This window comes from Lactuca sativa, chromosome 4 (genome assembly GCF_002870075.4).
Source record: "Lactuca sativa cultivar Salinas chromosome 4, Lsat_Salinas_v11, whole genome shotgun sequence".
NCBI classification, from domain to species: Eukaryota; Viridiplantae; Streptophyta; class Magnoliopsida; order Asterales; family Asteraceae; genus Lactuca; species Lactuca sativa.
Window position 1 is genome coordinate 73,823,274 of NC_056626.2, and position 72,089 is coordinate 73,895,362.

Below are 72,089 nucleotides of genomic sequence, written 5' to 3' on the forward strand. Positions count from 1 at the left end.
CTCTGAAGTACCTGAAACAATCAACAACCTGTATGCGAAATGCTTAGTGAGTTTCCCAGAGCATACCACACATACAATCCACATATCACATATCCAGTTAGCTATAAAAGCTACACACATATTGCATAAACCATGCATACATGAAACCTGTGAGAATGTCATGGGCTACCCCACATGGTCTTCACCTAGGACTACCATGGGCTCCCCCACATGGCCTTACATCCAATGTCATGGGCTACCCTACATGGTCTTCACCTAGGACTGCCATGGGCTACCCCACATGGTCTTACATCCAATGCCACGGGCATACCCCAAGGTCTTCATACAAAACATGCAATCACATTACAAAACACAGAATGTTTAACAAATATATCATATTCACATAATGGGCCGGCCTTGGTGCCTTCGACCCATAGGTATGGTGAGAAGACTTACCTGTCACGAATGCTGAACTGACACTTTGCGACCAAATATACCCCACGAGCTACCCCACTCAACTGCCTAAAAAGTGTCATACAATATCCAGTCATTTCCCCAAAGTCCATCCTGGTCAACTATAGCCAAGATCAAGTCAACAGTCCATGTTGACCCTAACTCGCTGAGTTTCCCGGGATAACGTCTACTCGCCGAGTCATCGAGGTGACTCGTCGAGCTCATACTGTCTTGATTGATAATCTAAGGTCATTCGTCGAGTTTCCTTGCTTGCCACTCGACACGTCTACGAACATCCAACAGTTAGGGGAATCTTACTCGACTCGCCGAGTTGTTGCTTCAACTCGTCGAGTTCTAGGTAATCTTCATTTGGCTCGCTGAGTTGTTCATCCAACTCGTCGATTTTATGGCAATATTCATCGGGCTCATCGAGTTGTTCATCCAACTCGTCGAGTTCATGCCTGCCTTCATATGACTCGCCAAGTCACCCCCTGCGACTCGCCGAGTCCTTACAGATCTCATGCCATACAGACTCTTTTGAGCCATGCAATGCTTCCAAATTACAGATCTAAGCTTCTAAGGCATGCTTTCCACGTAAAGTTGCAAAATTTATGTGCATGAAAGGCTTTAAGGCCCTAAAATAGAAAATCCAAGCTTGGAATTGAGTCATACACTTGAGGGGAGGCACATGCTAGGCTCTACTGATAACTTTATGCATCTAAAGGCCAAAAGGAGTCCAGATCTGAAGTTTCAACTTAAGATCTTGGCTTAAAAACAAAATCCCTTTCTTAGATCCATGAACAAGAGGGTTTTGGGTGGAAATGAGCCAAGGAATAGCTTATCAGGGATTGCTCCATAGAAGTAGATCTTGAATCCCCACGAGTCCTTTGCTTCCTCTAGCATGTTTCCTCAAGTGTTTTCTTCACCAAATCCATCCTTCAAGCTTAAAATCACCAAGAAACACACTCACACTCAAATTAGGGTTTTTGGGAGGTAAAGAGCTGTAAAAGGGAGGCTAATGACCCTTTAAATAGGGTGCAAGGCCCCGAAATCTAGGGTTTCATTTGCCAGCATCTGCTCGTCGAGTCCCATATTGAACTCGGCGAGTAGGTCATTAAACTTCGCAGACAAACCCGCTACTACTCGACGAGTAGGGAGGCCAACTCGATGAGTAGGTTCTTAAAAAAATCCAAACCAAAATATCATTATTAATACCTGAGGATCAGGGTGTTACAACTCTCCCCCACTTGAATTAGGCTTCGTCCTCGAAGCCTGCTGGCCCAAACAACTCCGGATAGAAATCTCGCATTTCATCTTCCGATTCCCAGGTCCATTCGGAACCGTTTTGGTGCTGCCATTGCACCTTTTCCAACTTCACTTCTTTATTATGGAGCTTCTTCGTCTTCCTGTCTAGGATCGCAACTGGTCTCTCGACATAATTGAGGCTCCCATCTAACTAAATGTCGTCCAAGGATATGACTGAAGACTCATCGGCAACACACTTCCGGAGCTGAGACACATGGTAGGTGTTGTGAATCCGACTAAGCTCCTCTAGGAGCTCTAAACGATATGCCACCTTCCCCACTCGGGCTATGATCTTGAACCGACCTATGAACCTGTTGGGTTTTGAGCATTCTAACACTCCTAAGTGTACATGCAACCCTAAATACCTTGGATCTGTGTTTTCTCTATTATACATGCAAATAAGAACTTCCAAGGTATTATCCTAATCTAGCATACAAAACAATGACTTAGCAAGATAGAATACATACCTCTTTTGATGTAGCTTGATGTCTTCAAGTTTTAAGAGCTTAGCCCCAATAGTGTGGAAGCCTCAAGTGGAATCACAAATCACCAAGACACCTTGGAAGACTTTAGAGATTATGGATACTTGGTTCTCTCTAGTGAAATTGGCTAGCCCTTCTTAGTGTACCACACTAGTTCCCATTTCACCAACTAAGGACATCTTTATATAGTATGGAGGATTAGGGTTAAACCCTAATACCCATGACCTATCATTTCCTAGGATCCATGGGTTAAACACTCCATGGACTATCCATGAAAGCTTAGCCCAACCTAAATGAACTTGGCCCATTCCATATACATAAGAGTCCATATTTAATTAGTTCCTTTTGATCACTTAATTAATTATAAATTAATTCTTGATCAATACTAATTAAATAATATGATTCCATAATAATATGTTAGAACTTATAATATATTAATATTAATCATAAACATACTATTCTCAAAAGATTATCCATATAAATTGTGTCGGTGAAGTGCAACCCAAATGGACCATGCCGGGTCGGGTCAAGTACATACCAAATATAGTTATGGACTTAGACATTAATCCAACAGTCTCCCACTTGGATAAGTCTAAAACTATTATTGCGTATGACTTCAAACCTAACTGGCAATCGTAGCTCTTAAAGCCGCTGTCGAACTCTGACCTTGTCGATGAACTCTGACCTTTGTCAATGACTTGTCCATTAGATAAGGGATCATATATTCCTCCATTCTAGATATCATATGGACTGAGACATGGATTATAATCATTCTCTCTGTCCATTTGTTGTTTCCCGATTTCCGATATATGACGACTGACTAATTGAACAAATCAAATCAGTCCTGGCCCGGCCGAGCACTTCCATTTTTCATCATCAAATCATCGAGGGGCCCACAAATATCGCTTTTATCCTGAAGGTAAAAGGAATGGATAAACTTCAACTCATATGGCTTGTTCTACTACTTGTTGAATCATACACAAAGGCACGTTTTATAGCACCGAGTTACCAAATGCGTTTTCGTGCAATCAATGTACAACCAACTCATAGTAACAACTCATATCTCTAGGTTTGAAGAATATAAGATATTATCATCTCATGATCACTCGTGATAAAATGCATGAAGTGATTCCAATGAGCGCGGGTTGAATCCAATACTCAGAACTTATGAGCACTCATGAGTGTTGTAGCCCTTTGTCCAACACCTTAGATCTCTACAAGCCAACCCATGACAATCTTAATTCATATCTACTTCCAACATATGACCGACTGTGGATGGTTTGAATAACTTAGTCTTTCTGGAAGAATAACCTAGTTTATTCGGGAAGTCAAAACATGCAAAATGAATCACAAGAATAATTGAATCCAATATGGTATCAAAACCTATGAACATAAATAAAACACCTTTTATTTATCACCATATGATTACACATTACTCATGTATACTGTTTCAGCTATCAACTTTATTCTTGAACTTAAAACAATAGTTGTCCCATGCTCCAAGCATGTACACTATGTTTTCTAAACACTAGTCATGCCACACACCAAGTATGCATACTATGTTTGTCTATGATCTTTACTTTGTGAACTAGATCAATTGAACATAACTTCAATGATTCTCTTTTCACACTCCCAAATCCTTACTGCAAATGCAAGAATTCCAAATTCATGCCATTTACTGAAATCTGTCAGATTCTAAACTTATATGCATTGAACCTCTTGTAATGATTATGCACAAAGTCAGAAAGACTTGACAACAATCATTACAGAGTATTCCAAAGGAGATCAGCTCCTTGGAAACATCCTTCTTGCATTAAGTTTCCTTAATCTTACATAGATTGAAAATTCTAACTTTGAAACATTTCCAGATTCCATTTTGACTATCACTTCTGAACAAGAGTTGACTCCTTACAGATTATGTCAATATGGTCCTTCCAGAATTATCACTATACTTCCAACTATCCTTGAGCAACCAATCTTTGGTAAACCTTAGATTGTCCCCAACAATTGTTTAATCCGTTTAGTCATTTCCAGTTCTAAACCTTTTCCCTTCTTAATGCCCTAGGCATTTGGAAAATTTTAGAAAGGATGAATACATGTAATCGATCCTATATCCGAAGCATATGAGAATCGATTCATGATGTCTCACATAAAGACTAAACCAGTCTTTTGCTATAACATTTCCATTTCAATTTGCCAAGTTCTCATAATTCAGATTATGAAAAGGGATGCCGTAATCATAATCGAATTTTAGAACGCAAATAATGGACTCATATACAAAATTTCCTTATGTTGAGCCATTCCAACATGAAATTCATATATACCCTTGACTAAATGATTAAAACCTCACGATCTAAGCTTATAGATTTGAGATGAATTATAATTTCCTCTCCCTTAATTATAGCAAAACAACTCTTTCCCAATTGAAACTTTTGTTTTCTATAATTAACATTGCTAGCTTGCAATACTTCTCATAATTATCATGCTCCCACTAACATGATGATTATTAGCATAACACTTATGCTCCCACTAGCTTTGACATGTACTCAGAAATCAGTTGGACTTTCTGACCAAAGTTCAGATTTCTGATACTAGATTGTTTTGATAAGACTTTATCAAAATCATACACCTTCCCTTAGATAGCACACTTGTGTGTCTAAACAATTATGAAGAGGGATGCCATAATCATAATGGTTAGACCTTTTTGCTACTTCTCACAAGTCCAGGTTAGTGTGCCGGTAAACCACACACGCTCCACTAACGACTTTGAGAATGCAAATATCACAATTGCTATCTAGCTAAAATCTACTTAGTGAAAGTGTTTCCTCACCATCATTTTCATGAATCGGAAAGAAACCTTATGACACTTAGATTTAATGGTGTATGAGTTCCTACCCATATGAATTTGTCAAAACCATAAACACAAGACAAGGATAATGACAAATCTAAACTCATATGGATTGAACTCAATCTTAATTTCTTGCCACCTGGCAGCTCAAGGGCCTGTCATTGCTTCCAAGTTATTGTGCAACAAATTGAGAACTCTAAGAACTGATATGCAAAGCCAACTTTAACTGGAATGGGCACAGAATATGTCAACACGATGGGTTATAAACCGCAAGTCGTGTGCTAGTGAAGAACTTCAGGTTCTATTCTTGATTAGTTCTTGAGACTTTCAAGACCTTTAAGACTGCCACTGTCCTCTTGACCTATAAGACTCCCTTGTCAAATATCCAAGAGATAGTGTGGATTCTAATCAAGACAAACACTTCACACAATTGGTCTTAGTTGGTCTTTGTTTTATCCAAAACATCACAACTTACCAATTTCAAATGTACAAGAGTAGAAAACTTTTACTCTTACATTTGACAAGTGTTTTAAACCTTCTTTAAGACATGTCACTCAAGTTACAATCTTGGAGTATGACTCTCAAAATTGTTTTTGGAACGAAGTATGACTCATCTTCATGATTTAACCATTTCAACAATTCAAGTTCCTCTTCTTAGTCATAAGAATGCACTAAGATTTCCTTAGAGAACTAATTGTGCTATGGTTTCTTAATCATTAAGATGATCACAAAAACTGATACTAAAGTACTCTCCCATCTTTTCAGATTTGAGAAACTTTTATCCTTCTGCCTAATTTGATTCTTCTTATTCGCTCTGCCTTACATTGGAACCTTTTTCCAATGTCTCAGAGTTACACTTAAGCTTGTAAGTATAATCATATTTACTGAGCTTTAGTAAACTATGACGAATAGTCTTATCAAACTTTTGTAGTGCACTTAATCAGTGCACAAGAATGTGTACTCGATCCCTTAGTCCTTTACTTGACTCACACATCCATGTGAACAAGTAATTAGTCTTAATTTTCCAAAACTTGAAAGTTCTCATTCATCATGCTATACAGCTTGCATGATTCCAAGTTCCGGTCCAATTGAGACTTGGGTGATGTGAATCTTTCCTTATTTGGTAAATTTAGACATTACCACAAATGAAAGAATCAATTTCATATTTCCACTCTTGCTATTAATGGAATCATATAAGCAACAATTTTTCCTCAAATGCCATTGTAAGGATATTTTAAAATAAATAAAATCAAAATTTTTCTTTTATTTTAAAAACTTTGCGGAAAAACTTATCCTTACAATCCATATGAAAACTTGTTGTTATCTACTCCTAAGCAATATCTCATAAATCCTAAGAAGTAGCTCAAGAATCCGATCTTCAAACTATGCGATAGAAATCCATCTACGCTATCAGCTTCAGCATATTCTTTCTTTAAGTTTCTTCACCTTTCTTTGATTTTTAAACCATCACCATGTGACCCAGTCACATCATGTATCAGGAATCTCAGAATAGAAACATAGCAGAGTTAGATAGTGGACTTTACCTGAAGTAGAGTCAAACTTATTGACTTTAACATCCTTAGGTAAATTTGGCAGCTTCGCAACCAATGCCCCTTTCTTTGGCAATATAAACATATGGACCATTTGATAATGGTACACGGGACTATCACAGACTTAGCTTTTTTCTTTACCATCTGGTCAACCGAGTTGACTATGGCCGATCCCTTTCCATTGGGAAGAGAATGCTTTTTTGGATTTCCTGTGTCACTATTGTCAATGTCCATCAAGTTTTGAGGAAGTTGATCTTAACAAATAGATAAGATCATTAAGGGTCTTGTCATAGTCTGTTTCATAGGTGTCCCAAAGGAACTCACTATGTGACTTAGAAAGTGATTGAACCACCAACTTTCCCAAGACTTTGACACCCAACTCTCCCGGCTTGTCAATATGTGACTACATCTCCAAGATGTGACCACACCTAGACCTTGCCTTGCCAATAGGGCTTGAGTGACCTTAAACTTTTCAAGAACTTGTGGGTTAGGGAGAATAATTGGAGGAGGTGAAAGAAGTATGATTTCCTAGGGACAACATCTTCATTTAGGAAAGCTTGTTTCAAGAGATTTGGGAATATCATAAATATCTAAACCAGACATCTTTTGGGAGACATTCAAGATAGTTGATCTTAAGTCCTTAATATGACACCCAATCTGAAATATTAAGGCTAGGACCCAACAAACTATTTTATAACTTAGAAGAGGTATGCCGTAATCCAAGCTATAAAATATTTGAAGGTAGGTGAATGACGATTCACCAATTTCCACAAACATAAACGAAATGTATTATTAGGTTTTAATTGGTTTTGAAACTCCTAGATCTTTGAGATTCATTGAACTGTTCAAAGGCATGTTTCAATCTCGAGTGTGCCCTTCAGGTTTTGTGACTGGGATGCCGAGGATCACCAAACAAGGTGTGAAGTAACCATGCAAATTACTTGGTACCCTTAAGTGTTTACCCCTCAATCGATGTGCCGGTAAACCACACACGCTCCATCGATACTATGATAAATATTAAGTCACCCTTTACCTACCTTGTTAAGTCCAGGTTAGTGTACCGGTTAACCACACACGCTCCACTAACGACTTAGACAAAGTGTAAAGTGTAATTTCATGGATTAGCACCTTATTCACATTTTCCTAAGTAACTAAGATTGGGTATTATTAAGAGTTTAGTTACTTAGTATTTATCATTAATACTTTTAATGAAGGGTGAATTATAGTCTTGTCAAACCCGTTCGGCTAACGACCCTCCACCGGTCAAGCAAGCGGTGGGTGAGAGTGGACACCCATTAAGTTGCCATTTTATAGGCAACAACCTTATACCCACCTTATAGACCGGCTTCGTGAATGAGGCGTACTAGCGGTAAGACTGACTTTACTCTTATACATACATATATATATATATATATATATATATATATATATATATATATATTATTAACTTATAATATTGTAAAGTATAAGGGTTGAATTTTAACTCTTTAAAATTCCAAGGGCTAACTTGGAATTAAAGTATTCATAAGTGAAAACTTTTCAAATTCCAACACTTGAGGGCAAGTTTTGAAACTATTCAAAACTAATTAATTCCATAACTTATGTGTTTAAAGTAGTTTTAATCCAAAAACTCTTCGAGTTCCATAACTTGAGGACAAGTTATGGAAGACTTTAAACTAATGAAAGAATTAACTTTTCTTTATTTTATAACTTATGAAATTAATTGAGGTTACACGTTATTTATTTATTTTTATTAATGAAGTGACTCTTGAACCTCCATAACTTAAGGACAAGACTCTTCATCTTTTGTAACCATTGCCAACTTTTATGAGTTTTATGAAACTTAAATGTGACTTTTCATATAACTTGAGGACAAGTTACAAAAACACATTTTCGAATCAACTCTTAGATTAATTTGGATTGAAAACAACTATTTCACTCAACTTTCTATTAATCTAAGCAACTCATATAAACAAGATAATTCAAATCAAACTTTTCCATGTAATTAGAGTAACACTTTAAACTAATACAAAACATGAATCTATTGACAATTATCTTTGAAATTGGATTAGCATGAACATTACCACATCAAAAACAAGTTTATAAGTCCAAAACATCTTTGGGTAATGTTCCTAGTCCAATTCCAGCCAAATAGTTGAGTTTATGCTCAATGGGGTTCCAACTCGTCGAGTGCACGAACCAACTCGGCGAGTTGGATGCTTTTTGCCTTGGACTCGGCGAGTCCATTCATGGACTCGGCGAGTCTGCTGGGCAGACAGCATCAAAACTCGTTTTTTCAGCTCCTTTTGCAAGTATAACAAGAAAACAAGCCTAGGCTCTGATACCACTGTTGGGTTTTGAGCATTCTAACACTCCTAAGTGTACATGCAACCCTAAATACCTTGGATCTATGTTTTCTCTATTATACATGCAAATAAGAACTTCCAAGCTATTATCCTAATCTAGCATACAAAAACAATGACTTAGCAAGATAGAATAAATACCTCTTTTGATGTAGCTTGATGTCTTCAAGTTTTAAGAGCTTAGCCCCAATAGTGTGGAAGCCTCAAGTGGAATCACAAATCACCAAGACACCTTGGAAGACTTTAGAGAATATGGATACTTGGTTCTCTCTAGTGAAATTGGCTAGCCCTTCTTAGTGTACCACACTAGTGCCCATTTCACCAACCAAGGACATCTTTATATAGTATGGAGGATTAGGGTTAAACCCTAATACCCATGACCTATCATTTCCTAGGATCCATGGGTTAAACACTCCATGGACTATCCATGAAAGCTTAGCCCAACCTAAATGAACTTGGCCCATTCCATATATATAAGAGTCCATATTTAATTAGTTCCTTTTGATCACTTAATTAATTATAAATTAATTCTTGATCAATACTAATTAAATAATATGATTCCATAATAATATATTAGAACTTATAATATATTAATATTAATCATAAACATACTATTCTCAAAAGATTATCCATATAAATTGTGTCAGTGAAGTGCAGCCCAAATGGACCATGCCGGGTCGGGTCAAGTACATACCAAATATAGTTATGGACTTAGACATTAATCCAACAGAACCGAAGCCCCAATTTGCCCCTCTTGCGGAACCGGATAATCCCTTTCCAGGGTGACACCTTCAGTAAGACACCGTCGATCCGCATAACTCTTCTGACGACTCTGTGTGACTCGCAATCAGTCACACACCTACTGAATCAGTCCGGTGGTCTCAAGTACCAACTCCGTGCTTGTGACAACCTGAAGTTCGTTCCGTCATCGTAACCTGTTCCGTCATTAAAAATTCGTCGTTTTGAATTGTTTCCGTTTCGTTTCTAAATTAAGTCATTAATTTTGAGTTTTCCATTATGACTTAATTAGTATCCAAACACGTTAGAAACTCATGAAAATGACCTAAATTATTATTTGGAAAAATTTTAGTTTTATTCCGTCAAGTTATAAACAATTAAATCAGGTACGACCAAAAGCCTCGCTTAACGTTAGTATCGGGTAGAATTCCACCGTGTCCCAAACTTTAAGCATATATAAAGTTGAGAGAGCCTCATTTGAAGCCTTTTCCACTGTCTCTCTACTCTCTCTTTACTTTCTCGCTCTAAAACTCGAAATTGAGCCAAAATCATCCAAATCAAGCTTCAAATCATCATGGTCAATGTCCTACCTCCTAGTATAACACCTTTAGCCTTCAAATTCGTGATTTATATGAGAAATGGGACCATAAACATGTGTTTACGGCCTTGGAACATCCTTAGGCCATGAACACATGTAAATGGGGTTTTTGAGCCATAAAACCCTTCCAAACCTCATTTGGAGCATAGATATGACCTAAGGACTTATTTGCATGGACTTAGAACACCTTGAACTCAACAATTAGGGTGTAAACATGAGTTTACGGCCCAAGCACATGCTTGGACCATAAACACCTTTCACAAGGAGTAAACTCATTTTAAGGTGTTAGTTTGCCCCTAAACACCTCCAACAAGCTTCCATGAGAATATAGAACCTTATAATCCTTCAAGAAATGCACCAAATCATACATAAATGGGACAAATTTGAGTTTATGGCCCAAGAACATTCTTGGACCGTAAACACATCTCCATAGAGCTTAAACTCCTCCAATGGGTGTTAAAATGCCTTTAACACCTTGTATGGCTTGGAATTGGACCTAGAACCTTGTATGCTTAACCTACAACCACAAAAACCCATGAATCTTGGGCAAACATGATTTTACGGTTGTAAAATCATGTATTTAAGGTAGTAAACTCCCAAGAACATCTTCATAGACTGTAAACTAGTTTTCCAAGGTCAATTCAAGTCTCAATCACTTCCTAAGCCATGGAATCAACCCTAGAACCTTCCTATGTGCATTGTAATTTACCTAGGATCACCAAAACACCTTAAGGCATGAAACATAAGAGTTTACGGCCGTAAACTCCTAGTTTACTGCCGTAAGCTCCTCAAATGGTCCTTAAGATGTTCAAAACCCATTCCAATGCCTTAAAATCAAGCCTAGCATAAACCCTGAAATGTTATAAGGCCATTTAGCACCATAGAACACCCCACCATGAGTTTACAGCCGTAAAATCATAGGGATTGGGTCATTAGGGCTGTAAACCCTTTTATGAGTTTACTCTTGAAGAGTAAACTCCATATCCAAGCCATATATGTCCATAGATGTCACCCGGGTCACCCCTAACACTTGAAATAGAGTGTTTTCGCGTCTCGAAGTGTATATTCTCATTTGAATATTAGTTCAAAGCCTAATTAGATACAAATGTGTATCTTTTCATATTACATAGGAACCTCACACGCGTTCAAGCCCCAAACTAATGTTTAGCATCCTAGCCGATACATTCCTCGTCCGATGAGTTCTTACCCCTACTCTTTTTCCGTGTTTTTCAAATGTTTTCAAGGGGGGGGGGGATACAAGCAAAAGTACAAGGAAATATTGTACTCAAACTTATGATTTCATTTGATCTATTTCATATTTCGTATGCTTTTAACATGGAAAACTGTATTAACCAATCGTTCAACTTGTAGAGTAAACTGTCATATAATTTGTGAAACTCGTTTTAAAATGTTATATTTTATATTTCAGAAATGAATTTCCATATCATTATTGTTAAAAAGCATGAATCTTAGAACTTTACCACGAATTAATACTAATAAGTTATGCCCTCGGATAGTAACAGAGCGAATACGAATATGAATACGAATACGAATACGAATATGAATACGAATACGAATACGAATACAAATACGAATAGGAATACGAATAGGAATAGGAATGGGAATACGAATACGAATACGAATACGAATACGAATACGAATACGAATACGAATACGAATACGAATACGAATAGGAATACGAATACGAATACGAATACGAATACGAATAGAAATAGGAATAGGAATAAGAATAGGAATACGAATACGAACACGAATATGAATACGAATACGAATACGAATACGAATACGAATACGAATGCGAATACAAATAGGAATAGGAATACGAATACAAAAGCACGCCTTTGGACACATTCGAGTGTAGGATAACTAGGACATCAGAATACCTAGCTAATACAACAAGTATGTTAGATACTTGTACATTACATTTGGATTCAATAACTGAACTTTACTTTTAGGAAAATAAGGGTTTTTCCTGGGATAACAAACTGTACATAACCAGATTGTATAATAAACGGATAACTCAACCATACTTATAAGAAAATATGGGATTTTCTTGGATATCAAACTTTTCAAAAAACCAAAGGAAACTTGTATATTTTTGTAACAGCCCGGATTCCCAGGTATTATTTATTCTTCTTAATTTTGGTGTTTTGTGAGGAGACTCGGCGAGTTGGAGCTCAAACTCGCCGAGTATGATCGCGGTTTGGGAAAGGGTTCGCGTCCGGACTCGGCGAGTCCACGCTGTTTAATGAAACCCTAAATTTCAGGGTATGAGACCTATTTAAAGGGGCTTATGGCCGTCATTTGTGGCCACCAACCCCATAGAGAACCCTAAAAGAGTCCTTAAGCGTTTCGTGAGAGAAAAGAGGAAGATCCTTGATTACTTGTGGGTGATTTTGCATATAGAAGAGGATCAAGTCAAGAGGAGACCAAAGGAGGTGCTAATCCAGTGATTCCTGAATCAAGAGACTTCATTTGAGGTAACCATTCGTTCCTTTCTCAACCCTTGGTGTAAATCTTAGAGTTAGGGCTTCTTTGTGGAATGATTCATGGAGTAATTGGCCTCTTTTTGTGTTGATGCTTTAGATCTGGACCCAAAGAGGTCCAGAGACTCTTTTCCCTCAAGCTTTATGAGTGTTAATAGAGGCCATGAGCTTAGAATAGCATTCTAGAGACCATATCATCAAATAAGGCCTTTGGACCTTTGCATAAGCACCAAGATTGTAACTTTACGTGATAAATGTGCTTGGAAGGACTGGATCTATGAGTTACTAGAACGGATCTGACGTCAGGAGTGAGTTTGAGTTCATGCATAGCTTAGACTCGCCGAGTCCATAGAACAGACTCGGCGAGTAGCATGAAGATTGTCCATAACTACTTAGTGAGTGGTCTTACTGAGTTAAGGGTTGACTCGGTGAGTTAGGGAGAGTCAGAGAGGGTTGACAGGTGGACTGAGTCAAGCTGGAACTCGCCGAGTTGTTCTTCAGACTTGACGAGTTGAGTCGTGGTGGTCCTGCGATTCATGCCAGGTGGAACTCGTCGAGTCAGGGAAGTACTCGACGTGTCAAGAGAGGATCCTAGGGAGTCAGTGAACACGTATAGACTCGCCGAGTCGCTCTAGTGCACTCGCCGAGTCCAGTCAAAGTTGACCGTTGACCGTTGACCGGTGTTGACTTGATAGGGGTAGTCAACCTTAGTTGTAAAAGTGTTAATTAGAGATATATTGTGTTATAGGAGGACTATAGCTCGAAGGATCGAGCGCGAGTGATTTCCGGGATTTGCGGGTTATCGAGATACGCGAGGTGAGTCTTCTCACTATACTTTACCTTGAGTAGGTAATCAGAGTTATGTGACAGAGTATTTGTATGCTATATGTATGTTATGTGTTGTACTACATTATTTCTATGTGATTTATGTTGTGCATGTTTATAGAGTTAGAACCGGAAGGTTCCCAGAGTTAGAACCAGAGGGTTCACAGAGTGGGGTCTACGGGCCCACAGAGTTATAGCCTCGAGTGGCTAATATGTGTTATGTGTGGTATTTTGGAGAACTCATTAACTTCGTGCTTACAGTGTTTTGTGTTATGTGTTTCAGGTTTCTCTCAGGATCACGGGACGACACCGGCTCGATTGTACACACCAGAGAAAGAGTCATGTTTTGAGGATCCTAGTTTATTATGCAAGTGAAAATGGAGTTATGTTTTGTAATTCGATTATGAATGAGATTTTAAGCAAAGTATTTTAAGAATTAAATGATTATTTTTAAATGAAAAATTGTTTTGAAATTTTTGGCGTTACAAGTTGGTATCAGAGCCTTGGTTTGAGGGATTCGGATGCGCCTTCGGGTAAATCTGGACTCAAACTGAGGAAGTAAGAAAAGTTTTCAAAGAAATAATTTTCTAAAGTGAATAAGAGTTCAAAGAGAAAGCGAGAAAGAGTAGTGTGTACAATCAGCCAGAGCCCGAACGGTGATTTCCCAAAATACCCTTACTTTTGTGTCATGAGATATTTATGATGCACTTTATGAGATATTATTGCATGCTAGAGACAGGCTAGGTATTTCACATCTTAGGACTAGAGTGGCCTGATTTGTGATGCCTTAGCCTAGGGATTGCTGTTATATGCGATGTGCTTTTGAGTATGTGATGAGTGAGAATATTTAGTTGGAATGCTTTAGGGGATTTTAGTAGAGGAGTAATCTAGGGGAGATACCTAGATAAGTACCGTGGTACTTAGAGAAAGAATAGTTAGAACCCGCGAGGGGAAGAGTTGCAGAGTTCGGTGCTACTTTCGAGGATGAGCAGAGCAAGCGGAGTTATCACCCAGAGTGAGTCATATATATTCTTCGATGCTCGAATGTTGCTTGCTTCGTGCTTTGTGGAACTCTCGATGATGGGAGTCAGCTACCAAGCGAATATGACGATATTCAGGAGGTAGATGGCTGGCATCATTAGGAGCTCTTCAACAGTTGATGGCAGAGAAGTACGGGAATCTAGGAAGAGCCTAGGGAGTAACCTTAGCCAGATGAGTGCGCTGGCAGAGTAGAGAATTTCGTTGGAAAGCGAGCGCGCGACGGAATTGGTGAACGAGAAGGTCGAGCAGCTACCTAGGAGCTCCGGGATAGTCCGTGTGGAAAGTATGGGTAGATGTGGCAGGTAGTATGGGCCCGTACTACTGAAAGCAGAGGACCCATACTTGATACAGGGAGTATTCTGAAGGTTCTAAGGAGCAGATTAAGGAGTGATGTTATGGTTCGAGTACCATACATCGGAGCGGATTGAGGAGTGATGTCATGGTTCGAGTACTATACATCGGAGCAGATTGAGGAGTGATTTTATGGTTCGAGTACCATACATCGGATCGGATTGAGGAGTGATGTTATGGTTCGAGTACCATACATCGGAGCAGATTGAGAAGTGATGTTATGGTTCGAGTACCATACATCGGAGCGGATCGAGGAGTGAAGTTATGGTTCGAGTACCATAAATCGGAGCGGATGAAGGAATGATATTATGGTTCGAGTACCATACATCGGAGCAGATGGAGGAGTGATGCTATGGTTCGGGTACCATACACCGGAGCATATTGAGAAGAGATGTCATGGGATGAGTACCATGGTTCGTAGTGAATGATGCTTGTGGTTCTCCGGTTATCCGGTCACGATTGACGAGGTAGAGATTGGACGCTATGGGTTTTAGGCTGTGGGCCATGATTGAGTTCGAAGAGGCGTCCCTTGAGAGGGAGGTCGAGAGCATATCAGAGTATTTTGGTAAGGAGTTAGAGGGAGGGGAGAATTTCGGTCTGAGTTAAGCAATCAGTCGATAGAGGAGATGTCACCTTCTATGACCTGAGTGGTGCTATTTATGTTCGTGTGCGGAACATGAGAGGCCTGATGTTTATGTTTCGGGTTTGGGGGTAAAACCCTGCAGGTTGTCATTGATGATGATTTTCCATCAGGGTATTAGGTAGCATGTGTGATGCGAGACAGTGATTTACCATGAGCAGATAGTTAGTTGGGACTGAGATAGTCGAGGACCACGTTACACCTATTTGAGTATAGTAGGGCGTATTGTAGAGGTATCAAAGGGGATTCCAGTCGAGTTAATCAGTGCAATGGTTTTTCTATCTATGTTGGGTATTGAATATGGGAGTGGGTCCCTGTTCTTGGGATGATCCATGTGTTGGAACGTCGGTTGATGAGTCGAGGTGGGGGAATATGATGATTTCGTGGTCCAGTCTATGAGTCAGCGATGTTATTCGACAGTTGAGTTGTTTGGTATTGGATTGGTACGAGACTTGGAACGACTAGAGGCAGTCATGACAAGAAGTTCTTGAGGATTTCATCTGAGGTTCAGAGTTATGAGATCGATTGATTTCCTTAAAGGGGATTATCGGGCGTTGTGTAGCACTTTCCAGGGGCAGGTGTGTTATTGCTGGTGAAAATAGTTCGTGAGGTTTTTGATGTGTCAGATAGTGATGGTTCGAACCCTAAGTGGGGGGAGAACCGGGTGGTTTATTGAGAGAACCAGAGATTTGTGCAAGAGCGGTTAGGGGTTGGATGCAGAAACCTGCGGCTTGAATTCATGAGATCAGGGTCATTGGTGATCAAGGAAAGGTGCAGGGCGAGATAATGCATGTTGTATATGTCTGAGAGAAGGATGGGTGTCTCCACGGCGGGTGGTCAATGGTCAGGAATCTGGTGGTGGTCAGAGTCGTTTCAAGTGGAAGACTCATAATGATGGTATGGGCAGTTGAGAACTTCTGGGTTGAAACATGGGTAGAAGATTGTCGAGTAGCCAACTCCCGGGCTGGGATGTGTATTCTTGCTTAGATTTTGAGCAGTAGTGGAAAGGGTTTCGGAGGATCATCAGTGTGTTCTGAAGGGTTAGCGCCTTCCTTGCATTCCAATTGAGTGTTTGGCTGCACTGAAGTTGCGCATTGAGTGAAATAGGAAATTATTATGGGATTCAGAGGAAATGTATTGTTGTATGTGTATGGTGCTGGGAGTAAGGGAATCAGTGGTAGAGGCAGGACATTGTGATGCTCTGTTAGGGTGTTTCGTGGTCTCTGCGTATAGCGTCCCGATTTCAGATATATTTAGAGTCTTGGGTTTAAGATGACTAGTGATGTATCATGTATCCATGGTTCCAGTGGGAGCCCTACGTGTATTGTAATCAAGAGGGATTATTTAAGGAAGTGGATCTCCGCAGAGGTAGGTTTTGTGTTATGGCGGTTGCCACCAGAGTCTGTAATGCATATCGGGGCAAGTGTGTGTGTAACTATCTATGATAGACTTCGGTGCATGAGTTAGTGAACATAGTGTGGCGTTGTAATGAGAATGAGAGTATAGGGTAATGCTACGAGGAGCCGTAGTACTCACAAGTCAGAGAAAGAGAGTCGTGATGCTACGAGGAGCCGTAGTATTTACCAGTCAGAGGGTGTTGTGATGCTACGGGGAGCCGTAGTACTCACAAGTCAGAGGGAGGGAGTCGTGGTACTACGGAGAGCCGTAGTACTCACTAGTTAGTTGGCGTTGTGATACTACGGGGAGCCGTAGTACTCACTAGTCAGAGGCTGTCGTAATGTTGTGGGAAGCCATAGTACCCACTAGATGGCAAGAGAGTGTGATGATGGAGTGTTCTCCGATAAGTGCATGATGCAGAAGAGCTTTAGGCTAGAGTAGCCCTAGTGTTGAGTTTTTGGAATCCTAGTGGTTAAACCGGGGTGAGACTGGGGTCTCCGTCTCTGTCGGGAGGGTCAGCGAGGCGCGCGGGAAAATATGCGCAACAGACGCCAGAGGTTAGAGCCGATTCGATCTTCGATTGGATTGTATTTTTTATGAGGAAAAGGGAATTTCGTGACTTGCGTGTCACTGGGCTGTGATAGTGGTCACGGGGAGGAAGTTAGTGAAATGTTTTGGATCATGTTATGTGTGACCTTTGGGGGTTCAGCTGTGGGGCCAAAAGCTGACCTGGTGCTCGGTATCAAAGATGAATATGAGAAATGAGCTAGAGTTTACCATGGTGATGTCTGTGGACACTTCAGAGAGAGCGAGCGAATCAGACACTCGAGGATATGTTTCGGGCATGTGTATTAGATTTCGGGGGGAAATTGTGGCCCATATTTGCCCTTGGCAGAGTTTTCCTACAACAACAGCCATCATTAGTGCATTAGTATGCCGCCCTTTGAGCTGTTGTAGGGAAGGGGGTATTGGACCCCATTTGCTGGGGAGAGGTAGAGCAACGTGTGATGGGAAGTACAGAGATTGTGCTTCGGACGTCAGAGCAGATACAGCAGGTCAGGCAGAGGTTGTTGACCGCTCAGAGTCGCCATAAGAGTTATGTGGACAGGCGCCGGTCCGAGCTCGAATTTTGGTCGGTGACCTTGTACTCCTGAAGGTCTCTCCTTGGAAAGGAGTGATTCGATGCAAGAAGAGGGGCAAGTTGGGGCCCCGATATATTGGTCCATTCCGAGTGATCGCGAGGGTAGGCCGGGTAGCCTATCGTTTGGAATTGCCAGCAGAGTTGGGGCAGATTCGCGACACTTTTCATGTGTCGCAACTGAGGAAATGTATAGCCGATGAGCCGGCAGTGGTTCCATTAGAGGATATTCAGCTGCATGCGAGCCTGAATTATGCTGAGAGACCAGTGGCAATCAGAGATCGGAAAATCAAGGTTCTAAGGAAAAAGGAGATACCCTTGGTTTTGGTTCAGTGGCGGCATCGTAAGGGGTCCGAGATGACTAGGGATGCGGAGCTTGAGATGCGTGAGTAGCCTCCGGAGTTATTTGCAGAGCGAGACTTCGAGGGCGAAGTCTAGTTCTAGTGGGGGAGAATTGTAACAGCCTGGATTCCCAGGTATTATTTATTCTTCTTAATTTTGGTGTTTTGTGAGGAGACTCGGCGAGTTGGAGCTCAAACTCGCCGAGTATGATCGCGGTTTGGGAAAGGGTTCGCGTCCGGACTCGGCGAGTCCAAAAGGTGGACTCGGCGAGTCCACGTTGTTTAATGAAACACTAAATTTCAAGGTATGAGACCTATTTAAAGGGGCTTATGGCCGTCATTTGCGGCCACCAACCCCAGAGAGAACCCTAAAAGAGTCCTTGAGCGTTTTGTGAGAGAAAAGAGGAAGATCCTTGATTACTTGTGGGTGATTTTGCATATAGAAGAGGATCAAGGCAAGAGGAGACCAAAGGACGTGCTAATCCAGTGATTCCTGAGTCCAAAGACTTCATTTGAGGTAACCATCCATTCCTTTCTCAGCCCTTGGTGTAAATCTTAGAGTTAGGGCTTATTTGTGGAATGATTCATGGAGTAATTGGCCTCTTTTTGTGTTGATGCTTTAGATCTGGACCCAAAGAGGTCCATAGACTCTTTTCCCTCAAGCTTTATGAGTGTTAATGGAGGCCATGAGCTTAGAATAGCATTCTAGAGACCATATCATCAAATAAGGCCTTTGGACCTTTGCATGAGCACCAAGATTGTAACTTTACATGATAAATGTGATTGGAAGGACTGGATCTATGAGTTACTAGAACGGATTTGACCTCAGGAGTGAGTTTGAGTTCATGCATGGCTTAGACTCGCCGAGTCCGAAGAACAGACTCGGCGAGTAGCATGAAGATTGTCCATAACCACTCAATGAGTGGTCTTACCGAGTTAAGGGTTGACTCAGTGAGTCAGGGAGATTCAGAGAGGGCTGACAGGTGGACTGAGTCAACCTGGAACTCGCCGAGTTGTTCTTGAGACCCGGCGAGTTGAGTCGTGGTGGCCCCGCGATTCATGCCAGGTGGAACTCGTCGAGTCAGGGAAGTACTCGACGTGTGAAGAAAGGATCCTAGGGAGTCAGTGAACACGTATAGACTCGCCGAGTCGCTCTAGTGCACTCGTCGAGTCCGGTCAAAGTTGACCGTTGACCGTTGACCAGAGTTGACCAATGTTGACTTGATACGGGTAGTCAACCTTAGTTGTGAAAGTGTTACTTAGAGATATATTGTGTTATAGGAGGATTATAGCTCGGAGGATCGAGCGCGAGTGATTTCCGGGATTTGCGAGTTATCGAGATACGCAAGGTGAGTCTTCTCACTATACTTTACCTTGAGTAGGTAATCAGAGTTATGTGACAGAGTATTTGTATGCTATATGTATGTTATGTGTTGTACTGCATTATTTCTATGTGATTTATGTTGTGCATGTTTATAGAGTTGGAACCGGAAGGTTCCCAGAGTTAGAACCAGAGGGTTCACAGAGTAGGGTCTACGGGCCCACAGAGTTATAGCCTCGAGTGGCTAATATGTGTTATGTGTGGTATTTTGAGGAACTCACTAACCTTCGTGCTTACAGTGTTTTGTGTTATGTGTTTCAGGTTTCTCTCAGGATCACGGGATGGCACCAGCTCGATTGTACACACCAGAGAAAGAGTCATGTTTTGAGGATCCTGGTTTATTATGCAAGTGAAAATGGAGTTATGTTTTGTAATTCGATTATGAATGAGATTTTAAGCAAAGTATTTTAAGAATTAAATGATTATTTTTAAATGAAAAATTGTTTTGAAATTTTCGGCGTTACAATTTTCAGAAAACAAACCTTTTATGAACTCACCAGCTTTATGCTGATTTTCAAACTGCTTGTATTCTCAGGTCCATAGCGATCCAGCGATCCTTTTGGCGAAGACGGAGCGTAGAAGTGACGTCTTTACTTTTGTTCATATGATATATATATATATATATATATATATATATATATATATATATATGTATATGTATGACACTTGTAACACTTTGATTTCAAACAAAAGTAATAATTCTATGTAATGTAATGCTTTGTGTTTACTACGCTTACTATGTACATTGGTTGCGATATTCATGACGTCCTCCGCCCCGGAACGTTTCCGCCTTCGGTTTCAGGGTGTGATAGTGCTCCCCAAAACCCAATGCCGAACCTCATCCTAGCACACTGGGGTCCTGCACCTCCGTCCATATAACATTTCAAATGGTGCTCGATTAATACTGGCATGATAATTGTTATTGTACGAAAACTCTGCCAGTGGGAGGTATGTATCCCAACTCCCCCCGAAATCCAGCACACATGCCCGCAACATATCTTCCAGTGTCTGGATCCTCCTCTCACTTTGGCTGTTGTTCTGGGGGTGATATGTCGTACTAAAAGGCAGCTGGGTACCCAGTTCCTCGTGGAACTTCTTCCAAAACCTGGATGTAAACCGAACATCCCTATCTGAAACCACTGATACCGGCACTCCGTGCCTAGCCACCACCTCTCGAACATAAATGTCCGCCAACTTCTTTGTAGATATACTCTCGGGGATCGGAATGAAGTGAGCACTCTTCGTCAATCTATCTACGATCACCCATATGGCATCTACTCCCCTCACTGTCTGTGGTAGCTTCGTGATGAAGTCCATAGTGATCTCTTCTCACTTCCACATGGGGATGGGTAATGGCTAAACCTTACCATGAGGTCGCTGGTGCTCGGCCTTGACCTTCCTGCAGATCAAGCATCGCTCCACATACTCGGCGATCTCCCGCTTCATGCAAGGCCACCAATAGCTCATCCTCAAATCCCTATACATTTTTGTTGCACCTGGGTGTATAGAAAATTTGGACTTATGCGCCTCCTCTAACAATCTCTGCCTCACTCCCCCGGACATCGGCACCCATACTCGGCCACACTGCATCAACAAGCCACGACTATCCTTAACAAAAAAGGATACTGCCCCCAAATTCTTTCCAATTTCCAGTTCTCTTTCTTCAACCCCTCGACCTGAGCCTCTCAAATCATGTCTATCAAGGGTGGACTTACTGTCACCCTCATACAAATACCCCTGATAGGCGACCCCGTCGCCTTGCGACTCAATGCATCGGCCACCACATTGGCCTTCCCTGGATGGTATAGGATCTCACAGTCATAGTCCTTTCACATGTCCAACCATCTCCTGTGTCGCATATTCAAGTTCTGCTGGTCCATCAAATACTTCAGACTCTTGTGATCAGTATACACAACGAATTTCACCCAATACAAATAGTGCCTCCAAATCTTGAGGGAAAACACCACTGCCCCCAACTCCAGGTCATTTATGGGGTAATTTGCCTCGTGAGGCTTCAACTGCCTCGAGGCATATGCGATCACGTGCCCCCTCTGCATTAGTACCGCACCCAACCCCAAAATCGATGCATCACAATATACAACGAAATCGTCCAATCCCTCGGGCAATACTAGGATCGGAGCCTCACATAACCTCTGCCTCAGGGTCTCAAAAGGCCGCTGCTAATCCTCACTCCATCGAAAAGCCACATTCTTCTTGGTCAAACGGGTCAATGGCACAGCCGTCTTGGAGAAATTTTGGATAAGTCACCGATAATAACCCGCTAAGCCCAAGAAGCTACGAATCTATGAGACATTCTTCGGTACTTCCCATCGCATAACAGCCTCCACCTTCGTTGGGTCAACCGAAATACCGTCTTGATTGATGACATGTCCCAAAAACTACACTTCCCGCAACCAAAAGTCACACTTGGAAAACTTCGCATACAGCTTCTCCGTCCTCAAGGTCTCCAGCACCTCTCTCAAATGCTGCTCATGCTGTTCGCTGGTATTGGAGTAGACCAGGATATTATCAATAAAAACGATCACCGACTGATCCAATATCGGCCTGCACATCCGGTTCATGAGATCCATGAACGCGACCGGAGCATTGATGAGCCCGAATGGCATCACTACGAACTCGTAATGCCTATAAAGAGTCCTGAAAGTTGTCTTCGGTATATCCTCATCCCGAATCCTCATCTGATGATAACCTGACCGGAGATCAATCTTAGAGAACCACGATGCTCCTTATAGCTGATCAAACAGGTCGTCAATCATAGGCAAAGGATAGCGGTTGTTCACCGTCAGCTTATTCAACTCTCCGTAATCGATGCACATCCTGTGCGGCCCGTCCTTCTTTTTCGCCAAAAGGATCGGATCTCCCCATGGAGAACTACTCGGACGGATGAACCCTCGGTCTAGTAGCTCTTGAAGCTGTGCAGATAATTCCTGCATCTCGGGTGGCGCCAACCGATATGGTACCTTTGCTATCGGGGCGGCACCTGGTACACTATTGATATCCGTCACTGCCTTCACTCGCTTATCTGAAACATATGCCAAAAATCCCACGCAGCCCTATTGCAGAAATCTCCTCGCCCTCGCAGCTCAACAAAGGGTCGGGCCCTGCGAGGTCCTCTCATCGTGGATAACCAGTTCTCCCCCCCCCCCCCTTGGGGTTCGAACCTGGACTAACTGCCGCTCACAATCGATCATGGCTCCATTAGCCCCCAGCCAGTCCATCCTAATAATCACCTTCAATCCACGCAATGGTATGGGAACCAAATCAACGCGAAACCTTTCGTCGTGCACATTCAGGACACAGTCCTGACACACCTTCGCAGCACTCACGGTGCTATCATCTGCAATCTCCACCTTGAGCGGGGTATCCAGAGTCCTCGGTGCGTCTCAGAATTTCTTGCTAAGCGCAAGAGACACAAAAGATCGAGTAGCCCCCGAATCGAATAAGACATGGGTCGTCATACCTTTGACTAGAAAGGTCCCTATACAAAGCATAATAAGCATACATACAAAGATTTAACATAAAAGAGACAGAGGATAATGAACACATACCAGCCACGACGTCTGGCGCGGCCCGAGCCTCCTCGGTAGTCAGCTGGAATGCGCGAATCTTCACCGCTGGAGCTTCCGCCTTAGGGCGGCCATCAGTAATCCTCATAGTGGTGGGCGCGGGCACTGCCACAAATCCTCCTCCTCCTCCTCCTTGCAACCTCGGACAATCGGCCTTTTTATGGCCTATCTGGTTGCAGTGAAAGCATATCAAGACCTTCTTGAGGCAATCCTTACTCAAGTGGCCTTGTTGGCCACAAGAGTAGCATCCTGACATCCCGGCTGTCCGATAAGCCCCACTATGAAATCTCCCACACTTGGTACACCATTCCCGGTCGTCTTGGCCCTTACTCGAAGAATCAGAGGTCTTAGGCTTCTTAGCCTGAGCCCCTGCTGCCTGCACCTGCTCAGTCTTCCGCTTCGTGCGGGACTCCAACTCCGTCTCCCTTTCACGGGCCTTATAAACCATCTCATTCAGGGTTTTGCACCCTGTAAAGCTCACAAATTCTCGAATGTCCTCTTTCAGAATAGAGTGATATCGGGTCCTCCTCATGTCCTCATCTGTCGCATACTGAGGAAACAACAAAGCTCGCTCTCGAAACTTGGCGGTGATCTCCGGCATAGTCTCAGTTGTTTGTTGTAGATCGTGAAACCCCCTTACCATCTGTTGCACCTCAATAGGTGGTGCAAACTCCTGATCGAAACGTCATACAAATTCAACCCACAAAATGTCAGCCACACCGGCTGCTCCCACCTGACTAGTAATTTCGCCCCACCAATCTCGGGCCCTGTCCCTCAGCATACAGGAAGCAAATCCAACCTTTGCCTCCTTCGGGCAAGAACTCGAGCGCTGGGCATTCTCAATGCCCGCCACCCAGCGTCTGCTCACAATGGGATCCCTAACCCCAGAAAACTTCGGAGCTCCGCATGCCTTGAACTCCCTAAACAAGGGGGTTTGAGCTCCACCCTGGCCCGCAGAAATATCGGCCCTGAATGCTCTAAGTCTCTCCTCCATGATCTCCATCATGCCCTCCTTGACCGTCCCAAAGATGACTGGGGTAGCGTCAAGGATGTCCCTCGTAACCTCGGCCGTAATCAGCTTACGCAGCCTCTCATCGATACCATCAGTAGGGCAGCCTGATCTAGCCCCGGATCCCGATCCCAATCCTGATCCCCCTGCTCCAAATCACGTAACAACCATGTTGGACTGTCATTTCACAAAACATAATGATCAGGATACCCATAACGAGGTTACTTCCATACTGTTTTCCTTTGGAATTTCCCAGATAGAACATAGGTTTGGGTATGGGTCCTGTGCTTCCAGTAGTACGGGCCTAATACTACCTTCCACACCTACTCGTACCTTTCCACACTGTTTTACCTGGTACCTCCAAATCTATCCCCACACAAACCATGACTCACAACTCTCTCATGAATCAAACACAGACACCCTATGGTTGTCCTACTCAAAACAATCAAACCGATCACTACATGTTGCTTTTAGGCATGCAAATTATACACAGAAAGGATCAAATAGGCTAAATCAATTATTCTGAGGCTATCAGCTCCTAACCGTATATAATTTTAAAACATACACTTAGCAATTCCATATAATCGACAAGGCTCGCTATCATTTAACATGGCTATTCGACTTGGGAATCTACTTACTTGGCTCGGCTGATCACGCGCGTGGCACTCTCCTCTTTTTGGCTTAAAATCCTTTTTAAGTTACTTTTGAAAACATTTTACCACTTCCTTAGTTTGAGTCCCGACACACCCGAGAATGTGTCCGGATCCCTCCAACCAAGGCTCTGATACCAACTTGTAACAACCCAATTTTACCAAGAAATTTTTCACTTTTAATTAATCAAACAAATCCCATAATCCATAGATTTCCAAACCATTTGTTTTCCAATTAAAAATTATTACAATTTCGTTGTACTTTTTGAAAACATCAGAGAGTCACAAACACACAAACAGAGAGGTAGAGTGCACGCCACGTCATCACGCCTTGCCTTTGCCCTTAGGCTATGAAGTACCTGAAACAATCAATAACCTGTAAGCGAAATGCTTAGTGAGTTTCCCATAGTATACCACACACACAATCCACATATCACATATCCTGTTAGCTATAAAAGCTACACACATATTGCATAAGCCATGCATACATAAAACCTGTGAGAATGTCATGGGCTACCCCACATGGTCTTCACCTAGGACTGCCATGGGCTCCCCCACATGGCCTTACATCCAATGCCATGGGCTCCCCCCACATGGTCTTCACCTAGGACTGCCATGGGCTACCCCACATGGTCTTACATCCAATGCCACAGGCATACCCCACATGGTCTTACATCCAATGCCACGGGCATACCCCAGGGTCTTCATACAAAACATGCAATCACATTACAAAACACAGAATCTCTAACAAATATATCATATTCACATAATGGGCCAGCCTTGGTGCCTTAGACCCATAGGTATGGTGAGAAGACTCACCTGTCACGAATGTTGTTTGCAACCAAATATACCCCACGAGCTGCCCCACTCAACTGCCTAAAAAGTGTCATACAATATCCAGTCATTTCCCCAAAGTCCATCCTGGTCAACTATAGCCAAGATCAAGTCAACAGTCCATGTTGACCCTAACTTGCCAAGTACAACTAGTGACTCGCCGAGTATCCCGGGATAACGTCTACTCGCCGAGTCATCGAGGTGACTCGTCGAGTTCATACGGTCTTGATTGTAAGCTAAGGTCATTTGTCGAGTTTCCTTGCTTGCCACTCGACACGTCTACGAACATCCAACAGTTGGGGGAATCTTACTCGACTCGCCGAGTTGTTCCTTCAACTCGTCGAGTTCTAGGTAATCATCATCCGGCTCGCCGAGTTGTTCATCCAACTCGTCGAGTTTATGGCACTATTCATCGGGCTCGCCGAGTTGTTCATCCAACTCATTGAGTTCATGCCTGCCTTTATATGACTCGTCGAGTCCTTACAAATCTCAGGCCATACAGACTCTTTTGATCCATGTAATGCTTCCAAATTACAGATCTAAGCATCTAAGGCATGCTTTCGATGTAAAGTTGCAAAATTTACGTGCATTCAACGCTTTAAGGCCCTAAAATAGAAAATCTACACTTGGAATGGAGTCATACACTTGAGGGGAGGCACATGCTATGCTCAACTGATAACTTTATGCATCTAAAGGCCAAAAGGAGTCCAGATCTGAAGTTACAACTTCAGATCTTGGCTTAAACACAAAATCCCTTTCTTAGAATCCATGCACAACAGGGTTTTGGGTGGAAATGAGCCAAGGAATAGCTTCATACCTTCAGGGAGTGCTCCACAGAAGTTGATCTTGAATCCCCATGTGTCCTTTGCTTCCTCTAGCTTGTTTCCTCAAGTGTTTCGTTCACCAAATCCCTCCTTCAAGCTTAAAATCACCAAGAAACACACTCACACTCGAATCAAGGTTTTTGGGAGGTAAAGAGCTGTAAAGGGGAGGCTAGGGAGGCTAATGGCCCTTTAAATAGGGTGTAAGGCCCCGAAATCTAGGGTTTCATCTGCCAGCATCTACTCGTCGAGTCCCATATTGAACTCGGCGAGTAGGTCATTAAACTTCGCGGACTAACCTGCTACTACTCGACGAGTAGGGAGGCCAACTCGCCGAGTAGGTTCTTAAAAAATTCCAAACCAAAATATCATTATTAATACCTGAGGATCAGGCTGTTACAGTGCACATCCTCTCTACTTTCTTATCTTCTAGTTTCTAAGGTTTTGGTGTGAGCCATTAGAGAGATCATACTTTTGGTGCTAAGCTTTCCAAAAATAAACAAGGGAATTAAAAGTATTATTTTCTATAACAATACAAAGGTATATAACCCTAATCTTATGGTTTAGTGATTATAACCTAGGGTTCTAGTAGTTCCATTGTATGTTGCTTTCAATGTGTTAACATATAGATCAAATAAGTTGCATACACCCTTAATTGTTAAGAGTTTTTCCACAAGTACATAATTTTTGTAATCTATGAAATCCAACAGTGGTATCTGAGTTTTGTTCTTCAATTGATTGGGCATGGGATGAATCAAATCAATTTTTTTCGAAGGACATGGACGCGCAATGCCTTTTCGTTTTTCATTTTTCCTGTGTTTTACCTGTTTGATCTGAATGTAGGCTGTATTATAGTGATTATCTGGTTTTTGAACTGTTAAAATCCAAATTTTAATATGCTAGATATGTTTATAACCCTAATTTGTATTTTGAAAAGATAAATGAGGAATCCTAATTTTTAGTTATAAGGTAATTAAATTGAATTATCCTTTATGGCTTCTAATAATACATTTAACTAAATGATTAAATAAAGGACAAATATTAAATCTATAAATGGTTTAAATATTAATTAATAAAATTTTTGATTCAAATAACTAATATTTGAACCCTGTGTTTTGAAAAGTTTTAAAAATACACCATTTACATATGTACAATGTTTAAATACTATATATATAACAAAGTCAGTCAAATCTCTAGTACACCTCATTAATGAAGTCGTACTATATGAGATGTATATGAAAATGACCTATAAAATGACCGTTGAATATGTGTCCTTTTCACCCACCGCTTCTTTGTGTGGTGATGGGTCGTTAGCCGAACGGATTTGATAGGACATAATTATATTAAAAGTATAACGCTACTAATTACTAGAGCATTCTTTAAAATCCCAATCTAGTTACTTTAGGAAAATGTGAAATGTATAATAATCCATGAAAATGAATATCATTTCTTTATGAGTAGTTAATAGAGCATGTATGGTTAACCGGCACACCAATGTGGGACTATAAAGATGAAATGATGAAACAAATGGTTTTTGTAAGTGTTGATAGAGTGTGTGCGGTTAACCGGCATATCAATGGGAGATCATAAATTGATCGAAGGTGTTTGAGAAGGTTTGCATTGTTATTCACATATTAATTGTGATCCTCGGCATCCCAGTCACAATTGGTAAGAGCATAATCTCATATTAAACATGTCATTGATGTTTCAATGAAAATATCAACAGTTCTAAGAGTTTCATGTGATTGAAATTGGTGAAACGTTTCTACCTAACTAAAATAGTTTCATGATATGACTACGACATCCCTCTTCATATTAGAAATTGAAAATATAGATCCTAGTTTTAATTTAAATTTTGGGTTAATAATTTAGGATTAAAATCAACTAATTTGAATTCTCTCTTTTTTTAGATGTCTAGTTAAGACAAGAATGATCTTCCTCATTCCTCTGGAGATATTCTTCCACATTCAAATCAAAGTGAAATTGTCTTCCATTCCATTGGTAATAGTGAAACTAGACATTGTTCATCTTCAACTCTTGTGCCTCCTCCTCCTATGACTCTCCTAAAGGCATATTTTTCTCAGGTTGAAAGATAGCAATGAACTTTTTAAAATAATGCTCGTGATTGGATTTTATATATGGAGAAGTTGAATTATATTTAAGTGTTACTTTTTTTTTCTTTCAAAATTAATTTAATACTTAGGTTGAAATGAATATGCTATAAATTGTAAATTTAAAAGTGCTTGGTATGTCCATGTATTATAACCTCTCGTTTATTACAAAATAATCTAAAAGAATTTGAAGCAAATAAACAATGGAAAATTTCATATTACAATGCCTTAGATTATCTCTAATGGTTAACCTACTTTATCACTTAATATTTTTTCCACATCATTAATTAATTCTTTTGACCTTTATTTAAATAAGTCTTCCAAATGCTTAAGCTCTCTCTCTCTCTCTCTCTCTCTCTCTCTCTCTCTCTCTCTCTCTCTCTCTCTCTAAATTTAATTTATTGATCATCATATATCTAAAATGTTTATAAAACATCCTCATTTTAATAGTAGTTTTTAAACATCTTATAGTTTAATATAAAATATTTTAAATTAAGGTTATCGTTAGAAATTAGTATATAAACATGTAATAAATGAAAAACTATCATAGAAATAATTTAGTTAAATAAATGAAAAATAATTAAAACTAGAATATAATTAAGAGGCTAAAAATAAAATATGTAGTAAAAAAGATTAAAGGTTTAAATCTTTTATATATTAAGCGGTCAATATAAATATATAAAAAAAATTCCATTCTAATGGTATTAAATGAAAAAAAAAAGTGATGAAACAATAGAAAAAAAGATGCTCTTAGTTAATTTCAACAATGTACATTTTGTCAATCGCTTTTAACACAAAATTTTATTTTTTCACAACCTGCCGGAATACGCAATGCGTATTCAATTCATATACCATGACGGGAATGATACTAGCATTAGATTTACAATTAATAAAGGAATAAAATCAAGTTTCTTGATAATAATGTATTGGATCATTTTTTTACCATACTAATCATTTGCTTGTGGATGAATCGGCAGTGTATGAGTAAATACTGCACCAAGGAAAAAAAGAAAAGTAAATAAACCTCTGTGCAGAAGAAATTGTGCTCATTATTGAATCCCACATTATCTCCGCGTGAAATTAATGCATCCATCTAACTACTCAACTGTATAACTTCATAAAGACAATAGTCGTCGTCCATCCCATTCATTTTTCCATTGTTAAAACAAACACATACATCCACACACTTCGTGTATATATATAGTCAACAATCTAAACATTAAATTGCATCACACACTTGATCACCTTTTCCAAGGACACTTTGCTCTTTATAACATCTCTTGTGTTTGAAGTAACTTTTGCTGCATTTATAGAGATGACAAGCGAGCAAAAGAAATGGTTGGTTATGCATGTAATTGCAATCATTTTTGCATTGAAAATGGTGTCTTTTGGGGTTAATGGTGATCCTCAAGTTCCATGTTACTTTATCTTTGGTGATTCTTTGGTGGATAATGGGAATAATAACGGAATCGCATCGTTGGCTAGAGCCAATTACTTGCCTTATGGCATTGATTTCCCAAGTGGCCCCACGGGAAGGTTTTCCAATGGAAGAACAGTAGTTGATACAGTTGGTAAGTTTCATATTCGTTTTCTTTGCTATAAATGTTCCTTTACTTCTAAAACGTAAAAATTTATTATAATTGTATTAAATTTACAAGTATAGTTTATGTTTTCAATATTTTATATTAGATATGTTCTTATAGTTATTATGACAATAATTATGTCATGTTAATAGAATCTCAGTTACTTTCCTCAAATATTAACACTACTATATACTCTGAAAATTACTTGATCCGCAGCTGAGCTTCTGGGTTTCGATGATTATATTCCACCATATGCAAATGTTAGGGGCGAGGCCATACTTGGGGGTGTGAATTATGCATCGGCAGCAGCTGGAATCAGAGACGAAACTGGCCAACAATTGGTACGCATTTTCCAACATTTTACAATCATATTCTTATATCAACTTTGTTTTCATCACCATAATTAAATACTACTAAAAGATGAAGAATTCACATCTTTTTCTTTTATGTTTTATATTACAGGGTGCTCGAATTAGCTTTGGTGGGCAGGTAAATAATTACAAAAATACAGTGTCACAAGTGGTGGATATACTTGGAGACGAAGATTCAGCAGCAAATTATCTTAGACAATGCATATATTCAGTTGGATTAGGAAGCAATGATTACCTTAATAACTATTTCATGCCTAATTACTACCAAACCAGCCGACAGTTTACACCCGAACAGTATGCCTCCGTACTCATTCAACAATATTCCCAGTTAGTAAGAGTAAGTAATACACATGTTACCCAACTTACGAATGAGCTTAAACAAACATGTATGCATGACTAATTAATAACAAAAATATGATTTTTGGGACAACTTTCAGGAATTGTATAACTACGGAGCAAGGAAACTTGTGTTGAACGGGATCGGACAGATTGGGTGTAGTCCAAATGCATTGGCTCAAAATAGTCCAGATGGGACTACATGTGTGGCCAAAATCAACTCCGCAAACCAGATCTTCAACAACCAACTCAGATCTCTTGTGGATACGTTTAACAGAGAACTAACAGATGCTAAATTCATCTATATCAACAATTATGGAATTTTCCAAAGCTTGATCAGTAGCCCTCAGTCTTATGGTACATATACTACACTTTTTTTTTACTCTTACAAATCTAGCGGCTGGTTTGTAAAGAAACTTGGATTAATGTGTTTGATTTAATTGTGTAGGTTTCACCGTGACAAATGCTGGGTGCTGTGGAGTGGGAAAGAACAATGGCCAAATTACTTGTCTTCCTGGTCAAACACCTTGTCAAGATAGAGATGCGCATCTGTTTTGGGATGCTTTTCACCCTACTGAAGCTGCGAATGTGATTGTTGGGAGGAGATCTTACAATGCTCAGTCAGCATCAGATGCGTATCCAATGGATATCAACCGATTGGCTCAGCTGTAAACGTAATACGTTTTGCTACATGTATACTACTACATTGTATTGTATTAAACTCATAATTGTGTTTAATAAATCCTTTTGTATTGCCATTGTTTCGATAAATGAAATCAGTAAGTTTGTATTAGAGAACTACCTGGTCAAAAGACTTGCATGTAACCCACCCAAATTAAATTGTTTGACTTAAAACCCTCTAAACCTACAAGGTCGGACCCTATAGTAAGGGCAAGGTAAGCTATTTTCTAACCGGCCAAATTTGTTTTAATAAATGAATACCAATAATGTACATTTGTATTGCCACAAACGTGCAAAAGTTAGGGGCCTTACTCTAAACCAGTTATATAAACACGAAAGGATGCCTCTTGGGGCAACTGAGAATGGCAAAGTTAGTTCTAATTAAGTGAATATTTCCAGTTATCATTTGAAGATAATAACCATGAAAAAACTGATTTCGGTAAATGACCATAGGATCCACAGAGCATACTTTCCGAATTGAGTAAGCCCTCTGAGGAAATGGAACATCTCTGTGGATCTTGGGTTTTTAAATTTTTTTTTTTCGTTTTTTTTTTATTTTTGTTTTTGTTTATTAATATTAATTTTTTTAATCACATAATGTATTATATGATTATTATGTAAAAAATTTGACAAAAAAAATGATAAAAATAATGAACTTATGTTTAATAGGAGTCCATAGAGAATCCACAGAACTATTATCAGCGGATCAGTGTACAATTCTGCGGATTAGTATACACCTATATGGATCAGTATATAAATTGTCATACTGGTTAAATATTGTATCAACTCACCCCGGTATTAAAAAAATATAGAAATAGCCTCAAATACACCAACTTGTACGAATGCAACATCCTCGTCCAATACTCCACGTCAATGGACGATAAGATAGGCGATGGTTATAATATGATGGTTGAACATTTTTGAAGGTGTAACAACAATGGTTACCCCTGATTACCTTGGAGGTGATTAATGGAACCGCATAACAAGTATGTTCAACCTCTCATTTGGACAAGGAGAATATCGGGTACAAGTAGATATTCTTAGTAAGTGGATGGAGTTACAGAATGAAATCACATGGTTTAATCGATGGTATCATCATCTTAAAAATAATAGTAATTATTATTAGTCAAACGAGTAAGCTCTTGCAGAAATGACTTTAGATCATTACATTTTCGAGCACGAGTGAAAAGACTTCGAGTATGTGGACGCTTGGAATCTGGTTAAGAACCACCAGTATTTCATGTAGAAGGGTTTTTTTTATGTGAAATGTTTTATGTAATATGTTTGCTATTGATGTACGTTTTCCATGTATTTGTATTTTTTTGTATTTTATGTTTTATGGAATAAAGGAGAAGTTAACTCAACTGATTTTGTAAATAACCTAATACTAACCAAATACATATAAATAACGTATTACAAGTCGTTGCATAGATATAACCTAATAAAAACAAACTACATTAAAATATTCTTCTACAAACGCAATACAAATTAAAAAAATACGGGAGATCTTTTAAGAGATTCCAAGGGCCTTCAAACTCGAATTCTAACTCTTCACTAATGGATATGTATTCCGCTTTCGCCGCATCCAGGATGACTTCCTCATCTTTATTCGAACATGCGTCATCAATTCTGGTATAAAGATTGTTGAAAACCAAGACTTCTGTTTTCAATTCATACAATTTTGATGTGATGTCAATGGTGTTGCAGTAGTTTTCTGGGGCAGTTTGAGGGTCAACATTGAATGCATAAGTTAAACGGGTTCAATAACTTGGATCATTCACCCTGGTGGTCTCGTGGATATTAATATATGCACGAGTTACACGGAGGTTATCCTCAGCGCTCCATGGTATGGAAGCCATTATGAGGGAAAATATAAGGGTTACTTTTTCAAATAAATGATTTGAAGAAAAAATAGAATAGAATCGATGAAAGGATTCACATGGTAAAGTTATTTTATATTACTTATTCTTCAGAACTATTTGGGAATCCTCATAACTATTACGAAATCCACTGAGTTGTTTGGTAATCTGCAGCGCTGTTTGTCAGTCCTTTTTCTTATTTAATTACTAGTTTAAAAAAATTGTGTGTTTAATAAAATTTATACAGATATTCCATGTTTTTTTATAAAAATACACACATCGGTATTCTGAATAATAAACATACTTTAAGTAGGTTACAAAACATATTTTAGAAAACATACACATACAACCTTCATAATAAACATACTTTGAAATAAACTTCATTCATTCATATCGAACCACAAAAACTTTGATCTGTTTTCGTATTCCAGCCTTGGGTTTTCTGTTGCTTGTGTCCCTAGGTTTACTGTCGCTTACATCCATTGGTTATCTGGCTCTTGCTGCCATTGGTACTCGGTGTAACCTTGCCACTGGTTCTGTGGCTCTTCTTGCCATTGGTATTCGGTCCCTTTCATCCATTGGTTCTGTGGCTCCTGATGCCATTAATGTTCGGTCTGTTGTGTCCATTCGTTGTCTGGCTGTTGCTGCCATTGATGTTCGGTCTATTGTGTCCATTGGTTGTCTGGTTCCTGTCGCCATTGATGTCCGGTCTATTGTGTCCATTGATTGTCTGGCTGCTACTGACATTGTTGTTCGGTATGTTACGTCCATTGGTTTTCTGGCTCATGATGCCATTGGTTTTTGGTCGCTTGCGTCGGTTCCTATTCTATCACTTTTGTCCCACTTTCTGATGCCCTATATGTTTTTTACTTTTACTTTGGTTCTTTGGAACGATTTCCTTACCCGTCTTTGCATTATGAGTTATGTTGTGGCATCTACTACACCTTCTTATTTTTGGTTCCTCACCTTGAGAAGGAATACGATTGGTGTTTTTTGGTTTACCGGCTTGACGTATTTCGATCACAGGAGGGTTAACAACCAAAAGGCCGTCCGGAACCTCCCAATCACTATGTTATGAAAGAAGGTATGTGGTCTACTTGTACGTTCTTCAATATGCTTAAATTTTATAAGCATCTATAGCCATATGCCGACATTGATCATTTTTCAAGTGTGTTAAAACCATTATCACAAGACCAAATGGCAAACCAGTTAGTTGCCAATATTTTCAAGAACAAGTCTTTTCCCTCAAATTCACTATGCCGCCACTTTTTAATTCATGCACTTGATATGTTGTATTGTCAACACCGGATACCGACCATCCTTGAATCCCCTCTTTATTTTTTTAACCATATTCAGCCCACTTCGTAAGTATTGTTGTACTTTGTTTCTGTTAAAAAAACATATATTATTATATATGATATTTATCATATAATTTAAAATTTAACATAATCATACCTGCAGCCATCCACCGTTCGTAAAACCATTTCTGCATAAGTGTGCGAAAGAGCTCAAGAAATGGTAATATAGGCAACTTCGTTGCTTTATTCGGTACATCATTCATGGACTCCACACTATTTAAGGTCATATAATCATACCTCATGTTAGGACAATACGCTCTGGTCCATTTCTCACGTGGAATTTGACTGAGATATGCCGCTACATCCTCTCTTATATTACGAAGTATCCCCCAATAGAATTCAAACCCAGTTGTTCTATAAGCTCTTACTAGCTTCCAAAACAAAGTTGTTTTTTTTTGTTTTTTCCAAAGGTGTGGTGTAACATACACATTCTGTTATCGTGTTTTGTTTTAAGATGAATATTATCAAATTATATATGATTTTGAGTATTGAGTTCTAACAAGATAGTTTTACGAGATTTGAAGTAAAACTATGTTTATAATCACTCGAAATGTAGTGGAGGTCTTATGAGATTCCAATCAAAAGTCACATATTGAAATTAACGAAAATATAAAATTGGAAATAAATAAAAATAATGTTATTGAAAGTTGTAGATTATCTCGTTAGAAACATTTAGGTGAAAACCTCATCGAAATCCGAGTTATAATGAAGAAGTTATGACCAAGCGAAGATCTGAGACAAAACCAGCAAAAACTATTTAGCAAAAAAGTGAGTTTTCGATAAACTACTTTTTAGCTTTACTGATCTAAGTGAAAGTCGTAGTATTCGTTAAACCTAGAATTTTCATAAAAAGAACGTCAAAATCTGACTTCGTATGAGGAAGTTATGATTTTTCTAAGTTTTAGTATAGCAGTATACAACTAAAAACTCGAAATAAAGATCAAGTGATTTTTAGCCAACGCAACCTAAAAGAGAATCGAAGGTCTCGTCAATAGTTGTACAACAGTAAAAAGGAAAACGTAAACGTACGTCGGATGAAGAAGTTATAAATTTTTAATTGATTTTCCTTTCCCGGTCTGTTAAAAATAATAATAATACAAATAAATTCAAAATTAGCCGACGTAGCCTAAACGAAACTTGTAGATTATAATCTCACCTACGCATGCATATAAAGAACGTCAAAAACGGAGCTCGTATGCGAAAGTTATGAGTTTTTTAAGTTCGGGGTACAAAAACAGAGAAAATTCGCATGTGCATGGTTCGGGTTGGGCCATGTACCACTTGCGCATGCAAGACGTGTGTCTAGTCTATGGGACGACCGAAGCGAGCCATGTCGCCCTTCCCTTAAGAGCCACCCCATGTCCGAAGCAGGTGAGTCATCCGAAGCGTTGGACCAATCCGAAGCCGACGCGTGCCCCCCCCCCCCCCCCCCTTTCGCTAGCTGTCCAACGCGCATCCTTCCCTCCTCCCTCCGGATCCAAGCCTCGCACCTATATAAGGGAGGTGCGAACCCTCCTGGTTTCCTTTGGTATTTTCCATACGTTTTCACACTAAACTTTATTTTAAGCCCCTTTTAAACCCCCGAAGCTTCAGCAACCTACCTAACACCCAAAGAACGTCCCGAAGTGCCCGAAGACCCCGAGAAATTTATTTTTTCAGTTTGAAGCTCAACCCTCGCAAGGCCCAGTTTTCAATAAAATTCACGGTTTTCATCGAACTAAGATATTTATAGGAACGAAGTGCTGCCCAAATTACTATTTTAACCTCCGGTTATTTCACGGTGAGTTCAAATTATAGGAACAATTGTATGTTATGTGTTATATGTGCAATATGCTTTCCCGTGTTATTATGACAATGAGTTATACCTTTGAACACAAAGTGAATGATTAAGCATTACTTGGGTATTGGTATGCAGCCTTTGACCATGAAGTGAATGAGTAAGCTTCTCTTTGGCACTGTCAGAATGCTAGATAAGGTTGAACGCCTATAAATATTAGCAAGATGTTAATTCAAGACTCCTTTATTTTCTATGTCACTTGGGCTGAAGTCTTATTGATATATATTAAGTTGAAATTGTTGTATTTCAGTGATTGTAAATCTTTGAATCAAATCACTTGTTGATATGGAAAGCTTGTCATATGATTCACATATGCCTTTGTTGTTCATTGTTCCACTTTGCTTCTGTCATATTAGTATATATATATATATATATATATATATATATATATATATATATATGTGGCATAACGTTATATTGTATCTATTTTTGAACTCACTAAGCGTCACCGCTTATCCCTCTCAGTGTTTAACTATTGCAGGTAATAAGGATCCATTATAGACACATATCGTTGGAAGATTTAGAATAGTTAATAATATTACTTTTGTTTTTAGTGATTGTGTATGTATAAAATTATAATTTCCTGGGTAGTTATGTAATATAATAAATCTTTGTCGGTTTGTATCCAGTGTTTTTTAATTAAACTATCAATGTAAAATATTGTTTATGAATATGCATGTAGCATGTTTTGGAGTAACTTAGAGTAATAATGTTAAGCATGAAAAAGGTTCTCTCATGTGGACTATGTTTCCTATTAGATGAAAAGCACGCAATCCATGTTGAGCATTTGGAAAAACATTTTGAATACTTACATCAATTGCGTTTGCCCTATCTTTGACCATTTTCAGACCTTCCACATCACCAATGCATTCATGTAGTTTCTCAAGAAACCATGTCCAAGAATCCGTAGTCTCTTTGGAGCAAATTCCATACCCAATATGCAAAATATGATTGTTGCCATCCATGGCTGCTACTGCATGCAATATGGTGCCTTTGTACTTTCCCTTCAAATGTGCACCATCCATAATAATAACTTTTCTACAACCCTCTATGAAAGCACGTTTCTGCGACAACCATATAAAAATCATTAATATATCAACAATATAATTTGTTTATAAAAATTTAAGAAAATAAAAAATATATTCAAACATATATTACTGCGCATCCAAAAGCGAAAAAGCGATACTCGAAACGACCCTCCAAATAAGTTTTTATGTACGCAACAGTACCAAGATTATGTTTCTTCAGATTGTGAAAATAAACTGGAATTTTGGAGAAACTTTCTTCGGGGGTCCCAGCTAGGGATAATTTAGTCAATTCATGTGTGGGGATCTCTTACTTCCTTGATGTTTGTAATTTTTTCACCACCGGATTCCATTTGAAGCTGTAAAAAACCAACAAAACCACCATACATTTCCCTTTTCATCCTCTCTTTTTTCTTTTGATTTCGAATCGATTTTGCAGATTCAGGTTTTCAACATCTTGAATGCCATGGAAGTCTCAGATGAAGTTTGTATTGCACACTGCTCTGGCAAGACCACCACCTCTGCCATTGACCACCAGCATTAGCACTAACACCACCGCTAACATCATTTCCATGAACCACCGCTAACCCCACTAACATCAACCACCGTCAATACTATTAACAATCCCAATAATTTCAAAATTTTCAGAAAATACACAATAACATTCAAAATTGTTATGCACAATATTTTCCTATGATCCGTAATTGTATTCCATCACCAAATATATACATGTTACAATAACCGGGCTACACTAAAACATTGTGGGCTAAACACAATGGGCCACACAAAAAATAAAACAAATACAATAACCAATACAACATGAATAACAGTAGTAAAGTATATGTATAACAACCCCCACACTAGGAACGGGAGTTCTTGAGCGGGCGTTGTTGATCTGAAGTGAAGAAATAACGAGGATGGAAGCCCTTTTGGTCAAAATATGTGCATACTGATAGGAAGATGGCACATAAAGAATGGGGACCTATCCCAAAGCAACTTTGTCTCGAACAAAATGAATGTCTATCTCAATGTGTTTTGTACATTGACGATGAACTTCGTAGAGAGATATACATCACTCACGTTATAACATTAAACAAGAGTGGCAGAGAGAGGAGGATATAAAACTCATGTAAGAGATTGCAAAGCCAGCTAGTCATGGCAACCACATTTGCAACACCCGTGTACTCGACTTTGGCATTGGACCGAAAAGTCGTACCATGTCTCTTAGACGAGAGAATATTAGGTCCATGAAAAGCGCAATATCCATAGGTGGATCGTTTGGATATGGGGCAACCTACCTGATTAACATCAGAATAGGTAACAAAACCTCGAGGAGGAGATGAATATAACTATAGACCGTGATCAAGAGTGCCCCGAAGGTACCTAAGAATGGGTTTAAGAGCTGAGAAGTGAGGTTCCCGGGTATCATTCATAAATAAACACACTTACTGAACTGCATAAGTAATGTTAAGGCGAGTGAAAGTCAGATATTAGAGGGCTCTTACGAGACCGCGGTAGTGTGTCGGATCATCAACTGGTGGGCCAGTTCCATCCAGTTTAGCAGATGTGTCTGTAGGAGTACGTGTCAGTTTGAAATTAAGCATGTGAGCACGCTCAAGTATTACAATAAAATATTTTTGTTGAGATAAAAACATTCCTTGACAATCTCGTGAGACAGAAATACCCAAAAAATAATTCAAGGAACCCAAATATGTCATGGAAAAACTTTGAGTGTAAAGTGATAATGATATGTTGAAGGAGAACCATAGAGGAGGTTGTCAATATAATATTATCTACATACAAAAGAAGGTATGCAAGTTGATCACCCTGTGTATAAACAAATAATGAAGAATCAGAGTGACTGTTAGAAAATCCATGGCATGTGATGAACTGAGCAAAGTGGTGATACCAAGCCTATGGTGTCTGTTTGAGCCCATTTAGTGACTTTGCAAGTAAACAAAAATGATTGGGATGTGATGTGTCATGAAACCCCAGAGGTTGATACATGTGGACAATCTTCTAAAGATGACCATGAAGGAAAGCATTTTGGACATCTAACTAATTAACTGGCCAATGATGTTAAATAGCCAGGCTGGGAATAGTCATGATAGTGACCGCCTTAACAACCAGACTGAAGGTCTCATCACAGTCGAAACTGGCGCATTGAGTGCGACCGTTGGCAACCAAACATGCCTTCTACCGTGCTAGAGATCCATCTACATTAAGTTTCTTTTTTAATAGAAAATACAGTTAACCACATTAGCATTAAGATGCCGAGGTACAAGTACCCAAGTCTCATTAAAAATAAGTGCATTAAATTCTTCTGCCTTAACATTCAACCAATTAGGATCTTGGAAGGCTTGGGAATAGGCTCGAGGGATAGGTGAGGGGTCAGAAAGAGACTTAGTATGAAGATTAAGTTTGGTGATGGATTTGACAATGCCATGATGAGAACGAGAGGGAGCAGAAGCATTTTTTTGGTCAGCTTGATGAACCATTGGATGAAAGTCTGAGGGACCTTCGGTTGAGAAAGAGACACCTATGGAAGGAGTATCACAGGTTCTACAGCCAACAATAGGAGGAGCGTCGGAGGGAGACCCGATGGCTGTGGGGTTAGTGGTAGAGGTATCAGTAGGATTGGTGGCATCGGCGGGGGATTTAACACCGTAAACTTTCAAACCAAAAGTTTCATTTTTAAAACTTATAACACTTATATAATATTTCATAAAACCACAAGTGTATCAAATGTGAACATAAATCAACAAAAAAAAAGTCAAATCCCAGAATCCTCAACATATTCTCGAACAGGTGTGTACAATCATGTCGGTGCCTTCCCGCGGTCCTAAGAGGTACCTGAAACACATAACGTATAATATGGTAAACACAAAGCTTAGTAACTTCCCCAAAATACCACATATATCACATTAGCCACTCGAGGTTGTAACTCAAGAAGACCTTCCAGTCCCATAACTCGGGTGGACCCTCTGGTCCTAACTCAATAAGCTCAATGTAATACTCAACATAAATCACAAAGATATAATGCAAGATAACACAATACTCAAATAAACACATAAGTCCCTCCGGTCACACAAAGTATCAATCATGGTAAGTATAATGAGAAGACTCACCTCGTACGTAAGCTAAGAAAATGTGTAGTCCTCGAACACGAATCACCGAATCTAGCCTCCGCCGAGTCACATATGATAATTATCTCTAATTAACACTTAAATCACAAATTCTAAATAAGTAAGTTATTTTCCCTCTCTAACTGTTGTATTGGGAAAAAGACCATTTTACCCCTCTATGGTCTTCATAACTCATGATTGACCAAACCCTATAGTCAACAGAAGTCAAACTCGAGTCAACAGCCCATGTTGACCAAAATCGTCGAGTGCAACCATGTGACTCGTCAAGTCACCTTGTTTTCTTCAGAATATCGCGAACATCCAACTTAACTCGTCGATTTGTCTCATCATCTCGCCGAGTGACCCATATCCAAACTCCTCGTGGAACGCCTTAGCCGACTCGTCGAGTCAGCTCATCGACTCGTCGAGTCCTATCAAACCCTTTTTCCATCCAGAAGATTTCAAGGCAGAAAACCACAACAAACTCTAGATCCAACCTCCCAAGGCTTGAATATCATGTAAAGCAACAAGATTTATGTCCATGCATGGCACTTAGGGCTTGAAATGCCAAAAACATGATCCAATTAGGGTTTTGCACACAAAAGCTCTACTATGGCTGAATAAAGTTGGGACCTTTGGACTCTATGGACCTCACAAGGTCTAGATATGATGTCATAATGCTTAGCAAGCACAAGTCACACAAAATCTCAAGGCAATATGGAAAAATCCCCAAAAGTTCCTCATTAACAAGATCTAAAGAAGATGATCACGTTTACCTTCCAACAGAAGCTCCAAGTGAAAAAACATTGGATCCCACAACCTTTCCTCGTTCCTTGCTTGTAACTCTCTTCTTCTCTTCCAATGGTTCACCAAAAACACTCAAATTTAGCTCTCTCACTCTCTCTTAGCTCAATTGGCCGATTAGGGTTTCACACAGGGGAGTTGGTAGCTGGTGAGGAGGAAATGAGGACATAAGGTCCTATAAATAGGTTCCAACCCCGAAGATTTAGGGTTTCATCTAACAGCTCCAACTTGGCGAGTTGGTCCCTCCGACTCGTCGAGTTTATCAATAAACCCACATGGCTAATTTGTCCCTACTCGACGAGTTGAGGCACCAACTCGTTAAGTTGCTCAGTCAAACTTGTAGGATATTATGTGTTGCATCATCAGCTTTTCTATTGTATATCTGGTTGGGCCTGTCCATCCATGATTATTAATTAGAGTTAAGCTATATATAGTGCATTCATGTATGCCTTAGATACGAAGTAATTATTATCTTTATTGTTTTTGTAACCCTAAACACCTCTACAGTCGAAGTTCTTAATCGAGCTCTTCTGAGGTGTTAAAGCTTAATCATTAAACATCAGTTAAACCATTCTTTGCTCTTCATTACATCTTAAATTGTTTTTCTGCTTAGAATCTATCGATCCTACTATAACTTTGTTCTAACAATTGGTATCAGAGTAGGAGACTATGTGATCAATACATATCCCTTCTGTTTGAAGAATTGCTTAGGGTTTCCGTTTTTATCGAATATAAAGAAGTCGTCTTCTTCTTGTTGACGATAACTCTTGTGTTTGATAAAACCCTAATCTCAAGTTTGTAGGTCTGATTCTAGCAGTTCTAAGGAAAGACTCATCATGTCTCATGACGATTCTCAAACAAACCCCATCAACATCTCAAACAACATTGGATCCACTACAAGGGTTCCCATTCTTTACACTCAAGACTACGAAGTGTGGGCACATCACTTTGAATATTACGTAGTTGGATCTGAGGATAATGGTTATCTCATCTGGGAAGCTATCATGCAAGGGCCGTTTGTTCACTCTGGAATGAACATGACAGTTAAGACTCAAAAATAATACAATCAGCTTGTGGCGGACATAGATAAAATGCCACAAGATGAAAAGGACAAGGTGCTATGTAATGTGAAAGCTATGAGAATGATCAGATTCGCATTGCAATCTGATACTTTTCGGTTAGTTGGTTCATGCACGACGGCTAAAGAAATCTGGGATAGGTTAAAAGAACTCTACTAAATCGATGAAGATCTAGAACACTCAATCAAAACCTTGTTGCTCTTAGAATTTGGAGTTTTCGAACAAAAACCTGAAGAAAAACTAATTCAAACCTTCGATCGCTTCAATTATCTCCTTAGCAAGATGATCAAGCATGTTATTGAAAGTAAATTGATCTAGCAAAAGGTAACCTTCATGAATGGTTTAAGACCAGAATGGATGGCATTGGTTTCAACAGTAAAAGCTCACGAACAATTTAAATCATACTCGCTAGCGAAACTGGTGGTTATACTTAAATCCCATGAGAGTGTGGCAACCAATGAGGCGAAGATAGTTTTGGGTGTGGGATCGCTGGCCCTTGTCTCAAAAGGCAAAAGTGTTGCAGAAGAAGAGGAGGATTCGGATATGTCTGAGTGTGATCTTACAGGCGAAGAATATGAAATGATGGTCACCAACACAAAGAAGTTTGCACGAAAGATGTTCCCTATCAATAAGAACATAAATTGGCAAGGAAGTTATAGTTCTGAGAAGGTGAAAGAAGAAACGAAGAATACCTCTCAAAAGGATGACGACAAGAAGGAAAGCAAGCTTGTAGGAGACTCTGGATTCGACTACAACTACTGCCATGGACAGAACCACTTTGCCAAAGATTGCATGTTGAGGAAGATGGCTAAGAAAAAGGATGGTGAAGATGATGAGGCGTATTACGTATGAAAGTTGGAAGAAATATAGAAAAAGATGGCAACTAATAGCTCTATGAATGCCTTGATTGTGAAGGAAAATGTGGAAGAAGATGAGTTCGGTGGCGTTGAAGTCTGGTCAACCGACTCTAAGGATGAAGAAGTGAGAAAACCCACACATGGAAAAGCTTATGTGGCGAGAGAGACTGGTTCGGCTGGAAAATGTTTGATGGTTACAGATGGAAGATCAACCGAAGGTGAGCCTAAGGAGTCGAACCTGACTGAGGACAAATGCTTTGCAGCCAAGCCAGTGAGTGAGAAGATCAAAGACTGTGATCGACTGATCAAAAAGGTATAATCCATTCTTGAATCACTTAAAGTTCCGGTAACAAATTATGAAGAAGAATTAAATGAACTAAAATTTAAAATTTCTAACTTAAGTGGTAGTCTCATGCAAACTCGCTTAGCGAACTCTAACCTAACTGACCAACTCAGCAGGGTGTCTTCGAAGAGTGAGGAGAGAAGGATGAGGATTGAGCTGAAGGAGACAGAGTTAAATACGGCTAGGGATGAGATTATTTATTTGCAACGAGACAATATAAAGTTTTGAAACAACGGAATGTTTTTTTCTTGATTGCTAAACACTTATATATGAATATTGCTCAGTTGCACTTAAATTGTGAAATAGGGAAAAAGATTCATAAGATGATCTTACCCTTCCTTGAATTTAAGGAGGATGAGGTCATCGCTGAGTGTGAATCAATAATATCCTCAGAAGAGACATCCATCACTTATAAAATCGGACTAGATAAAATAGAGACCTTTATTGACTCTAAGGAACACAAGTGTATGCTCAAAAATCGTTTACATGAAAATGATAGGTTGAAAATTAAGTCTGAGACCATTCAATCAATTGACTCGTCTAACACCAAATTAATTTCAGAACATAAAATGAATATAGAAAACACGTATGAACTTGATGAGGAAAGTGAGATGAGCGAAATCTTGGTGGAAGATGTAGTTGATTTCTCTGAATTTATGAAGAGCGTAACCGAGAATGAAAAACCCCTCATATCTGAAAAATTGGTTGAATATGCTCGCTTGTCAAAGGACAAGTCGTAGAAACTCAAAGAGAAAGCGATGGTATATCAGAAAGTTAAAACTGTGCCAGATCAAGTATATGCAGTTACAGGGGTCACTGAAAAACAACCAGCAAAATTGAAAATATTGGTTGACACAGACAATGCTAAAGGATGCAACGATTACTTCCAGTCTGCCCCTATCGATAATGCAGATGAAACCGTCAGATTATCGGAGCGAACCTCGTAGAGGGTAAAAGGTAGATACGTTGCTCAACCCATCAACAAGCCCTCAAGTTTTGATAAACCAAGCACCAGTGGAACAAAAGAGATACTAGAAGAACCAAAGAAATTATCCAATGAATCTTCCAAGACAACCGAAACTCAAAAGGAGAAGCCAAAATCAAGCTTCAATATTCATAAATCTCAAAAACAGCTGGCTGAACAGAAACGCCAAAGAAATCAGAGATACATGAAGAATCTGAATGAGCAAAAACAGTTTTGGCAGTCTCAAAACCCTAACTACGTTCCTTCCAAGAAAGAGTTAAACATCAAGCCAAACCGAAAGGAAAGTTTTAGTCCATGCTCCTATTACTCCAAAGCTTAGAACCGAACATCCAGTTTCGGTTCCAATACCGAAGCTCAGAACCGAACATCCAGTTTCGGTTCCAACACCAGTTTCGGTCACAACATCAAGGTTAACAACCAAAAGTCAAGCTTCGGTCCTTCCTGCTACCAAAAAAATTCGAATCTAATGAAGGACATCAAAGGAAAGGGAAAGCTTGATCCAAATTCTGATATCAATAATAAGAAAAAGTCAGCTAACCCTAGGACTCAAAAGAAGATTCCAAAACCATCTAATAACACACCATCTAATACACCACAATTTAAACAAGATAAAAACAAAATCAAGGTGTATACCGTAAAAAAAAAAAAAGACGAAACAACTCTAATAAAAAGAGCTTATTTAGTTGATCTTTCTGTTGCTATTATTGTTTCTATAAAAGACTCACTAGGGCCCAAGAGACTTTGGGTTCCTAAATCTGGTTGAATTTGCAAGTTATAAGTGACAGGCAGTTCGGTAACGAATGGTACATTGACAGTGGCTGCTCTCGTCACATGATAGGAAGGAGGGAAGAGCTGAGGGAGTTTCGGTCCCTTAAGGATGGTGGGTGTGTGAAGTATGGAAACAATTCTTTTGGCATAATCAGAGGATATGGAATGATAACCAATGAAGACTTCACGATTCGAAAAGTGGCTTATGTGGAAGGGTTGCAGCACAACCTCATCAGTGTATCTCAATTGGTTGTGGGAACTAGTTTGAAGGTTTCATTCGATGATGAGGGATCAGAAATAATTGACAACCAATCCAAAAGAGTTATGTTGAAGTCTAAACGCAAGGAATAGATGTATCCTTTAAATCTCAAACCAATTCGAGGAAAACCAGCTATATGCCTGCTGTCAAAGGCGCATTCTGATGAAAGTTGGTTATGGCATCGACGCCTATCGCACCTAAACTTCAAAGACATAAATAAGTTGGTACTTGGTGATCATGTTCGCAGTCTTCCTCTTCTCAAGTATGATAAGGAACACCTGTGTGCAGCGTGTGAGATGGGCAAACAAAGCAGAAAGAGCCATCCTACACGTATCAATACAAAGATTGTTGAAGCTCTTGAACTTTTGCATATTGACTTGTGTGGGCCTTCGGCTATCGAAAGCTTCGGTGGTAGTAAGTTCATTCTTGTCATAGTAGATCATTTTTCACGCTTCACTTGGGTTTTCTTTCTTAAACAGAAATCAGACGCAACTCCCAAGTTGAAGATGTTTATCAAGCAAGTGGAACTGTAGGTGTGAAAGTTGGTGAGGAATATTAGAAGCGACAATGGGCTTGAATTCAAGAATAATGATTTTCAGGATTTTCTGGTTGAAAAGGGGATAACACACAACTTCTCGGCTCACTATACACCACAACAAAATGGAATTGTTGAAAGACGAAACCGTTCTTTATGTGAGGAAGCCGAACTATGCTAAGCTTCGCTTCTCTTCTGCTATACTTCTGGGCCGATGCAGTTGCAACTGCATGTTATACTTAGAACCGATCCTTACTTAACAAACGATTCTCCATCACTTTGTATGAGATTCTGAACAATCGAAAGCCCAACGTTAAGTTTTTCCACGTGTTCGGTTCAATGTGCTTCATTTTCAACTCCAAAGAGAACCGAAAAAAGTTTGACGTCAAAGTCGACGAGGGAATTTTTCTTGGTTATTCGCTCACTTCAAAGGCATACAGGGTTTTGAACAAACGCTCCAAACATATTGAAGAAACATACTCTGTAACCTTTGATGACAACTACATGAAGAAAGTTCAAATAAGCGAAAGTGCCTTGGGGGAAATATTTCCTGAATCAGGATAAGTCTCGGTTCCCATGTCCAACTTCTTTGAAGAGTACATGAGGCTATTTGATGAACCAAAAAAGGCCGTACTCTCAAAGGCGAAAGCAGCAGACAACAACATCGACAATCTGAAAAAGATCATTGATGAAGCTGCAAAAGAAATGGAGAATGAACCTCCTAAACCGACTGATGGTCAACCCTCAACAGGCCCTCCAAACAACAGCTCAACCTTCAAGGGGGAGGTCTCATCTGCACCAAAAACAACCGATTTGTCTTTCGAAGATGAGAATCCAACTCCATCCCCAAGCTATAATAGTCCAGTTGAGGGGGAGAATCCAACTCCAACCGAGGGGGAGGATCCTGAAACTGACAAGGGATACGCTTCGCCATTTGAGGGGGAGAATAAGAATACAAATGACGAAGATGATCAATCATAATTTGAAGAAGATATTAGTATAGAGTTGGATCTTGCCTATGACCCTAATTACCCTCCTCTAACGAAATGGACTAAGGATCATCCCAAAGCACAAATAATTGGTGAATCACATGAGCGAGTTCTCACACGTTCTCAATTGAAAGCGAAACAAACTGCATTATTATTTAATGTTGAATTATGTATGTTTAATTCGTTTGTCTCCAAATTCGAACCAAAGACGGTCAATGCTGCACTTGATCACGCTGATTGGGTACAAGTTATGCAAGATGAACTCCATGAGTTTGAACGTAATCGAGTTTGGAGGCGGATTCCCACTCCAAAGGATGCTTCAGTGTTCGGCTTAAAATGGGTCTTCAAGAATAAGTTAGACAAAGAAGGTAACGTCATACGCAATAAAGGTTAGTTGGTGGTTAAGGGATATTACCAACAATAGGGAATAGACTATGAGGAAACCTTCGCTCCAGTAGCAAGGTTAGAATTAGTTAGAATCTTTCTCGCATATGATGCTCATAAAAACGTCGAAGTTTTCCAGATGGACGTGAAATGTGCTTTTTTAAATGGAGAACTAGAAGAAACTGTGTATGTTGAGAAACCACATGGTTTCATGAACGAGATATACCCTGATCATTGATATGTGTTGGATAAAGTTGTAGACATTCTGAAGCAAGCACCAAGGGCCTGGTATGAAACTTTAACTCGCTTTCTTAAAATGTCGAAATTCAAGCAAGGTTCGGTTTACCCAACCTTCTTCCGAAAGAAAGATGGCGAACATCTAATGATAGTTCAGATTTATGTCAATGACATCATCTTCGGCTCCACGAATCCTAGCTTAACGGCTGAATTTAGGAAGTTGATGGAGACTAAATTTGAAATGAGCGCAATGGGTCCGATTAATTTTTTCCTTGGTTTGAATATAAGACAGGGTCCAGAAGGCATTTTTATCAACCAGGAGGCTTACACGAAGAACTTGCTGGCGAAGTTCGGTATGTCGGGGGATTCAAAGGTGAAGGTTCCCATGGCGTTTGGCACAAAGTTAACACCATATCTGGAAAAACATGTTGTTGACGTAACACTCTATCGTCAAATGATAGGGTCTCTTATGTATCTAACAGCTAGTATACCATACATTATGTTCTTTGTTTGTTATTATGCTAGGTTTCAAGAAAATCCAAGAGAACCTCACATGGTGGCAGTGAAAAATATTTTCCGTTATCTGAAGTGAACCTCTACTCTCGGTCTCTGGTACCTTGCTAGATCCAGATTCTTTGCTCAAGCCTTTTATGACGCTGATCTTGGAGGATGCAGTCTAGACCGAAAGAGCACAACTGGAGGATGCCAATTACCTGACTGTAAACTTGTAAGCTGGCAGTCCAAGAAGCAAACATGTGTCTCTTTCAACTGCCGAAGCTGAGTATATAGATGCAGCATCCTGTACCTCACAAGTGATGAAGAAAATACCTCTCTATTGTGACTCAGAAAGCGCAATAAGAATATGTCACAATCCAACGCAATACTGAAAGACAAAGCATATTGCCCTAAGATATCATTTCATCAAGGACCATGTTGAAGATGGAAACGTGGAACTACATTTCGTTCGGTCCTCTGATCAACTGGCTGACATCATCACTAAAGCCTTACCATAAGCGAGCTTCAATAAAATTTTACAAGGTTTGGGAATGATGGAAGCGGAGTCGGCACCGAACCCTCAAACCTGTCTGTAAAAATTAGACAAGAAAAATAGAGCAAACGCTCGGTCTATTTCGGTTTCAGATTTCTCGGGAACCGAAATGAACCGAACGCTCGGTCTATTTCGGCTCCAGAATCTTAGGGAACCAAAATAAACCGAACGCTCGACTTATTTCGCTTCATTCTTTTAAGGTTTGGTTTTGGTTATATACTTTGTTTACTCTCTCTTTTAAATCTGTTTCTTACTCTATTTTCTCTTTCAAGTGTGTTTAGTGTTAATTTCATTTTGTTTATTTTTTGTTTTTCAGAAACTTCAAAATCCAAAAATATGTTTTTTTAAAAAAAATTTATTTATTTTAATTTTACTTATTTTTTTGTTTTGTTTTGTTTGTGTGGTTTGTTTGTTTGCTTATTCTCTTTACTAGGTACCAAGTACATCATAAATTGGAGCTAGGGCAGGTATGATTATCTTAATATGAACTAGTTAACTGTCCCTAGAAGCATGCTGTTGCATGTAGATCGAAGCCTCTAAGACTAGGAGCAAAGCCTTAATGATTTGATCTATACCTATCGTTTCTTCCCAATCAGGATGACAAATCCACCCAAGTCATGAGTTACCTTACTCTTCTCAAATGAGTTAAGAGTTTTCTGCTTTGTCACGTTTATATAGCAGAGGTACTTTCGGTTCTTAAACCACCTACTTTACACTCTCCATCAACTTTCGTTTCAACAAGGTAACCCTTGAGACTCTCAGTTATTACCACTGAGGTTTATGGTTACACAAAATTTGTGTTTATGATCTTAGATGCGTATACCACGTACTAAGTGAGACCTGAAATCCAACACCAACAATGAATTGACGGTGAATATTTATATTCGAGATCTAACTTGTTACCCAATGAAATTTCATTTTATTTTTGAATGGTCTTTTATGAAATTATCTAACACCAAGGCATTTCTTCCCAAAAAGATCCAGTCTGTTTTTGTTTTTGAGATTTTATAACATCTTTAGTCACAACAAATTATGTCTAACCTACTTGTTCAACAGACCACATCGGTCTCACAAGTACTTCATTCAACGTTCGGTCTTATGTGAAGAATCGATGTTCGGTTGAAGATAAGACACCCTTTAGACTTTTATTTAAAAGAGGCCTTTCAGTGTTAATTTACAAACACTAGATCGTATTTTCTTGGGGAACCACGCAAGCACTTCCAGTCTCTCTTGACTTTGAAGGAAGAGATTCTTGCCCGGAATCATCTACTTTAAGTCTTATTAAAGACATCACTCACACCCTATGCACATTTTTTTATTTCTTTATTTTTCGCACACTCTTACACGAAAATTCTTTGTGATTTTCCAAAATTCTGATTGACGTTCCTTATGACTCATTTAAAGATTATTTTTGCCATAATCATGGTTATTTTAACATCTAAAGTGAAAGTGAATTTGACAAGACGATATGTGGATAAGATTTTGGGCACGTGAATTTGAACGGTTCCTAAACCCACGTTTGATGACGTCTATCTGGGGAAACCAAGCTGTCACATCAAGCCTTTTCAGGCGAAGTTTCAGAGATTGTATCATCATCACGAAGATAATTTCTCTCTCCTATAAACGGTATATAAAGGGTTTCTCACACAATTGTACCTTCTTACCTTCTTCAAACTCTCTCAAATACACAAGGCGATCAACAATTGTTCATCTTCTTCCTTACATCAACAATGGCGGACTCATCCTCTATTCAGGATCAAACTACTTCATCGTCATTGCTTGTGATCAAACCCAATCAGAACTTGATCATTCAACTTAACCCCTTTTGGTATGATTCGTACATGTTACACGTTGTCGAATGTCTCAAGTAATCTCATCTTGTTATCGCACTCACGCAAGTGTAATCTATTCCAATGTCTTTACTATCCTAAGTCTATTCTACTGCATCCTATGATAAGAACAAGGAGAGGATCTATTTTCAAATCTTCTCTCACAAGGCATCAATTTTGAAAAGGCCGATTCTGTTCCCTGTTACAGCTTGTCGTTGATGCTTCTGTTATTTCTCCTGATTTCATCACACAACCCAACTGTTTACGATGCTTTATGAGATGGGATACACTGATGTTCTTACCATAGTGACGAAGTTTAAAAAATCGTGTTTGCCGCCGTAATGGAATGGGTTGCTCACTCTTATCAACAAGGGTTAGTGGAGAGGGTTGTTGGGTCAGATGGTACAAGCAAGATTTTTCTGACCACTCTCTATGGTCTCTACAATGGCATTAACCTCGATTATGGGTCGATCCTACTAGAACTTTATTCTAACAAAACTCATAGTTAATAAATATATCATACCTTGGAGCCAGGATTTTACAATTCTCCCCCACTAGAATCAGACTTCTCCCTCGAATTCATGCTCTGGAAATAGCTCTCGGTACTTCTCGCGCATCTCAGACTCCGACTCCCAAGTCCACTCGGATCCTTTCCGATTTCGCCACTGGACCTGAAACCAGGGGCACCTCCTTGTTCCTCAACATCTTCACATTCCGATCCAAAATCACTATCGGCCTCTCAATGTAATTCAGGCTCGCATCCACTTGAATGTCCTCTAAAGGAACCACTACCGTCTCATCGGCTACACACTTCCTCAACTAGGACACGTGGAAGGTGTTATGAATCTGACTCAACTCTGCAGGCTGCTCTAACCGATATGCCACCTTCCTTACTTGAGCGGTCACCCTGAAGTGGCCGATATTTCTAGGACCCAACTTGCCCCGCTTCCTGAATCGGATCACCCCTTTCCAAGGGAATACCTTCAAGAGAACAAAATCTCCGACCTGGAACTCTAACGTTGATCACCTCCAGTCTGCGTAACTCTCCTGGTGACTCCGGGCTGTCAGTAACCTCTGTCTAATCTGTTGAATCTACTCAATCATCTTGAGCACTATCTCGGTGCTCCCCATCACTCTCTGCCCCACCTCTCCCCAACAGATGGGAGTCCGACACCTCCTCCCATATAAAAGCTCGAAGGGAGGCATGCCGATACTAGAATGATATTTGTTGTTATATGAAAACTCATCCAAGGGTAGATAAGTGTCCCAACATCCATTGAAGTCCATAACACACGCATGCAGTATGTCCTCGAGCGTCTGAATCGTCCGATCACTCTGCCCGTCAGCCTGTGGGTGGTAAGTTGTACTGAAATGTAGTCGGGTACCCAACTCCTCATGAAACTTCTTCCAAAACCTGGAATTAAAATGCACATCCCGATCTGACACTATCGAAGTTGGCACCGCATGTCGTGCCACCACCTCTCGTACGTATATCTCGGCCAATTTCTCTACAGAAGAGCTCTCACTGATAGCGAGGAAGTGAGCACTCTTCATCAGCCGGTCTACAATCACCCATATCGCGTCAACCCCACTCATAGTCCTCGGCAACTTGGTGATAAAATCCATGGCGATATGTTCCCACTTCTACTGGGGACCTCTAAAGGCTACAATTAACCATGGGGTCGCTGGTGCTCTGCTTTGACTCTCCGATAGGTCAAGCCTCTCTCGACTAACCAAGCCACATACCTCTTCATACAGGGCCACAAATAATCCCTCTTCAGATCCAAATACATCTTAGTGGCCGCCGGATGGATCGAAAATCTCAATCTATGTGTCTCCTCCATCAATATACGTTGAGCTCCACCTTTATATAGCACCCAAACCAGACCTCGGAATGTCATAAGCCCCTAACTATCTGTCTGAAACTCGGAAACCTGCCCGACCCAACGCTCTCTCTTACAGTTCTCCGGTCTCACAGCCTCCACCTGAGCCTCTCGGATGGTATCTAAGACTGGTTTCATCACCGTCATCCTTATACAAATATCTTGGATCGGAGCGCTCTCGGCTCTGCGACTCAAAGCATCGGCTACCACATTAGCCTTGCCTGGTTGATATAAGATCTCGCAATCGTAGTCCTTCACAAAACCCAACCATCTCATGTGTCTCATGTCCAGGTTGGGCTGATACATAAGGTACTTCAGGCTCTTATGGTCCGTGTATATGGTACATTGGACACCATATAGATAGTGGCGCCAAATCTTGAGGGCAAACAGCACCGCCCCCAACTCCAAATCATGAGTGGCATACCTCGTCTCATGAGGCTTCAGCTACCTCGACCCATAAGCTATCACATGGCCCCTCTGCATCAACACCGCACCCATTCCTCATATAGATGCATCACAGAAGACTACGAAGTCCTCCACTCCTTCCGAAAGGGCTAACACTGGAGCTTCGCACAATCTCTGGCGAAGAGTCTCAAATGAGGCCTGCTGCTTGAGCCCCCAAGCAAAAGTAACACCCTTCCGGGTCAATATGGTGAGGGGAACAACGATCTTGGAGAAATCTCTAATAAATCTCCGATAGTAGCCGGCCAGAGCCAGAAAACTCCTGATCTCAGACGGGGACCTCGACACCTCCCATCTCATAACTACCACAATCTTGGCCGGATCGACCGATATCCCATTCTGATTAACGAGGTGTCAAAGTAACTGGACCTCTTGTAACAAGAAATCACACTTGGAGAATTTGATATAAAGCCTCTCCGCCCCTAAAGCCCCAAGAACCTCTCGCAGATGCTCCTCATGCTGCTCTCTAGACCTCAATTAGACCAGGATGTCGTTGATGGACACGATCACTGACCTGTCCAACATAGGCCTGCACACCCGGTTCATGAGATCCATGAACGCTGCTGGTACATTGGTGAGCCCGAAAGGCATCACCACAAACTCGTAAAGCCCATAACGAGTTCTAAAGCCGTCTTCTGGATATCCTCCTCGTACACTCTGATCTGGTGTTATCCAGATCTCAAATCAATCTTGGAAAACCAAGATGCCCCATGCAAATGATCGAATAGATTGTCAATCCTCGGAAGTGGATAACGGTTCTTGACCGTCAGCTTGTTCAACTCTCGGTAATCTATACACACCCGGTGTGAACCATCCTTTTTCATGACAAAAGGATCGGCGCTCCGTCTGATAAAGCACTTTCTTTAATAACTCTTGAAGCTGAGAGGATAACTCCTGCATCTCAGGCAACGCAAGGCGATAAGGTGCCTTGGAAATAGGCGCCGCTACGAGAACTAAATCAATCTAGAACTCCACATGTCCCTTAGGAGGCACTCCCGGTAATTCCTCGGGAAACACGTCTGGGAACTTGCACACTATCGGAACATCAGAGATAAAACTCGGTCTCTCAATAGCAACATGCATATCCACCACATACGCCAAAAAGCCCATACAACCCTGCCGTATAGTCTGTCTCGCTCTGGCAGCAGAGCAGACAGCTGATCTGGATTTGGTACCCTCTTCGTACACGGTAAGCACTCCCCCACTAGGGTCTCGTATAGTCACTAACTGACGCTTGTAGTCAATCACAGCTCCAAAACGGCTCAACCAATCCATGCTCACGATGACACAGACATCACCCATCATTATCGACACCAGATCTATCGGGAACTCGACACCAAAAATCTCTAACACACATCCTCATAATACATCAGTAGTAGAAACTCCATGCTCGTCGGCTATGTAAACCCTCAGAGGTCGACTCAACGCCTCATGTCAGACACTGATGTGATGACTAAAAGCTAAAGACACGAAGGATCGACTTGCACCCGAGTCAAATAACATCAAACAAAGTACATAACTTACAAGAAAAGTACCTAAATACAGCACATAATAAGTAAAATAAATCTCAAAATAAAATAAATAAGGAAATACGTACCAGCGACAACATCAGGTGATACACGTGCCTCCTCCACTGTTAGCTGAAAAGCTCTCCCACGAGCCCTCGGAGCATGGGCCTTCACCAGCCGACTATCAGCAGCACGCAAAGCAGCAATAGTGGAACCCTGGGCTGATCTATGAACAAGTTGAGGGCACTTAGGCTTCCGATGGCTGGTCTGGTTGCAGTGAAAGCAAACTGCAAACCCCTTGGGACAATCCTTCATCATGTGTCCCTCTTTTCCATATTTGTAGCAAATCCCCGCACGACACGATCCCTTATGACTCTTGCCACACTTGCCACAAGTGCGGCCGGCCCCCAACTCTCGCATCAGCGCGCTTTGCCCGCTTGTTGCTGGCTGCGACTGCATTGGTCTCATGTCCCTCCCCCGGGACTCTCTCTCCTCACTAGGGGTGTTCAAAACCGGATATTCGAAAATTCGGATAGTTGATTTTTGATATCCGAATCCGTATCCGAAATTTCGGATACGGATTCGGATATTAAACTGGATATCCGAATTTCATTAATTTTAAACCGCATCCGAACATCCGATCCGTAAAATCACTGCAATTCTTAAAATTAATAATAGCAACTATGTTAGATCTTGCGACATAGACGGATATCGATAGCAACAAATAAATATATTTAGCATTTACTAAATTGTTTTTGATTATAAGCCAACGAACCTGGATTATAACAAACAAATATATAACGTTTGTAAAAGGAAAGGTTTGCAATAAAAGTTTGGAAAGAATGGTCACGAAAAAGTTGAAAATGGTGGGGAACATTAGTCCATTAAGCATGTCAATGTTTCTAATTTCTCATTTTAAAATATTAAAAAATAAAGAAAAATTATTTTTTTCGGATATTGGATATCCGAAATATCCGAAACTTTATAAATTCACTATCCGTATCCGAATCCGAAAAATCGGATATCCGAAAATCCGGATATCGGAAATTTCGGATAATTTCGGATCGGATTTTCGGATTTTGGGTTCGGATATTTCGGATGCGGATATTTTTGAACACCCCTACTCCTCACTCACCTACAACTCAAGAACTATCTCTCTCCGCCCGACAATGATCTGAAGCTCAGCCAATATCTGATAAGACGAGTTCGCCATGAACTACCGTATATCCCTCCTCAAAATGCTCAAATACCGGCTCACACGTGCCTCCTCAGTGGATACGTGCTCAGGGCAAAACAACGCCCTCTCATGGAACATCCTTGAAATCTCAGTCATAGTTTATGTCGTCTGCTTGAGCGACAGAAACTCCTGGGATAATCGTTCCCTCTCCACCTGGGGAACATACTAGTCTCGGAACAACCGTGTAACCTCTCCCAAGTCACTGCAGCATGATCTGCAGGAGTAAAACTGGCAGTCACGAACTTCCACCAGTCCTTCGCTCCCAAGCGAAGCAGGTTCAGTGGAAACCGAACCCTCAGATGCTTTGGGCATGAACACATGTAGAAACACCCCTCAATTTCAGAGATCCGTCTCATAGCAGTAATCGGATCATGTGTCCCATCAAACTCCGGTGGCTTTGTGTTGCTGAACTCCCGTAGCAAGAACGAGTCACCTCCGTGTGGCCTAAGAGCGACTATTGCTGCGGTGGCTACATCTCGACAACCTCAGAAACTGTCTCATATCTCTCATTGAAGGTCTCAATCAGGGTGGTCTTAATAGACTCAAATATATCTGGTATAGCCTCTCAGATGGCTGCAGCCACCTCCTCATGAATGATCCTGCGGATCTCCTCGTCACTGGTCCCACAGCTCTCAGGGTTGTAGCGCGTGCCCACCATGATGTCTATGAAATACAACACAAAATCATCAGAGACTCACTCGAGTATACTCACACTCGAATTCCCACCCTTACATGTTCCTTAGAACCGTAAGGATTCTTACTTGGGTTGCATACAGATCATGTGCTTTCAGTAGTACGGGCCCAATACTACCTTCCACACCAACATGTCGTCATCCCAAGTCCTCCTCCTAGGATCTAATTCACAAGTAATATATCTCTCACAAATTTCAGACTACTGTCTCAGTAGGCTACACGTATGCTCATCTAAGTATCTCTCCTAGATTATCCCTCGACTCAAAACTCAGCACATACTCAGGGAAAATACAGATTACACTGATCAATATCATCTCTTAGGCTAAGGAATCACAAATCAGGGAACTCTAGCCCTAAAATATGAAATACCTAGCCTATTATATAGCATGCGTTTATAGTATCTCATGAACATCTCATAAATATCTCATAAAGTAACAATTAAGGGTATTTTGGAAGACCACCGTTCGGGTTGTGGCTGATTGTACACACTGCTCCTTCTCATTTTCTCTTAGAAACTCTTACTCGTTTTAGAAAAAATCATTTCTTTTGAAATTTTTTCTTAAATACTCGGTTTGATTCAAGACATACATGGAGGTGAATCCGAATCCCTCAAACCAAGGGTTGATACCAACTTGTAACACCGTAAACTTTCAGACCAAAATTTTCATTTTTCAAACACATAAAACTTATATAATATTTCATAAAACCACAAGTGTCTCAAATGTCAATATAAATCCACAATAAAATTCAAATCCTAGAATCCTCAACATAGTCTTAAACATGTCTGTACAATCATGTCGGTGCCTTCCCGTGGTCCTGAGAGGTACATGAAATACATAACGCATAACACAGTAAGCACGAAGCTTAGTGAGTTCCCCAAAGTACCACACATATCATATTAGTCACTCGAGGTTGTAACTCAATAAGACCCTACGGTCAATGTGTCTCAGTGGAGACCCTCCGTTCCCACAACTCGAGTGGACCCTTCGGTCCTAACTCAATAAGCTCAATGTAATACTCACAATTAAATCACAAATATATAATGCAAGATAATAGTATGGCAATGTAACTTTATTTGTTGGTAATTGGGTCTTTGATTAAGAATGCTATAACTTTGTTTTATGATTTGAATCAAGTAATTGTCAATGGAAATGATTCCAATAAGTGAATATGTGAATCATAATAGTATCAAGAATATGAAGTGTGACATTGAATTGAAATGTCATCTTAAGGAGACAAGATTATGAAAGTTATGAATTGTTAGTATAATGTTATGCCTAGTACAGAGGACAAATTTTATGACTTCTAAACAAGTGTATTGCGACATATCAAACATGTTTGGAAGTAATTTTAGTATAATGTTATGAGATAGACTTTACTTATGCTAACTTACCAAGTTGAGTACCTGCAGATTTTTCCTAGATAATGGTCCCTCTGATTTCATGATATGATAAATGGTTGGAACGCATGTTCATTTTAAGAATTATAAAGAGACATTCTTACATGATACACTTTTTATAGTGGACGCCCTCCGTCTTTTTTTTTTTTTTTTTCTGATGTTAATTTTAGGACACGAAAAATGTGTGTCCTAAATCCTTCACATTTTGGAGAGATGGCATTATTTTTAGGACACACACTATTGCGTATCATAAAACACTGTGTGTCTTGGTTCGCCTGTCTTTAAAGGCCTATATTTTAGTAGTGATTTAAACCGAAGTTCCTTGCATATACCTTGAAATACTTTTAAAATACTATAAGCATAAAAAATTGTAATGATACCATAGAGTCATTCAAATTAATTGGCTAAGTGACTCTACGTCTTCATCCATTGTATAAATACTTGACATTTATTGTTATTATGCAATTACAAATAATACAATATTCACAATATTTTATTTCCTTAGAAATTATTTCTCTTTCTTTTAGCAGGAATAATAAATTTACACAAAATTATTCATGTAGTAAATTTTAGAAGATCTTAAATAATAAGAAGAAAAGGAATGACCGTTTTAACCATTCCGAAAGAAGTAGACTTTCCATTCGGGGTGGAGACTATAGAAAAACAACTAGAGCAAGCTAAGGAAATTGAAAAAATTACAATTCTTTAAAGAACGTATTGACAAAAAAACACACTAGATTGTTTTATCTTGTTATTGACTTTTTGCTCCTTTCCTCATTCACATACCAACCCAAGCATATATCATTCTTAACAACTCTAGGATCAAATGGGCCATTATTTGGATGTTGCAAAAAAAAAATTTAGGACTTTTACCAAGTTGTGTAAAGGGTTTTAGTATTTATGGCTTTTTTGTTTGTATCTCTTAATTAAGAAGCAATTTGGTAGTTTGTGTTAAGATCATTCGTTTTTTTTCCTTTCATTTCCTTCTTTTAATTGGTACTATAAATCAGTCGTGTAATATACACACCCTTTGGTTTTTCTAGGCACATGTTCACAACAAAGAGACAAGGGTTGTTCATCATATGGATAAAACAGAATTGTTTAATTGTCATAATTGGTTCGGATATTTATATTTTTTTCTATTGGTCTTCAGCAAAACTAAATTATCACCACTAGAAATGGAAAATATAGGTTGGTTATATTTGCATATATAATAGGCAATCTCGTCCGTACTGTATTAGGGGTGTATTAGATTAGAGGTATAATAGAAAACGGTTAAACAGTTGTGCTCTATCTCACTCATATAAGACAACTTATGCATGGTTTAAGCTTAGTATAGCCCTAGACAGCTATACTATCCGTATTACATCCCCACAACCATCTATACCATATAACCATTGATAATCTCATATGATTCAGTTTTTTATTAAAATTAACATTATTTTATCCCCAAGTGTACTCTATAACAACATATTAACACCAAACATCAAATTTATCACACAATAAAATATAGAATAAAACACAAACATGGTACATAACATAGAATAAGAGTACTTTGTCTAGTAAAGAGGACTATCTGTTAATCCTTCAAGAAGGCGATATTGGTATTCTATCGGTTGAGTTGTAGCATTGCTTTAAGTATTAAGGGAAAACGCATGAAAAGTACTAATGAAAATTTTGTAGGCTTGAAATAATAAAATAGCATCATGAAATATAATATAATGATGATGAGAGATAATAATACCAATTTTTCTAATTACCTTTATAGAAAAAATTGAAACTAAAAGACCTATCTTCATTGTTAAAAACATATATTGCATTCCATCTTTCCTCACATTTTAACCTATATCAAGAAGGCTAAGTGAACAAAACAAACAAAAATATTTTACAAATGGGAACTATAAAGAGAAAATAGTTACAAAATGAATCATACAAAAGGAAATAACCTTCAAAACTCACATGATATAGAAATAGTCAACATACCGTAGCAGCGAATTTCCTCTGGAGTGGATTTATCCAATGTTGAGTTCGTAGATAAAAGGAACAAAGAAAAGAAAACGATATTGGACTTTATCACGTGATGATTTACTTGATAAGAAGAATAAAGAAAAGAAAATAATATTGTCATAAAAAATATGTTCCTAATTACAAATATGGAGTTGAAGCAACATTGCATTGTTTGTTGTAAACTCACATGCCATTTCTTAGCCTTTTTATAACCACATTTGGCTTTTTTTTCAAATCCAGCATTTCCTATTCATATTAAAACCCATAAAGAAATACACTAAATAATGTGATAAAATCAGTCGAACCTTGAAATTTTTATTTTCTTTTTCCTCTGAAAATCCACAAGGTACAAAGTTGAGCTGGGTTTAGATAACAAGAACAAACGTGGGTTATGCTTTAACTGTTAAGTGAATGCAGTAGAAAATGTTGCTCAAAAAGTTAAATTGGGTGTCAAGAATTATTTAAAGACAACATTTAGTGATCCATGGCCTATTTATTCCCAACCTTGAGTCCTATTCTTCAAACATCTACAAAAAAGGAAAATGAAAACTATGAAACCCCTATAAGGAAAAGATCTTTAACTGTTTTGTGTATAGAATGTTAATGCTAAGAACTTCTGAATACATTATCAAACAAGTGACCTTTTATTAATAATTGATGATAAATTACATTTTCTATGCAACACGTCACACATCCTTTAATAATACTTAGTGGGTCTAGAGAAGTCATATCTTAAATAATTTAAACCCAATTCATTCAGGCTTCCATCATTCCAACACTGGAATATAACAATGTAAACAAAAGAATTACCAGAATTTTCAAGTAAGCTTAAAATGATTAGAGGTAACTGCTCTAGATATTTTTAAAAAAATCATTAAATAAAACGAAAAACCTTATTTGCAAAGTAAACTAATCAATAAAAACATCTCTGTGGAATTTCATGGAACACTTGGTGCTTATCTAAAAGAAAAGGAAATGGTGAATGCACAACCTTTTAATCAAAACAGGAAAACCATAGTTTGATCACAAAAGAAATTTAAAAACCTGGTTTAGTTTAGGTACCTCACATCTCAATTCATGAGATAATAGATAGACGAAAGACAAATTGCAAAAGATAATTTCAGATTGATGAGATTGTAAAAATAGACATCGAATTACTTACAAATGCTTAAAGGCTCCAGAATGTATTCATATCTAACGACAAGATAGAAGAAAAATAAATGGATTACACACCACATGTTTACTAGATTCACTAGAGATGAATCAATCAATATAATTTTTAGTGAGGTATGTTGCAAACATGTCAAAATTTTCTAAAAAAGGTAGATTACAACAAAACATTTTATGAATCAAAAACAATAATTGAATCTGAAGCGAAAAATCATAACTGAATTGAGTTGGATCCTTCGAGTAAGCTTTAACTTACTGTAAATTTGGCAACAAAATTAGGAAAACGAGAAAATACTTATCAGCCAACAGAGATTTAAACATAAAGGATTTTTGTTCGTTGAAACTCAATAATGGATTTTAAATATTAAGGAAGAAATTGATTAAAAATTTTAAAGTCATTGTAGAAACTTAATTTCATTTGGTTTCTGAAGTGAGTATCTTGAACTTGATGTGCAGTCATTTCCATAAGAAACTACTATGGACGGTGTCAGTGGCATGAAAAATGGTGTGAGCGTTGTGGTTGTGATGGTGGCATGGAACCATAAATATGGAAGTAGCTCAATCAAGTGTTTGGGGGAGAGGAGGAGGGGTTTAATATATTTAGGTTTAGGGAAAATTGCACAAAAGTCACTAAGTTAACTGAAATTTTCGATTTTGATACCATTTTTTTTTTTTATCTCAATTAAGTCCATATATTAACAATGTTGTTGCAGTATCAACCAAATGATCAGTTCTCCCCGTTCTCCTAGAACCACATTTTTCTAATTGCAATAAAGTAACTAAGTTTACCAAAAATTCGATTGTAACATTGTGTTTCTTTCTCAATTATGCTGTTACATTTTAAATTTTGTTGCAATGTCAACCAATTGACCAGTTACTATCAATCTGGCAGGTTACGAAATAAAGGATATAAAAATAGTTTTAAGTGGAAGCCACATTAGATCCTATGTGGCAGGATTGAGTTTCGTATATAGGGTTTGCATCGAACCTATTATTGGGTTTTTGTTCAAAATTAGGTTCAATAACTACAAGTTTAGAAACGGAAGCATTTTAAAATGAATAATTACTAGCAATTTTATAGCCACTAATGATCATCTTGCAATAAAGGAAAGATTAAACAACCATAGAAGGAAAAAATTACAACCTTTGAAGACTTTGATTTCTCTCGGGAGTTTGGAAGTTAATGAAGATGGCAAGAAGACAAAGGAGAGCTCCTTTATACCTTCACACCAAAGATAACTAACTTGACATGGATGCTAGTCCTTCTTGTAAATTAAGCTCTTAATCCTTTACGAACAAAAGTCAATCTTTTGTCTTAAAGGAGAGTATGAAAGTGTCACCTTCTTCTTTTATCATCTTAACCATGTAAGAGAGAATATAGAGAAAGGGAGAAAAGCCACGATTTTTGGTCTGGCAAAAGAACCAACCACGAGAGCTAGTATTTTCTTACAATGTCATAAAAAAGAATGGTATATGTTAACTTGTTAAGGGTTGACGTATGACAAAAGTATAAGAATAATAATTAAGTCTTTAACTAATTAAATGAAATCTAGTAGTCTAGAATGTTCTAGATCAAGGAATTGGAAAGTCAGATACCTACCAAACATATGGATAATTATCTTGTGACCGGATATTTTCCAATTTAGAGTTGTAATCCATCCCTATAAATAGAGGTATCCTAGACCGAATTTGGGCATGCACGAAAGATGGAAATCTCTCTCGACTAACTCTAGTATTCGACGATAGTAACCCGATCTTGAAACCCTATAGTGTAGCCTCACACGTTTTGTGTGGAAGGTTCTACATAGTGCGTAAGTTTCATATCAGAGTTCTATCTTGCATCGTTTAGTGTGTTTGTCATTGGTTAAAGTCATTTTTTACTAGTCTGTTCTTTGGGTGCAACTATGAAAGAAGAGTTCCTTGTTGGACACTTAGCACTCATTATTCCCCATACCCCAACACTATATTAGAAGAATTGGCAAGCAATCACCAACAACCCACCCCTAGGGGGTGTCCTTGGCCCATAACAAGAAAGAGAGAAAGGGTGTTTAACACTCATCCATTTTTTATAAAATCAAGTCTATTTTTTTATAAGAACAAAAGCCCTTTTAGTTAATTTTTAAAAAATACATATGACTATGAGAAATCATACCTTTTCGATTTAATTTGATACTTAGTATTGAAAATTTATATTTTAATAAAATTATTTTCCAATTATTTACAAGAAATATAAATATTTATCAAGAATCTAATTCTTATAAGTATTCAATTTACATCAAGCATATAGATTTTTCACCCACCATATATCTTCTTCTATTTTTCTCGTCTTCCCATCAAAGTATTTTTTCACAAATGGCGTCTGAAAAGGTAGGTACAATGGTTTATAATTACTTACAAGTCAGCAAAAGGGCATAATTACCTTTTCATTAGATGTTACTGTGATTTAGAACCTCAATTTGTACAACAAGTAAATTAAGATCCCTACAATGTCGATGTAGTGGTTGAAACTCACTAAGCATTTTTTGGATTGACCTTGTAGAGGTCTTCATTTACTTTTTATACAAATGGAGTTTCTAAATTATAATTACATCTCCTGAAAGGGTGAGTACGCTCTTTTCTCTGACTTTTAAGTGATCTGAACCACTAGATCGACCTTTAGACACCATTTGTGAAGAAATACTCTAACGAGAGGAGGAGAAAATATATGTGATAGGTTCCATGTAAACCGTATATTTTAAAATCAATCCTTTCAAATCACAATATTGTATTGTCACTTATTTGGTAACTTGCTAGATTTATGGTATCAAAATTGAAATTTTAGTAAACTTAGTAACTTTATTGCAATTTGAGAAAAGTGATTAGCGGAAGAACATGAAGAATCATTCATTTGGTTGATAATGTAATAAAATTATAAATATAATGACTTAATTAAGAGAAAAAAGATACAATGTCAAAATCTAAATATTCAGTTAACTTAATAACTTTATTGCAATTTACCCTTATATTTAAAATGAAATAACAAATATAAGAAAAATTATACCGTTTATGGAATATGACGATGCTTATTTAAATCAATAATGAAATACAATTTTTCATTTAACATAACAATACTTGAGTCTTCATTTAACCGTATTATATTTTTTTTCCTTTTCAAATACAGTGGATGCTAATAACAATATTCTATCATCCGTATCTTAATTACGTTATTCTAGTAGTGTATAAAATAAGAACTAAATAGTCTAAAAATCTGAATAATAATTTATGATTTATTTGTTATATATATATATATATATAATTATTTATTAATTTACTAATTTCTTTTTTCGTATATTAAAAAGCGTCTTCCAATAAAAAAGACCTTAATATTTACTTCTTATTAAAAAAAATTATCTACAAAATATTAAATTATAAAACATTTCTTAATAGTTATTTATAAATTTAAATTAAAAATTACATAATTTATTTTTGTTTCTTTTATAACCTTTTAGAAACCTTATTATAAAACCGATCAAAAATTTAGTATTTTCCACGCTGATTTGAATTTAGTTCGACAATTCTAAATTTCTAATTAACCGCCGTACCATGCTAGCTTTGTTTCCTTGGACGTTGAGGACACACATATATCATTCTGCTTGTTTTAGATATACATGATTAAATAGTTGAGATTTTTCAAAATGCTTCCAAAGTGACTAGAGTCACATACATGCATTGCTTGCATTAACAATTTTTTTTAGGAAAAGTACATCAGTTGTAATATATATATATATATATATATATATATATATATATATATATATATATATATATATATATATATATATATATATATATATATATATATATGGGCTTAGGTTATTTGGTTTTTACTAAGTATTGTGTGTCAGAATGCACAGATCTGGACTAATGGATGAAACTAATTAGTGGACATGATTTGAGATTGTATGATATTACAATTGGGTAACATGTACCATATAATCACACAATTTTTAGCAAAAGGGTATTTTGGACAATTAAGTACATTTATAAAAGGAAATTTTCAGATTTTTAGGGATGATTAATTCTCCTAATTTAAAAAAAATGAATTTTTTAATTAATTCAATTTCAATTTTGACCGATTATATTCTGTCAGAATATTTTTTGTTAGAATGATGCTATTTTAGAATATTATTCAAATAGAATATTATTTTGTTAGAATGATGCTCTTTCAGAATTTTATTCTAATAGAATATCATTGAAGAAAAACAAAATTCTTGAATCAGATGTTGAAAATAACAAATATCCTAATATATTCTTATACATAACTTAAATACAAATTCATACATATTCTTATAGACTAAAATCCTTATACATTTTAATAAAATTATACATATTCTAAAAGAATATGAAGGTCTTCAACGTTTTCTTCCAGCCATTCATATCACAAATACAACAAAAACTAATAGTTGTTAAAAACATGTTAGTTGCAATTAACTATCACTTAATATATTCTGGTAGAATATATAGAATATGACAGAATACAATAATACATTCTGGCAGAATATATCGATTCTATTCTAGTAGAATACATAATTTCCAGCAACATATTTGATTTAGAATGCATACCACAAGGTTCAAAGAGTAAATTAATTTGTGTTGATGAAAAATAAAAAGGCACAAACAACCTAGAATTGTATTCCATACAGAAGTGGAATAATACACAACCACATTTATTCCAGCCAATTGTTTTCAGCAATACCAAGATCCTTGGCAAGATACTCAAGTGCACCATTGATAACACTGAAGCAGAAAACAGATTTGGAATTAGATGAGAATTATATTATAGAACAGTAGTAGTTTTATGATGTAGAATTATGTGATGTACTCTAGATGATATCCGAACAATATTGCTCCCAGACTTGCAATACCAACGTAAGGCAAAACTGATCCAGAAGACTTTGATTGGATCTTGAGAGGAGTAATATCTCCATCTTAATTTGATCATTTTGTGTTAGAAAATTGTGATTCTAAACTAAATGTCTAATGTCATTTGATTCTTCTGTGATTCAATTAGTTCGGTTAAGTTGTTCATCAAATGACATTAGGTCAAACACCAATACACAGAATAGTTGTGCACAAAATTGGATCGAATTATGAAGTGTAAATAGAGAGCATAATCCAATGAAACAAACCGGAGGCTTGAGCTTTGACTAATCTGGACTTTGTTGAGGAGCGGAACAAACTTCCGGCGCCAGCGCTACCAAGCTCCATGCGGCGCATATGACCAGCGTCGAGTCGCGAGACAAAATCAGAATCTCTCCCGTTCCCAATCATGCGCACAGTGCTTTTTTTGTTCCTAAATTGACACGAACCCGATGAAACCCTACTGCTACGATTTTGGACATGGAAACCGTTGACACTAACGCTTAGAAGCCAATATAGATTGGGAAATTAGGGATTTGAATGAGCGTTGTTTTGTGGAATTCGAGAAACTAAAGGTGGAGACAGAAACAGACGCTTAGTGGTGGTGACGAAAGCATCTCCGATTCTCGTCTTCATTTGATCGGGGACGAAAGGACCTCGATCGGAGCAGGGGAAGAATGAACGGAAGGCAGCAACAACATAACTAGGTTGATGGTGATGGTGTTGATGTCGATGATGAAGTGTTCAGCCACAAACATAACTAGGTCAAATATATTTAGTTTAATTCCTTAATTAAATGATTAGTTTATTTCCTTAATTGAATGATTTCAATTAAATAATTTCCTTCAATAAAAGTACAAAAGGTCTAAAATACTCTTTAATGATTTAATTAATTATTTATTATTTCTTGAATTCTCATTGGTGCAGTTAGGCACACAATAGTTGCTAAAACATTTGAATTTAACTCTCTCTCTCTCTCTCTCTCTCTCTTTCTTTATATATATATATATATATATATATATATATAAGAAATGGTCCCTGTATTTTTTTCATATCCAAAGTTTAGTCCTTAACTTTAAAAGTGGTCCCTGTATTTTTTTCAGATCTAAAGTTTAGTCCTTAACTTTAAAAAGTTTCACAGATGGTCTATCTTTCAAAACTTTTGATGTTTGGCCCTTATTACTCAGTCCGTTAAATTTTGTCCTTCAACTGAATGATATTTTCTTCATTTCACTACCAGAGAGACTATTTATGATGTTTTTTGTTATTTAAAAAATTGTTAGTATTTAATATGTGTATATATATATATATATATATATATATATATATATATATATATATATATATATATGGTCTCTCTCTCTCTCTCTCTCTCTCTCTCTCTCTCTCTCTCTCTCCCCCTTAAGACTGTTCATTATTTGGATAAAACCGAATTGTCCAATTAGACAAATTGGATTGGACTATTTGGTTCGGATATTCCGATTTTTCGATTGGTTTTCAACAAAACCGAATTACTATTTTGGATTTCGGATTGGTTTTGGTTTATTAAATATGAACCTTATAATTCAAAAAAACCGAATAACAGTTTATTATTTATTTATTTTTAATATAACTATAACTATTTATTAATTTTATAATTTATTTCTTCAAATAAGTTCAAAAAGTTTCATCTAATAAAAAACATAAATACGCATTTTCTCTTAGAAGTTCTTTATCTATTAAATATTAAATTATAATATACATTCTTAGTTGTTTAGAAATTTTAAATCTGAATTAAATATTTTTTTTTTCTTTTTTTATAAAAATTGGATAATATTATAATTATATGTCATTTTAAAATGTTTTAGTTTTTGAAAACCGAATTATAAAAAACGGATCCAACCGAATTGTAATTGGATTTGATCGGATTTGAATTTAGTTTGGATTATTCGGATCCATATTTTGAAAACCGAAATCAATTTGGATTTACTTAATTGGATCGGATCGAACCGATCCATCCAAACGAACACCCCTACTCTCCCCCTGATGCACTTCGCCATTTCTACACATAACTTGTAGTAGAATGCCTTGAAGCCTCAAACCCACGAAACGAGTGACGCATAGATCCATGACTCTTGTTACGTTACCAGGGATACATAATTCGTATATTGCAGCCTTAAAATCTTCTAAGTCATCCAAGAAATGTATTTATAAGAACACAAACATATATACACACAACAAACACATGCCTATACACCTGCAGATCGATGATGAATACATAAACACACACACACACATACACTCCATAACTGATTTACAAATGTATATGTGTGTGTGTTCTTTTCGTGTATTCATGGAGAAGCTCTTTGAATGATAATTTGCAGCCCTTACAATACCCATAACGGTGAACAGGGGTGGTGGTGCAAGGAGGTAGTGTTGAGATGGTAACAACGGTGGTTAATATGTGGTTAAAGGGTGGTCGACGAAGCTATAGGATGGAGATGGTGTTGCACATCTAGAGGATGGTCTTCGGTGGGGGGTTCGATGATGATGATGATGCTCATGGAGGTTCAATAACCATCTGTGATGGGAAAGAACCACCCACCATCAGCCACCAAAGTCCACCGTTATCCCCATCAGATTGGTTTATGTATATGGTTTTGGTGAGCATAGATCGAAAGGAAAACAGTGTGGATCTACCCTTTTTGTTACAGATCGTGTAACGCCCGTGTTTCTGGGTTTGCCATTTTTAGCAATGTAATAGTCTAGGTTAACCTTTGTAACCCCAATTTGAAATAATAAAATGTATTATTTGTGAATTATTTGAATTATGTGATTTATGTGTGTATTTTCTTAATTTTTATAATTTAATGAATTAAGAATAAAATAAGCGTCAAAATTAAAGTGTGAGATAAGCCCGATATCTTTGCATAAAGTTGTAGTGGTTGAAACAAGGATTTCGGAGATATAAGGAATGCCAAAATCCGAGTTATAACGAAGAAGTTATGACCTGTCGAAGTTTCGCGACAGAACCGGCACGACGCCGAGTGACGTAAAATATGAATTTAAGATAGAGCGATATTTAGCCTTAGTGATCTAAACGAAAGTCGTAGATTTCGTTAAACCGAGAGCGTGCATAAAAGGAATACCCAAATCTGACTTCGTATGAGGAAGTTATGATTTTTCTAAGTTTCGACTTAGCAGTATGTAGCCCGAATACTCGATTTGAGATCGAGCGGTTTGTAGCCGAAACAATCTAAATGAGAATCGAAGATCTCGTTGTTAGTAGTGAAACGATGAAAAGATAGGCGAGAACGGACGTCGGACGAAGAAGTTATGATTTTATAACAAAGTTTTCCTGTCCGGGCCTTCTAAAAATAAATAATAGAAAATAAAGTCAAAGTTAGCTGACGGAGTCTAAATGAAAGTTGTAGAGCGTAGTCTCACCTACGCGTGGATATAAAGAACGTCGAAAATGGAGCTCGTATGCGAAAGTTACAGAATTTAGAAGTTTGACGAGTCAAATTACGCCCAGCGTAATTTGAGTACGCCCCGCGTACTCAGGCGGATGCAAGTTGTCTGACCAATACTCGAGTGCCACGGATCGACGCATGTAGTGACGTCAAAGTATGCCCCGCGTAACCAAGTTACGCCCCGCGTACTGAGTACGCTCTGCGTAATTTGAGATTACGCCCCGCGTAATCCCAGACCCAGCAGCCTATAAATAGAACTCGAGATCAGCCATTTCCTTGCGATTTTTCTTACTTTCTCTCTAAGTTTTTGCCTCGATTTGCATGCCAATCATATCCCGAAGCCCCGGTATTATTCCCGAGCCCCGAAGCAAGATCCGAAGCCCCGAGGATCCCGAAGAGCGTTATTCCCGAGCCGAAGCCCTGCCCACGAGGAGCCCGGTTTTTGTGAAGATCTTCCAGATCTACGGAGAGACACTACTTCTGCAAGCCGTAGTGCTGCCCGATCCTCTTCCGATCAGGTGAGTGTATAGTCCCTTTCAATACACAATGTTATACAAGTAATCGTTGAATGTATTCAAGAATACGGGAAGTGAGTGTGTAGTCATTTTCTTTCCAACGTAATATTACGAAGTATTTAATATAAAATACGTACTACGTGTATATATTTTGTGGTTATATGTGTGAATGTATATTCACTCTCTTCTATCTCATAGATCTTATATATTCTCTATGAAATACGTGTTATGTGTGTATGCCTCATCTGTTATGTGGAATATGTATTGATTAAAGCATGCTATACAGGTTTTTAAACAATGTATAAAAATGTATATTTTTATCTACTAATATGTTGGGTAGAACATGGGTAGATAATTGGTGTGTAATAAACAGATGAGAGGCCTCGGTGTTATTGGTGTTATTCTAGTCATTCAGCAGAGTATGGATGACGACCACAGACTATTCTAGACTGTCATGTGGAACACTAGCAGGCTCATTACCGGTAGGTGTTGTGAACGACGTGCTCACTGGTGTACTCTATCCCCCACATGATTGCCTTTAGGATATTTATTGTTGAGGAAGCCCCTCTACAGTAATGTCCGTCCCGATGAAAATCCTGAATTAGGTTCCTTATAATAGAAGTTATTTTAGGGACGTAAAGTGAGGATAACGGGAATGGGTAATCGGGTTTATTGTGGATTGTTGTAATTAAATATAATTATTGTGGGTTTGAAAACCCTATATGCTCACCAGGCTCCCAAGCCTGACCCACTCAGTTTATTTGCATTACAGGAAGTGGCGCAAGAGCTTAAGATGGGGGAATCATCAAGTTGTTTTTGTTTACAAGTCTGTATATGTATATATTGGTTGAATGACTTGTAATGTTATCGTTTATGCTTTATGATCTGTATCGGAACATGACATCCCGACTTTTGATTATGAAATGAAATCATATTTCTTTATGAAATGTTTTGATAAATATCTATTTTATCATGTTTTGTTTTTGGGAACAAATTTCGCATCTCTTTTAAAATTAAAAGGATTTACTCTGAAAATGTTTAAAAAGCATAAATGAAATCGGTCTTTTCTGGCCGAGTTTTTGGGGATGTCACAGATCGATCATACAGTTGAGAAAACATTGATAGATAGAAGCGTAGATCGAATGGCAAACAGTTTGGAACTCATTTCAGAATACGGAGCTTCTACATCACATAGGTTGGATTAATTTTTTAGAAGTGTAAAATATTGATCAACTAACCACACATCTGATCGTGTGTGTTGATATTGTATATATATTGGAAGATTACAATAATAAGATCCTATAATGTAGGACGTATAATATACAAATATACATTAAATAATAAATGACATAATTATCTAATATCCCCCCTCAAGCGAATGGGTGGTAGACCAAGACGAAGCATTGCTCGAAAATGTTCAAATTGAGCACGCGGAAGACTTTTGGTGAAGATATCTACCACCTGAAGCTTGGTTGAAACGAACTTGGTATAGAGCTTGCCAGAAGTAACAAGTTCTCTAATAAAGTAGTAGTCAAGATCAATGTGTTTGGCATGCTTGTGAGCAACCGGGTTCTGTGTCATAAACAACGCACTTTTGTTGTCACAAAGAAGAGTGGGATGAG

General features: G+C 38.5%; 1 protein-coding gene across 1 annotated transcript; it reads left to right on the plus strand.

Annotated features, from left to right (window-relative positions):
• The first annotated feature begins 30,130 nt into the window (after positions 1 to 30,130).
• LOC111886855 (GDSL esterase/lipase At1g29670) lies at positions 30,131 to 32,016 on the plus strand. The gene is made up of 5 exons (XM_023883102.3): positions 30,131 to 30,521; positions 30,750 to 30,874; positions 30,996 to 31,241; positions 31,342 to 31,597; positions 31,689 to 32,016. Exons 1-5 carry the CDS (start codon positions 30,266 to 30,268, stop codon positions 31,910 to 31,912), a joined length of 1,107 nt encoding a protein of 368 aa, XP_023738870.1. The 5' UTR covers positions 30,131 to 30,265; the 3' UTR covers positions 31,913 to 32,016.
• Positions 32,017 to 72,089: the final 40,073 nt, after the last annotated feature.

Coding starts and splice junctions, on each gene's coding strand:
- LOC111886855 (XM_023883102.3), top strand. CDS start 30,266: ATGACAAGCGAGCAAAAGAAATGGTTGGTTATGCATGTAATTGCAATC. Junction 30,875..30,995: donor ACGAAACTGGCCAACAATTG/GTACGCATTTTC, acceptor TTTATATTACAG/GGTGCTCGAATTAGCTTTGG. Junction 31,242..31,341: donor AATATTCCCAGTTAGTAAGA/GTAAGTAATACA, acceptor GACAACTTTCAG/GAATTGTATAACTACGGAGC.